The following is a 72,089-nucleotide window of genomic DNA, read 5'->3' as shown; positions in this document are numbered from 1 at the left end:
AGTCCCATCAGTGAAACCGAATGGCCATCGCAAGAGGGGGGCTTGTGGGATGTATTTACCCATGCATCCGAGCCCTACCAAAAAAACTGTGCAGTACTGACATGGAAAACATCATGATGGCCAGAGCTTCCCAGAAAATGCACAGGGAAATGCATGAAGAATGGGCTGCCACTCATTTTTGCCGATGTTATGGGCACAGAAGGACACTGCCTAAAACCACCATTGGACTACCCACACAGTAGTCTGAAACCATTGGGAATGGCAATGCTGATTGCCAAAAGCAAACCCATAACTGTTGGGAATTCATTTTCTTAAATCCCAAAAAGGGGTGCAGTACCAGTACTCACCACTATTAGAAAGCCGGCGTTTTAAAACAACACCAGATTTTACTTTTTGTATAAAACTGAATAAATGAACCCAAAGCAGGCCAAAGAAAGACTTACTGAGAGGTGGATCCAATGTAAAGTTATATTCTGAAGTGACTTGAAGGTTTATAACAAGACTGGCTGAGCTGTGGATTTCAGCAGTTTAAGTAAATTTGGACTGAAAGACACTAAAAATCTAAATGTTTAAAAGAAATGAGTGACCTACTTTGAGTGTCACATAGGTTGCAATTGTTTAAATGTCATAGTTTTAAAATTAGAATCAGCATTCTAGCTGCATATGTAAACATTGTCTTGACTTAAACTGGGTAACAAAAAGTGACATTTTATCGGAAACCTGGCTTAAGGAACTGAATTCTGCCTGGCAACTGCCCCCCATCAGGAGTGAAACTTGTGTCACAGTTGTGTTCCCAGGCCTATCTGCCTTTTGCTGGCCACACTAAGGATATGCCATCTCTCTGATAATTGAATTAAGGGGAGCCCCCACAGAATACAGGAGCTCTGAACAATGCAACCCCCTTCACCCAGGCAGATGGTTTATTGCAGATGTCGTAAATGTAGCTTCCTCCTGGAAGGGAAGGGGAGGGGCACTGCCTGTGAGAGCAAAACGGCTTGGCAGAACTGGAAAAACCAGAAATTCAACCTAGTGCTGGGGGGAAACCACACCCCTTTGGGGCCAGAACATAACTCTAAAAAGATGGATCATTCATAGAGCGGACTTGTGAAAATTATTTAAATGATACCATAATTCTTGTGATTTTTCTGCCCACATTTTAAGAGGTTTTTAGAACCGGTGGCATGTTCAGGGGGGTTTTAGCGGAAAAGAGGATATTACTCAAAATGTGTGCATGTGAAAAATCTGACACTTCATCAACTAATGTCCATACTCCTTGCGCACATGTGTGTAAATTTGGGGTAATGTCCGGTATTGAAAACCAGTTAAAAAGTGCAAAATATTGCCATTTCTGAATGCAAGCCCCCAGGAAGAGCAGAGTTTGAACAGGGGATACCTCCTGTGATATGTGAGGGGTGCGTGTAATTTTAAAACAATATGTACCTCTGCAAATATGTATTTGGTTCAAATCTAGATTTGTGTGCAAGTTGACAGGAGGAGTGGACTTTCTGCAGGCTGTAAAATGACATCACTCTGACACAACTTAGCTTCCCCAATCAGGGGAGAAATGAAAGCTTGGCCAATGATAAGTGGAGAGGGGTAGGGGCTAGTGATGCTGCACACACACCCATTGTAAAAACAGATAAAAGCAGACAGACAGGACAGATAGGGACCTTCAAATCCATTTGCAGCTGGAAGCTCTGCCGGGAAAATCCATACTTTACCTCAATCAACCTTCAGAGACCCAGACCAGACCAGCAGAGTAGAGCTGACCTGTTAGCAGAACCAGAGAGAGCTGACCCAGATCACTGTGAAGTGCAGAGACCGGAGTCCAGTCTAAAACCTGAAAAGATCTGTGGCGAGGCATATTTCTAAATATATTGGGCCTCACTCCGAGTACGGCGCTAACCAATGGCGCTATTAACGCCTTGGTTGACGCCGTACCCGGACCGGCAGCGCCTTGGTGGATGGCGGAATTACCGCCCCATTCCAAGGTTGGCGGGGCGGTAATTCCCCAATCCCCATTTACCCTTCCCCATTCCCATTATTGCCCCATAGGGCATAATGGGAGTGGGGAAGGCGTCAATTACGCCACCGTAAATTACGGTGGCGTAATTAACATCAAGGTCCCTTAGCGCCATGGTTTTTAACACCTGCTAAAAGCAGGTGTTAAAACCACCATGGCGCAAAGGGAACTCGGAGTATGGCGGTAAGGGATTACCGCCACCGCTCTCGTTAGCGGTGGCCGCTATCCCTTACCGCCATGCTCGGAATGAGGCCCATTGTGAGTACATAGCAGAACTGTGCAGAACCAATCTCCTAGTTAAAATAATATAATTCAATTCTATTTTAATCTAAGTAGAACTGTCATTTGTAAAGCTGTCACCTGTCATTTTCTAGTTGCAAGCTGCACTTGTCTTTTTGAACTTTAAAATTTCAAATCTGAAAAACGACCTTTATTTAATCGCTCATATCTCCGTGACCGTTTGCCGCAATCGTGAAAAACGCACCCGCGAATTTTGCCGCGATTTGCAAGTTTCTCCACGTGTAAAAATCTGCTGCTGCTTGCCTTCCGTTAAAGAAAAAAATTTGTTTAACCTACCAATTACTCCTAGATCCTTGCTAAAGTGAGCCTGGACTAATATTAACTTGATTTCACTCACCCTGAACCTCCTAGAGGGAATTAAAAGCATTTTAGCATATTTTTTTTCTTCATTGCCAGCACATTTAAAAGCATTTGGGCCTGTGTTTTCAACTTCTGTAGTCTAAGTTGCTGGGTGAACTGAATTACATTTGAATTGCATTTCTGAGAACTGTGTGCCTTCCTTCCATTTCCTTGCATAGCATAAAAGGGGGGGGGGGTGAATTGTCCAAGAAAGTGATTACATTGTCTTTTGCTGAAATCCTATCAAGTTATTTTCTTTACTGCATTTCATTCCACATTGCATCTATTTGAAACCATAAAAGTATTGTTGCTATCTTATCCATCCTATAACCACTCATCATTGATTATAAAGAAGTGTGCTAGTGCCAGACTATCCATTATTGATTACATATCAGATTAAGTGTGATATCCAATTATTAATTTATTATAAAGTGTGATATATATCTATTGTTTAAATTATCAATTAAACCTTTTAACTTGCAAAACAGAACTACTTCTTGGCTCAGTGGGGTCAGGGGGATTCCAAGGGAGGGGTGTTATATAGGGGTAGTCATCCAGAACGCATGAACTGGACATAAAGATATATCAATAAGGGTTTCCATTCAGTATCCCAGACTAGGCATTGACTTAGCTGTAGTGTTGAATTGAATCCTCTTACATAAACTTATCCCAGTAAAAATCCAGAACAACCTAACGTAACCATACTATCCAGTGCCGTGATCAATGCCAGGTCCCTAGTAGCCTACGCCACTGAAATAGCTGATAACTTATCATCTGACAACCTTGACCTCCTGGCAGTCACAGAATCATGGCTGCACAAAGCTCCAGGACCAGTTCTATCCCTAGCTATCCCTGAAAACTACCAATTACTTAGAATGGACAGACCTAACAGCAAAGGAGGGGGTTTAGCTATTATAGCTAAAACTAACCTAGCTATTAAACTACAAGCCTCATCTCCTCTTAAATCATGCAAACTCCTTGTAGAAAAACTACCCATTTCGAACTGCCCATTGCGAACTGCCTTACACTAACCATCTAGCTAATATACAGACCAACTGGCCCCATCGGGACCTTCGAAGAAGATCTATCCAGTCTCTTAGCCAATAACACCAAGGATTCCTCACAAATCCTACTACTAGGTGACCTAAACCTAGGATTCAATGACCCAGATGCCTGAACACGGCTTAAACCAAAAAGTTCTCACCCCAACCCACAACAAAGTAAGGACCCTGCACTGGTTCGCCACCCTGAATTGTGATACTACTATCATCAAAATGACCCCTAAACATTGGACAGACCACTACCTTATCAACTTCCCATCAACTCTTAATAAACAAACTACCAAAGAGAAAACCATGGTAGCCCCCTACCCACTAGAGCCAAAAACAATATAACTCCAGACAATCTCCTGCTATTACTACTACCCACCATCAATGCTATTCCAAACAACCAGCACCCCGAGCTCCTGGTAGAACGCTACAACAATGCTATGAAAACAGCATTAGATACCATTGCTCCTCTAAAACTCAAAAAAATAAACAACAAGCCCACCTTAATGCTTGGTTCACCCCACACCTAAAAGAATTAAGAATGCAAAAACGGAAACTAGAGTCCAAATGGCGCCATATCCCCTCTGAAGAAAATAAACTGGAACTCAGACTCTTCGCCAACAAATACAAAAAAGAAATCCTACTCACAAAAAAAATCTCTTCAATGAAAGAATCTGTAATGCAAGCTCCAACACCAGAGAAATATTTTCCATCCTAAGGGAGTTAGAATCCCCCATACCTCCACCCGACAACATTACCAAAGACAAACAATGGTGTATCAGCATCCAAAATGCCTTAGCAAATAAAATTAAAACACTCCAAACTAAAATCACCTTAAAAAAAGACTCCCTACCCCCTAATGAAACATCACTCATTACCACCCCCACAACTACCAACTCACTTGGCCTTGACCCTTTCAAATTCAAGAAAATAACCATCCCGGAAACCGAAAAGATACTGTCCAACTGCAAGGGTAATAGCTGCCCAGCCAAGCTAATTAAGGACGCCCCCTTCATAACCAAACTGATCAATGCCTCTTTCTCTTCAAACACCAACCAACTTAACCTAAAAGAGTCCTGGGTCCTGCCCCTTCTCAAGAAGCAAACCCTAGACCCTGCCATTCCCACCAACTATAGACCGATAACTACGGTACCATTTCTCCTCAAGATAATAGACAGAGTAGCATACATACAAATCCAGCACTATCTTGGAACCAACCAACTCCTAGGGACCTGCCAATCAGGATTCAGACCTCAGCACGGTACTGAAACAGCCTTAATTGATCTTAAAGTTCAGATTGATAAAGTCAATGACAAGGGAAACACCGCCATGCTACTCCCCCTTGATCTTCAGGCAGCCTTTGACTTTGTGGATCACGCAGTCCTTTGCAAACACCTGGCATCGGCTGCCCACTTCTCAAATGAGGCCATAGCATGAGTCCAATCATTCTTGGAAACCGCACAATGAGAGTCTTCTCCACATTGGCATCAGCAGACCCCATCAAAATAACTTGCGGTGTACCCCAAGGTTCTTGCATCTCGCCAACTCTGTACAATATCTTTACCAAGCCCCTATTTGACAAATTGGACAGACTGGGTGTCACCTACACGAATTACGCAGATGACACCCAGATCCTCATTCCCATTTCGGGCAATTTTGACACAGATATGGCCTTGGTAAACAAAATATATCTCATCATTCAGGCATGGATGACCACACATGGACTATGCCTGAATGATGACAAAACCGAAATTGTACTCCTCGGTTCCATCGCCAACTTAAAAAAACTTAGCCCTAACAATTCAGCATTTGACATTGACGGCAACTTAATCACAGTCTCCAAAACAGTAAAAACACTAGGTTTCCACATCGACTCAGCCCTAACATTAAACAAACAAGTTAACTCCCTTGCATCCTCTACAGCCTACACTTGCAAGCTTATTAGGGCATGTAGAGCTTTCCTCACCCAAGCCAGCTGCATCATCATTGCCAATGCCCTAATACTTTCCAAACTTGACTATTGCAATGCTCTGTATCTGGGAGCTAACAAATACATCATTGACAAACTTCAAACATTGCAAAATAACACCCTTAGAACTGCCCTAAATCTACCCTCCAAAGAACACATTTCTAACACTAGAAGAAAACACAAATGGCTCAAAATCTGCGACAGAATCTCACTCAAGACAGCATCACTCACCTTTAAATGCCTCAACAATGCACCCCCTCCTTCCTGGAAGCAAGATTTGTGAGAAAAACATCCACTCTCCCCACCAGAACTGCCAACTCCTACTGCCTTCAGATACCCAAATTTAGACTAAAAAAAACAGGCAGCAGCAGCTTCCCAGTTAAAGCAGCCCAATACTGGAATGCTCTCCCACTTGGCATCAGAACAGACCAGTCCTATTATAGCTTTAGACGGAATATTCTTGCATGGCTACATTGCAATGACCCCCAAGATTAACCATGTACAAACCAGACTGTATATATGTTTATTATTTAACTGATTTACCGTGATGTAATGCATATGCTTATACTTTGCCTGTAACCAAGTTTTTAAGTAATCTTGTTTTCCTGTTCTCTGTAGCGCCCTGTTACCTCTGGGTTTGGCGCGCTATACAAAATCAATAAGCAAACAAACAAATAAACAAGCAGACCATGCCATGTTACACTGCCTAATATGCCCCACCATGACTGTGCATGTCAGTGAATGCCATTCATCTGTGACATGCAGCAAACAGTGTGGCAAGTCACGAAATGTGATGTATGTGTGTCCGGCCATTTTGTGTCTGTATGCATTGTAATGCACATATGCCTGTTTGCCAGGTACTCACGACTCAACATGTTGTTATCTGTCTCTGTGCAGGTGATGATGCAGTGGATTCAGAAGAGGAGGAAGAGGAGGTTGTACATCAATCCACCAGTGGAGGCTGGGTGTCATACGCCATGAACATCCACAGGTGCTGCAGACAATCCTCAGTCGTGTTCCTGAATCTTCTGACTGTAAGTGAGGCAGCAGGACCATGTGTGGATGACACATTGAGGGTAATGGAGAGTGCCCCAATGGGCTGGCCGGTCGCGGCTGTTGAGTCTGAGGAGGTGAGCCAGGCTTCAGGAGGTCAGTCAGTGGTAAGCCCTACGTCCACGGTGGTTATGGCTGCAAGATCGCCCTCACCTGAGTTAGATTCTCATTCAGGGAATGATGTCCAACAGAGGGTTGCATCCAAGGACAGGGGTCCCACTGCAATGGGCCTGGACCCTGGGATCCCAATGCCATTGACCCTGCGCACGTGGTGGACGTGTGTTTGCTGGAGAGACAGTGTGTGCAGCCAACCGGCAAGGCGACAAGTTGCATGAGATTTCCAGGGAAATGCATTGCATGGCTGGGGAAATGCATTGCATGACTGAGAACATCTCCACACCAGTTGCCCTGGATGCACAGCATCTGGACTCTCAGGAACTTCAGTAGCAACTGTTGTTCAGCCTGGAGAAGAAACTGCACGCTGAGATGTGGTCCTCAAGACTCTTCCACAAACTGGGCGGGGAGGCCAACATCAAGGGCAAAGTGGCTGATCTGAAGTGTCTGAAGTGTCTGCAGGACTGCAGTGGTACATAGAGAAGCCCATGAGGAGATGTATACTTTGAGGGGGACGCTGATCCCAGCAAGTTGATGCATCATGAGTGAGTGCACATGCAGACTCTGTGGCCACTCACAAGGAAGTTCATTGTGACCTAACAGCCATTGGGATGCTGGTGCATCTGTATCATGAGTGGCACTAGCCAATGAAGACCAGACCTTGGCACTGCATGGAGAGGATGCACTGCCACCCACGCCCTCACCTGATGGCAGTCACACTCCACCCACACCACCTCAGGGTGTACATTTATTTTCCTCCAGTCCAATATGGATTCTTTTATTTTAATGAACCTGTCCAGGATGATTTAATTTTTCTTATTTAATACCCCTGTCCAGGATGGAAACATTGAACTCATTATTTGTACCCCTGTCCTGGATGGACATATTTTTTTTGTTAATTTTGACCTTGAGAGATGTGTTGTTTCCCTTTCGAGGAATTTATGAATGAGGAACTGGATGTGCAGCCATGTGCAGTGGTACACTTGACTGCAAAAGGATTACATGTACAGGTGAATATCAGTCTAATATCAGTCTAAACATTGTGATCCATATGTGCAGTCTGCCTGATTTACTCCTATAGCTGGTAAAATCTAATGTCCCATGTGGTTGCAGGGATCCTGACTCATCCAGTGGCTGCACTCCTTCTGAGGTCCACCCAGCACCCTTTCACCTCGCTAGTCCCCATGCCCTCTGCTGGGCACTGGCCCTCCATTCACAATGTGGGGCAACAGAGTTTGATGGAGGTGATGAGGGAATCTCACATCAGGGAAGCACTACCAGCAGGTACGGTTGTGCACTGTCAATCATGTCAATGGCTGGTTAAGTGTGCACCACAATGTTGTCATGCAGTGGCACATGCATGACAACAGTTGACATGTCGTGTGATTTTAAGATGGTGACAGTCAGTGCAGATCTGTGTTTGTCCACATGTTTGTGTGTGTATGTCCACTTGAACATCCATGCATGTGCATTGGTTTTCTGGTTGCAATTCCACAAAAGCCAGCAGACTCAGGAGACTGTGCGGCACTAATCCCCCTTGAGCCATTGGCAGTTGTGAGGGGTCAGAAATGTGAGGCAGACTCAAAAACATCATGCCAGTTCGTTGGCACAATACTATAAATTACAAAGAATTCCTAGGTGTCTAAGGGTGGAATTAGAGCCTACCTTATGCAGACAGAGTGCTGGCTTTATCAGAAAGTGGAGACAAATTCTAAATAGATGTTCATTAGATCTTATACTTCTTACTATAGAGGAATTATCGAAGTCACTAACTCAATTGAATGAAGAAATTGAATCTATAAAATCTGGTTTATCTTCCTTGATGACCAAAGAACAATTTTCAAGAACATTGGAGGAAGTGAATACCAAGTTGGACCAGTTTAAATCTGAAATTGAAAATAAAAAAATCAGGACATTCAAAAGAGACACAATAGATTACAAACTTGATATTGTCTATACGTGCAAGGACTACTATAATAAAAGGAACCCACAACAATTTTCAACCGGATCAAGAGGAGCCTCGACTTCGCAAACATCATCCTCAGAAGCCTCCGGACCAGAAACAGAAGAAGAGGCACGTCATAGAAATCAGCAATCCAACCAAGAAGAAGTGAGTGAAAATTTAAGAAGTACAACTGGCTCAAGCTCTAGTTCATCTTTTTTAGACAGAAGAAAACTAGAAGGTCCGAAAAGAAAAAAATCCAGCATGCCAAGTGAATTTACCGCAAAAGAAAACTTAGTGATCAATATTTAATCATATCATTTTAATTCATTTGAATTAAAGACCTTACAAAAGGGTCTGTCCTTTGTGCCAACTTATTCTAGTAGTCTTTTGAAAGAAAAGATAGATTTTTTTTAGGCTTATGAGAAAAATCAGACTGAAATTATTTTTTGCTACTTCAGAGGGCCTACAGACCATGGAATCTTCAAAATATTTGGAAATCCCACCGAAGAGTTTGTTTTCACCTCACACTCAGAATCACATATTAGAAGTTTTCCATAAACAAACTTTGAGAGACTTTAAGGCGCTATGCTTTAAATACAAGAAATCCATGAGTAATTTCTCTAAACATGAAAGTCAAGCACTAGACAAACTATGGCAAAACAAGGACATTATATTGAAGCCAGCAGAGAAGGGCACTGCCCTTGTCATAATGGACCGTTTGAAGTACAAATCAGAAGTGGAACGACAGTTGGGAGATCAAGACACATATTTAGAATTGTTATCTGATCCTACGGACCAAGTAAGAACCCTCATCAACAAATTTCTAGATGAGGCTGAAGCGCAAGAATGGATTTCTGAAAAAAACTAAATATTTTTTTACTAAAATTTACCCTATAATGCCAGTCCTATACATTTTTCCCAAAGTACATAAAAGTCTCTCTGACCCTCCTGGAAGACCAATTATAGCTGCAACCGACAGTCTCCTTGAACCGTTAGTCCAATACATAGATAAAGCTATCCAACCATTAGTCCAAAGGACGACAACATATTTGAAAAACACTACAGACTTTTTATTGAAGATCAAAGACGTGAACTTTGAAGAAACTACTGACATTTTGTTCACTATTGACGTGTGCAGTTTGTACACGAACATCACACATGAGGCAGGCATGGAAGCAATGGAGTGGCTGTTACTCTCCTCTCAGGACTGTCGTGCTAACAGTTTATGTATATTAAGCTTGTGAAAAATAGTACTGAACAACAATTTCTTCCGATTTGAAGATAGATTCTTCATCCAAATTTCTGGTACATCCATGGGGCAGCCATGGCACCCGGATATGCCAACACGTACATGGCATAACTTGAACAACATCCATATTGAATAAAGAAGAATATCAGACTCATTTACATTGATGACATCTTTGGTGTCTGGAGAGGTTCCCATCAAAGCCTTTTGGAATTCTTCACCTTTATGAATCAACTGGCACCAAGAATCAAATTTACCACTCAAGTTAGCAAAAATCAGATTCAGTTCCTTGATGTGGAAGTGTATATCAAAGAAAATTGCTTAGATACCACAATATACAATAAGCCGACCGACAGAAACAGTATTCTTTTGGCATCATGTTTCCATCCCAATACCACTATTATACAACAAAGTATACCCTACAGCCAATTCTTACAAAATAGAAGAATTATTTCCGAGCCAGCGAAATTTGTTCATCAATCTAATAATTTGCAGGAGAAATTCCTTAAACGTGGGTACCCCAGGATACTTTATCCAATTTCAAGATCTCAAACATTGCAACAATCGGGTAAATTGGACACTGATCCTCTCGTGTATGTGACTACATATTCTCAAGAGAGCTATAAAATCAAAAAAATCATTAAAAGAAATTGGCAAATGCTTAAGATGGACCCTTTATTGGCTCAACTATTTTCAATTGAACCAACGTTCGCATACAGGAAAAGCAAATCCATCAGAGACTTCTTAGTTAAAGCAGACTATCAACCATTGTCAGTGGGAGTGAATCCTCATAAAGGCACTTTACCTTGTAATAATTGCCAACATTGTCATAATATCATTAGAGGTTCTAGCATCAACCATCCTTACACAGGCAAAACTATTTTTTTTTAATCACACCAGTATATGTGATACGAGCAATGTCATATATGGGATTAAATGTCCATCTGGTATTTTTTACTTTGGTCTCACTACCAGAAAAGCAAAGCTGAGGTGGACTGAACACAAATCTAACATCCAATTGTGTTCAGTGCACTCTCCAGTAGCTCAACACTTAAAATAGTTTAACCACACCATAGCTCAAATGAAAATTTTGATTCTCGATCAAATCAAATGTCCAAAGAGGGGAGGTGATATTCAATTGTTTCTCCGACAAAAATAGATAGAGGCGATTGACGGACTAGACTCTCTTGAGCCAAAAGTCATGAATAATGAGTTTGATTTAACATGTTACATCTGAATTGTTTATTCCCGTTTTTTCTCTCCTCCATTGTTTTCTAATGTTCTAATTTTTTTACCTTGATTTTTTGTGAATTCTCATTATATATATCTTCTCTAATTGAGCCTGTTTTAGTAGAGGTTTGTGTGTACTTGTACTCAGCATAATTTTGTTACTTATTGTGTGATTTTACATATCCAAATGAACAACTATGGCGCCCATGGCAACACTTTTCTAATTCCCTGTGTAATAACGGTAAATTTGTCCATTACCTGGTTTATTATTCTGAAGTATATTTTCATCGCTTGTGAATTTGTAACAGTATAGACATTAAAATCTGACCCATAGCCGCCACTTTGGTACATTATTCCACATTATATACCATCATCTTCCACTGCGCTGTTACATGGACATTACTGTCAGATCTAATTTTGAATTTTATTCTTTCAACTAAAGTAGTTATTATGTTATTCACAATCCACATTTAGTGGAGGAAACTTACATTGGACTTTGGTTCGCTGACCATTTAGATGCACTGTTTGTTTGTTTCGTTAAAATCTCGTTGCCATAGACTTACTCTTTCACATCCCATGTGTGGCGTTGCCCCGTGAGGGGATACGCACGCGGCGGCGTGACGTTGCACGTCGCCGCGTGCGCCTTAAATAAACGGGGCGTTCCCGGCCGCGACAGAGCGACCGGGGAGCCCGAAGCGTGCAGACGTGTTGGTGTCCCATCTGTGCATGCTGGGGCTCGCGGGCACGCAGCGGGGGCACCCAGAGACCCCCAACAGTGGCGACGAGTGTCGGATGCCCGGGCCCGGCGGTGAGCGCAATCCCGGAGTAATTTTTCATTTCGAGTGAAACATCCGTGGATGTTTCGCATCACGCCGAGGCCGCGGACCACACGCGGCTGGCGGCCATCTTGCCCACGAGGTGGAGAGTCTTCTAACGGCTCCGGTTTGGAGCAGGAAGACAATCCAAACCTAATTTTTGGATCAACTGACTGCAGGCAGTACAACCTGCAGGCCCATGCCAAGATTTTGTCATTTTGGTGAATTTTCAGGCGGTGACGTCGTGTTGTAGCTGGAAGATGGACTGAGGTGGCTGGGCCTTCTCAGCCCATTCCTTTTATTGCTCAATTTTTGGAGACTTTTGTTCACGGATTCTCTTCAGGACCATCTTCAACCCCTTCATCATCATCACGTGGGGGATGACGCTCCAGCTTCTGCGGCCCACGTGGACACCAGGCGCCTTGAGGTACTCTCCTTCAACCCTTTCATCATCACGTGGGTGGTGGCAGTGTGGGGAGTGGTGCAAGTTGCGGCCCTTAGAACTGGAACAAGGGTGCCTGTGCGCTTGCGCCTATGAGTGATCCTGGTGCCCTGGAGGGTGCGACTGCCACGGCTTCGGAGGAGTCGCAGGATGAAGATCTAACAGACCTGTTCCAGCAGAACCCCCCACAGCACATCCCACGCTCGACGACGTCTGGACTGCCTGTACAACCGGTGGGTGCAGCCCCCCCTCCAGTCCAACCACCACCCCTGGCCATGGCCCAAGCCAGGGCGCAAGCGGCCTTGCAGCCAATTCCGGAGTTTGATGCTACGGGCCCTCCATCCAGTTTAGGGCCACGATGGAGGAGATGGATCGCAAGGCTAGATATGTACTTTCGGGCCGCCCAAGTCACGGACGACGACAGCATGGTGGCCACAATGCTATACTCCGCAGGGGTGACTGTGCAGGAGATCTTTGAATCTTTGACTCCAGCGGGTAACACATATGATCAGGCCAAAGCAGCCCTCCTGGCGCATTTCATCCCCCTTGCCAACGTGGACTTTGAAAGGTTCGTCATGCTGTCGGCCAAACAGAAGGAAGAGGAGACGCTTGACACTTTCTATGGCCGCCTGCGCCGCCTGTCACAAGGGTGTGCGTGGGGGGATGCGGAGGACATGATAAGGACCATGCTGATCCAGGCGTGCTCGTCAGGCAAGCTGAGGCGACAAGTCCTAAGAGAGCCCGGACTCACTCTGGCCAGGATTCTGGAGCTCGGGAGGTGCCATGAGGTGGCGGAGGCTCGAGCCAACAAAATGGAGGCCGGTTCCCGCCCGGCGAAACCGGAGGAGGTGTGCGCCATCTGGCGGGGCGGCAGAGGGGTGCGAAAACCCGGTATACCTCCCAGAGACAGAGCGGGGAAGCCGGTAGAATCGTGCCAGAAATGCGGATATGATCTCCCCCACTCATCGGAGTGCATGGCCAAAGGAAAAGTTTGTGGACGCTGTGGGGTGCCTGACCACTTCTCGAGGGTGTGCAGGGCGACTCTGCCTGTACTTATCCCGAGAGGGCAGCCCCGTCTGTGGGCCCCGCGGCAGTACCGCCCGCCGAGGGTAGCTCAGGTGGAACAGGTGGAACCAGAGGAGGCCCCGGCGGAAGAAGAAGTGGAGGAGGAGGAGGATGAGGAGAACATCTTCTTCGTCTCCAGCATGGAGGTCCTCAAGGGAAGGAGCAGAAGACAGCCGAGGTGTGTCGTGGAGGTTAACTGCTCGCCAGTCCCTGTGCTAGTCGACACGGGAGCCTCTGTAAATGTCATGGCGAGAGGACATTATGCTGCGCTCGACCCAGCCCCGAGACTGGCGACACCAAGGGCCCGTATCTTCGCTTTTGGTGGGCGGGAGCCCTTGCCACTCGATGGGGTGTTCGTTGCCAAGGTGGAACACGACGGGTCGAAGATCAGGGCCCGCTTCTATGTGACTCCGGTGAGCAGCAACACCCTGCTCAGCTGTGCGGCAGCGGAGGCCCTTGGTATAGTCAGCTTCGCCTATTCAGTATACTTGGAGGACATCAACGACCTGCTCGACAAGTATGCTGACATCTTCAAAGGGATCGGGAGGATGAACGGCGACCCCGTGAGGCTCCACATCGACGAGTCGGTACAGCCCATAGCCCTGAAGCACAGGCGGATCCCATTCCATCTAAGGGACCAGGTGGACAAGGAACTCGATAACCTGGTGAACCTGGACGTAATTGAAAAGGTGGAGGGCCCCACACCCTGGGTATCCCCCATTGTCGTGGCGAGGAAACCTAAACAACCGGACTCTGTCCGAATCTGTGTGGACATGCGGTTGCCCAACAAGGCTATCAGGAGAGAACGACACCTGACCCCGACGATTGATGACATCATTGCGGAAGTGCAAGGGGCCCGTTTCTTCTCGAAGTTAGACTTACGGGCTGGGTATCACCAGGTTGTTCTCCACCCAGAGTCCCGTTATATAACGACTTTCACCACCCACAGGGGACTCTACAGGTACAAGCGTCTGAGCTTTGGAGTGTCGTCTGCAGCTGAGGTGTTTCAGAACTTAATCCGAGGCGCTCTCGCAGATCTGGAGGGCGTCCTGAACATTAGCGACGACATTCTGGTTTTTGCGAGGACTGAATCAGACCACCTGAAACGCCTAGCCAGGACTCTCGAGAGGCTGCAATCGCTGGGGCTCACCCTCCACAAGGACAAGTGTGAGTTCCTCCGCCCGACCATTGAGTTTTTTGGTTTCATCTTCAAGGAGGGCGGGGTGTCTCCTGACCCCAAGAAGGTTCAAGACATCAAGGCAGCACGACCCCCTGAGTCCGCATCAGAGGTGCGGAGCTTCCTCGGAATGGTGACGTACTGCGGGCGATTCATCAAGAATCTCGCCTCGAGGTCGGAACCTCTGAGGGCTCTGACGAAAAAGGACACTATCTGGCAGTGGGGCCCGTTAGAACAGGCGGCATTCGAGGACATCAAAGGTGCACTAACAGCGGAGGACACCGTGGCTTTCTTTGACCCTGCCTTGGAGTCGGAGATTGTTGTGGACGCCAGCCCGTTTGGCCTTGGGGCGGTCCTCACCCAGGTGAGCAGAGACGGAGGAATGAAGCCCGTGGCCTATGCGAGCAAGGCCCTCTCCGAAACCGAGCAGAGGTACTCTCAGATTGAGCGAGAGGCCCTGGCGGTTCTGTGGGGCTGCCGGCATTTTCGGCTATATGTGCTGGGGAGACCTGTGACAGTGGTAACAGATCATAAACCACTGATCCCAATCATGGCCGGATCCTCCTCCAAACCACCAGCCAGGATCGAGCGATGGATGCTGGCCCTCCTAGAATATGGCGTTAACCTTATCTACAGGCCAGGGGCCAACAATGCGGCGGACTACCTGTCCAGGCATCCGGTGGGCAGGGACGGGCCCGCCCAAGAGTCGTGTGCTGAGGAGGCCGATGATCACGTGAGCATGGTGGTCGAGAGTGCTACCCCCAATGCGATGCCGCTCCCCGAACTGGAGACCGCAGCAGCCAATGACGAATGCTTCCGCATCCTGCGAAGCTCGATGCAATCGGGGTCCTGGAAGACCGTGCTGGAGTTGGTGGCCGGGCGCACGCAGGAGGCCAAGGTGACCCTCGAGCAACTTTGGAAGGTGAGGGATGAACTGTCCTTCACGGAGTCGGGTCTGTTGCTGCGGGGTGATCGCCTGGTGGTGCCGGGCTCCAAGGTCCACGAAGTCATCAACCTGGCGCACCAGGGACACCAAGGGGCCGCCAAAACGAAGGCGAGGTTGAGGCTGAAGGTGTGGTTCCCCGAGCTGGAGAAGAAGGTGGACAACTTCGTAGCGGCCTGTGTATGGTGCCAGGCGGCTTCCCCAGTACAACGGGAGCCCGAGATCGAGGTAATGCCACGGGGGACCCGCCCATGGGAAGTTGTGCATGCGGACTTCGGATCCACGGCCGTGGGTACTCATTTCCTAGCCATCGTCGATGAGTACTCGCGATACCCGGAGGTGGAATTCGTTGAGTCGGTGGCATTCGAGCACGTGGTGGGCGCTGTGGAGAAGATCTTTGCCACCCATGGGTTCCCTGTGACCCTGTGCTCGGACAATGGATCCCCATTCCAGAGCGCGAGGTTCTCGGAATTCCTCGAGAGCTGCGGAGTGGCCCACCGGAAGGTGTCCCCGTTGTGGCCCCGCGCGAACGGGGACGCAGAGAGGCTGATGAGGACATTAAACAAGACGTTCCGGATAGCTCAGGGACAAGGTCAGCCTCTCCAGTGGGCGCTATACCAGTTCCTAAGAGTGTACCGCACTACCCCACATGCTTCAACTGGGGTGGCCCCGGCTGAGGCTCTGTTCCGCAGGTGCCCCTGAGGTCTCCTCCCGGAGGTGCAGGAGAAAGTACCCGGGGTAATAGACGACCAACGGGTGGAAGCGGAGCGGCTGGCAAGGACCAGTCAGGAAAATCTACGGAGGGGCCTTCGTCCGCAGCGGCTGGAACCGGGCGACGAAGTGTTGATTAGGAACCGGCATCCTCATGGGAAACTCTCGCTTCCATATGAGCCCGAGCCGCTGGACGTAGTGGCGGTGAAGGGGTCGATGGTGACGGCCTCGGATGGGAAGTCGGCCGTCACCCGGAACGTGAGCTTCTTCAAGAAACTGGGGGACTCTCGGACTGAACTCCCGCCTGACCCGGATGAGACGGTCCTCCCGGATGAAGACACCCCCCGGGGGGAATTCGTGGGGTCACCAGCACGAGACACCGGGGCGGCCGGGAGTCCGGCGACTGAGGTAGGTGGGAGGTACCCCCAGAGGGCTGGGCGAGGGAGACCTGCCTACCTCGGAGACTATGTGCTGGGGCCGATTGACTGGGCTCCGGAGTGAAGGGGATCCGGGAGGCTGTTAATAAATGGGGGCCTGGGGCTTGCGAGTTATACATGCCTGTGTGGGTAGTAATATGTTTGATGTGGTTTGTTGTTATTGTTCCTCCCCGAAAAAGGAGGAGTGTGGCGTTGCCCCGTGAGGGGATACGCACGCGGCGGCGTGACGTTGCACGTCGCCGCGTGCGCCTTAAATAAACGGGGCGTTCCCGGCCGCGACAGAGCGACCGGGGAGCCCGAAGCGTGCAGACGTGTTGGTGTCCCATCTGTGCATGCTGGGGCTCGCGGGCACGCAGCGGGGGCACCCAGAGACCCCCAACACCATGGGGAGTTGTGACTCGCTTCGCCTCTTGCCCACCACACGCACCATGGCGTGGCGTTTCTCGCAAGCCTTTCCATTCCTGATGTAGCATTCCATTCATACGAGTGGTTGTGACGTGACGTATGCATTTGACTGTCACATGGAGATTTTGCCGTTCGTATTTATAAAATTTCTGTTATTATGTTTTTTCATATTTGTTAGTGAGAAAACACCTTCAGGTTATTTATTGCTGGTAATCCGTTGCTGTCTATTTTCACTCATGCGCTATTTTGGAATATGATTACACGTTCGGCATTCGTGCAGTACGAGGGACCATCTGATCACATGATCGCTCTGTGATCATGTTACTGACTACTGGAATAGATGTAAATGCGATGCAGGACGGGAGGCTGTTACAGCAGCCGTTTTTCCGTTCCTGCATCGCATGTTTGACATACAGCAGACAGGTAGACACTGCTCGCTGGCACACAGGTCATTGAGGCCCCTTTGGACTGCACTGCAGTGCATTTTACTTACACTTTAGCTTGAATATTGGCTCACTGTGACCTGTTGTCTTGTTTCTGTTTTTGTCATTCTAGATCTGGTTAAATCTCATTTGCCTTTGTTGGTGAATAGGAATAGTGGTTGCCATTCAGGGCACATGTAATTGTGGCTAACATTGAAGACCCATCAGTTTGGCAGAATTCTTTTTGCCGGCTTTGAGTGCTGAGGTCGTAGACCGACCTTTCTTCTGAAGGTTAGTCTAATTAATTACTTCCTTGTTGCCATTCATAGTTGTTCAATTGGACCATGATTACTAGAATAGTGACATTACATTTTTTATTGTATTTTCTGTAGAAATTGAAGAAACGCAATCAACATTCACACCTGAAGAAGGGAGTTGTTACCCTGAAACGCGTAGTGTACTAATGTGATTGTATGATAATATTGCATGTATTTTGTTGCAAATTACAGATATTTTCTTTGTTTAATGTATTAATTGCATTTCGTTTTGTGAATGTATTCCTCAATAAGATTTCATTCTGATCTTACCCTTTAGCACATTGACCACTGTGCTTGAACATTGTTGATATAAATGAAGGATGCAATTCATTGTACCTTATGCATTGATTCTTGTTTTGCAACCAATGATGATTTTATACATTTTTTGTGAAATTAATGCACTTCTTGGGAAACTAATATAGTGTGTTTGTTTCTATCATGACCTTTCAATTTGTTAATTCTTTCTGTTAGACAAATTTAACGGTGTGGGAAGGGACTTTGTCCCGATTTGAGTGACCAGGTCTGCGCCTCAGTGTTTTTCTGAGGCTACAATTCTGTTGGGTCAGAAATGTGAGGCAGACAACTTCGGGAAGATGTTTCAAAAGATGCCATTTTATTAACGCAAAGGGTTGGATAAATGCCTCACTATCCTTGCCCTGGCGATGATTTCCATGACTAAAATAAACTGGAGGAAGCACTCTAACGAACGGTTTCTGTCCCTCACACTTTTACATATACCAACTCAACAAGGTAATATATGACAGTACAAAAGCAACAAATATAACAGTTAAATTCACATCATAATGGTTTCTCCTTATGATCTAGGTGAAGTCCCCTTCCCAGATTCAAGCAGGATTCTTTTCAACAGTTCCAAAAGGATAAGGAAATCCAGTCTCATAAAAGGTTCCAATGCAGTTCTTTTGATTCCAATTCAACAACAAAAGGTCCAATGCAGCTCTTTTGATTCAAACTTGGCAACAAAAGTTCCAAAGCGGTTCTATGGATTCAATCTTGACAAAAAAGTTCCAATAGTTCAGATTTGTTCAACGAGGTTTTTCCTCTTTCAACTTCAAAGCAACTTCTTTTTATAAATCATGAATACTTTCTTGTTTCATTCGGATCAACAAAAATGTCTTTATTAGTATAATTCTACAACAGTTCACACAACAGGTTTTAACAAAGTTAGAAGCTCCTGCAGAGGTTCATACACACTTGCTCCAGCAATATTAATTTCCCAGGATGATTCTTTAAAAGTTCACAAAATACTTTAGTGGCAACTTCTTCTTACAGATTTGTAACCACACCACAGTACTTCACCAATTTCCACCTGGTCCCCTCACCTGCCAGGCCTACTACTAAAAGGTTCTCTGCCCTGGTGTACTCACCTGCCAGGACAGAATGAAAACTACAAACTACAAGTACTTCTGTGGTAAGGGTTATCTTCCAACAAGTTAACAATGTGTTTTGCTTCACAACATCAATGTAAGCATTTCTGAAACACACTGGTGCTGTTTTGTACACTCCTGTGATTGCCACTCGCAATGCAGGTTATGCTCCACTCCTTCTGGATACCTCCTATTAGAAGGGAAGCCCTTCTGCCACTCTTTTTCCCCTTCTTCAGTATCAACCAAATGCTTAGAATGGTTCTGTTTCTCTCTTGAGCTTCTTTGGCTTTGGCAATATGAGTTTAAGTCAGTTTCTCTTATGACCTTCTTTATATATGGGTAATAGGTTTTACAAACCCTTGGCTTCTTAATTGCCCTCCCTTGAAACAGGCAATGTTGGTTTCTTCTAACTTACCTTGGAATAATTCACTTTTGGCTTTGGAAATAGTTGTTTGTACTTTTTTCTCTGGACATTGCTTTTTCTCGTTGTTGGCTGTTATTCTGGCCAAACCTCTTTGGCCTGTTTGTCAAGTTCTTATTCTGCCACCTCCTTCTTTTTATATCAGCTTAGTTTTCACATGGAATATTAGTTCGCTTTACATTAGTTCAGTATTCAATGTAGAGTCAGAGTCAATGTAGATTCAATGTATTCAATTCTAGAGTCCGCACTCTCAGCCATTCCAAGATGGCCCCCTGCAACACGAGCACTGGAGTGCTTCGTTCTACCTAAGATGACAACTCACGATTGGCCAAGGCCCTCTCTATTTCCCCAATCACAATCGCCGTCAGGTGAAGCCGGCCCACCTCCAAAGGCCCTACTCTTAAGTCTCCTGTCTGAGCCTGTCCGTGGTTGACGGAGCTTCAAGGGGACAATCTGCCTCATATCCTCGTGAAAGCAGGCTTACAAAAATGTCCACCTACACTGGTAAGGCCGCCCTGCTTATTCCAGCAATCATCCTTTAACACATTCAGAAACAGGGACTTCTGTTTATTCCCCCCCGACATGTCCCAGTACACATGAGCGTTCCCTGGAAGACAGCCCCTATCTGTACACCCGAGCCTGTCACTGACCTTAAAGATCCATCAATGTCGTTCACTCGACTTTATCCACTTCCCCCCATTCTCCTATTCTAAAAGCTGACTCGAGAGGTGGGACCTGCTCAGCATGACCAGAGAACACTGTACCTGCTGTGCGCCATTTCTCAATGCACTCAGAAGTGCCCTTGTGATTACCTGCATTAGCTGTGTCCCCATGATTAATTGCACCTAGAACTGCCCCTGTAATTACCTGCATTCGGTGTGTTCCATTATTAAGTGCATCTAGAAGTGCCCCTTTGATTATCTGCATTAGCGGTTCCATGTGTTAATATCTCTGAAAAAATATTGCCATTCAAAAATATTGCCATATTTTTACGCTGATATTAAGGCATGGATCCTGCGGGGGACACCCCTGCAACCACCATATTATTTTAAAGGGAGCGGGGGACACCCCTGCAACCCCCGGTCCAAAAACCCCCAAATATTATCCCCACTAAAAATATCGCCTATGGCTGCTCCCGACGACCATGTATACAGTGATATTTTTGGTGGGGATAATATTACATGATACCGCATTAGCTGTGTCCCCATGATTAATTGCATCTACAAGTGGTGTCCCTGTGATAACCTACATTAGCTGTGTCCCCATGATTAATTGCATCTAGACGTGCCCTTATAATCTCCTGCATTAACTGTGACCCCATGATTAATTGCACCTAGAAGTGCCCTTATGATTACCTGCAATAGCTGTGCCCCCATGATAAATTGCCTTTAGAAGTGCCCTTGCGATTACCTGCATTAGCTGTGTCCCTGTGATTAATTGAACCTAGAAGTGCCCCTATGAATACCTGCATTAGCTGTGTCCCATGATTAATTACATCTAGAAGTGCCCTTTAGGATTACCTGCAATAGCTGTATCCCCATGATTAATTGCATTTAGAAGTGCCATTGTGATTACCTGCATTAGCTGTGTCCCCGTGATTAATTGTATATAGAAGTGCCCTTTAAGATTACCTGCATTAGCTGTGACCCCATGATTAATTGCATCTAGAAGAGCCCTTTAAGATTAACTGCATTAGCTGTGACCCCGTGATCAATTGCATGTAGATTGTGATTACCTGCATTAGCTCTATCCCTATTATTAATTGCATCTAGAAGTGCCCTTATGATTACCTGCATTAGCTGTGTCCCCATGATTAATTGCATCTAGAAGTGCCCTTTAAGATTACTTGCAATAGCTGTGTCCCCGTGATTAATTGCATTTAGAAGTGCCCCTGTGATTACCTGCATTAGCTGTGTCCCCATGATTAATTGTGTCTAGAAGTGCCCTTTAAGATTACCTGCAATTGCTGTGTCCCCATGATTAATTGCATTTAGAAATGCCCTTGTGAGCTGTGTCCCCCTGATCAACTGCATTTTCCTGTGTCACTATGATTAATTGCATTTAGACGTCCCCTTGTGATTACTTGCATTAATTGTGTCCTCCTGATCAACTGCCCATTTGTTCAACACCATTTAGTGATATCCCCATGCTTAATTGCATCTAGAAGTGCCCCAATAATTAACTCCAGTGTGATAGGTTCCATTGGTGAACTTATACCTAGTTGTGTGCCCCTGACCAACTGTAGCTAAACCTGCCTCCCAAGCTTCTTTCTACACACAGCATTCCACCCACATTGCCTAGAAGCAACACCTAGCGGCGTCCACTGGCTGTTGCTTTCATGTAACATCACATCACTAGGCCCTGACACACTCCTGCCTTGTCCCACAAAGACATGGGCAACCAGAAACTAACAACCCGCCTCACCCTCCTTCCTTAATACGTCACTCCCAATCATAAATGCACACTCACCTTAAAAATGTCAATTAACCTTGCAGACTCTCACACCATCCCACCTACATGATTCCTTCCATATGCATGCCAACCTAACCTCTCAGCCTCTCCAATGGACATGGAATTTAAGTTTTTCGTTGGTTGGAGTTATCAATGTCGGGACTCCCTCTCCCCTGCGCACCTCCTATTTGTTTGTTTCCAAATCTTTCTGCAGCCTAGATCCTGGTTTATCAGGGGACCAACTCCAGGGTTCCCGTTTTTTCGAAAGATTTGTGGGGATGACAAATCCGTGGATACGAGTTCCCAACTGATCCACGGATTGGACGTGGAATTTAAGCCTATTCCCAGGCCCAGCCATCCCTGGTCCCCGGTCCCTCAGATCACAACATTTAAATTCACGCCTAGCCCTATTCAACCCGGCCCACGGATCACTCAGAACATTAGGTTAATGGCTCACCTAGCTACAGGTCCCCAGCTTCTGCAAACAAACAACAACCCCATCGATCACTTGGAGGAATGCACACCTCAACTCAAAAACCACCTCCCACTCTACCATGAGATCTCAGCAACCTCCCTCGCCAGTCACCCATCACAACTCAAAGGTCTCCACCCTTGACTTAATTGCTACTAGATGCAATCTGAACAACACCACACATGACTCGACCGGTTGCCACCAATAAACTGAACACCTCTGCCCTGGGTCTCCCAAAATCCAACGCCCACACCACCTCTCTGCCAAAACCCATTACACTAGTTTCAACCTCAAAGGTGAGCACATTGATCCCACCAGCTCTGGCGCACCGACCTAGCACTGAGGCCAACCTAGCCCCCATAAACAATGCACATGCTCTAGATATTGCAGACCTTATCACCACAAACAATCTAGACTTCCTAGCCATCACTGAAACATGGTTCCATGCAGCAGCCGGCCCAGAAGCCGGCCCAGCAATCTCCCTTTCCATCCTTCAGAGCTACACTATCTACAGAACAGATAGACAGGTCTCGAAAGGAGGAGGAGTAGCATTCATTGCTATGAACCAACTCCACCTAAAGGTAATCCCTAACCAACCATTCCATTCTGGTGAACTACTATACATCAAAATTATATTAACCTCTTCAGTCACCTTGACCCTCCACCTTATATATAGACCACTAGGTCCAGTGCTTTTCTTCGAACAAGATGTAGCACAATTCCTCACAGTGAACACCTAGCCATCGTCACAAATCATACTGCTGGGAGATTTAAATCTGGGATTCGACGACCCTACCAATGACAATGCCCTTGCACTTGCTAATACCGTTGGAGCTTCAGGCTTCTCACACTGTATTATTAACCCCACACATATCAAAGCTCGAACCCTTGACTAGCTGGCAGACCTTACTGTATTAATAACCCCACACATATCAAAGCTCGAACCCTTGACTAGCTGGCAGACCTTAACTGTAACACCAACATCCCATGTCCTTGGTGTGACCATCACGTCATCTTCAGCATCCTGTAGAACTTCTCTGCAGATACCCCCCTCCACTAGCACCAGCCACCTTATCTAGAAACATGTGCAACATCACAGCAAAGAAACTACTACCCCTGATGCACCCTATTACTGAATACAATACCATCCAACTTGGCCCAAGCACAACCTGTGATGGGCATTGTGATATTCTAAATGGACTGTGGCTTTGATAATTTACATAGCAAAGATACCACAGCACTAATTCATATGGTCAAGGCTTTGTTACGTCTTTGGCCTTGTTAACACTAGTTTTGTCCCAAAACATGGCCGACAGGTTCATGGCAACCAAGAAAGGACTAATTGGTTGCCATGGCGCCACTAGTCAACAGAACCTCATTTATGCAATGGCTTCTTTCGGCTCGCGAAGCAGCCTAGCAGTAGTGGCAAAAGAGCTGCGTTCATATGGTAAGGGCACAACAGTGTGCACATGAGGAAAACAATTTTTGTTACAAGCGAGTAGCTTATCTGCGAGCTCTCGCATTACGGGAATCGTTCTCTCAGCCATCCCGAGTAACGCACCAATAATAAGAGAAACCCGATTCAACACTCTCTATGTACTAGATTTAAATGCACAATCGCGCACGTATCAAGTTGTTGGGTCTTTGTGTTTAGCAATTCAGAAGCGCTATAGTACGCACATGTTTTATTTTTATTTATCAAAATCATGACCGCTTAATGCATTAATCTTGAAAATCATCGTTTTTCACCATTTCCTACGATTGAAACAACATAGGATATAATGAGTTGGACACATTACATTTATGTACCTTTTTTACACATACAAGTCAGTATATACGCAATAGTAAATTTAGTGCAACATCAAAGAGTGGCATCAGTTAACCCTAATTATGTTTCATTTAGGGATTTAACTCGGTTATTACTACCTCAACAGACTGCATTACATAGACACGGTTGTCATTCAATACAGGTAAACTAACGATTTAATTCTTTGTTGTACAATACTAATTGAATGTTTTCAATGGAGGAAATGTAGGCATATGTAGGTGCCCAAATGCAACGAAATAGACCAATGGTATGTATATATTTTGATAAAATCAATATCAGTTAATTACCGTTTTTTAAAATTACCGCAATCATAGCAGTGGTAAAATTGAAAGGTTACATGGCACTTTATGTTAACAATAGTCCATTTTGACAAAGACGCTTTACCAATTTAGGTGATATATATACCCAATTCTAATCTAAGTTTTGTTTTTTCTCCCATTGGCCTTTCTTTTACCGCATTATCCTTCGCCTTTACCCATCCCCCTTTTCTCTGTCTCACACCAACACATGTTACAATTACATATATGTAACATATTATCTTGTATTTGACAATATCATTTTTGTTTTTCTAAGTGTTGCTGATATCCAATTGATCTAAACTTGTTTTTACTATGTGCCGACCTGGTTTGGTAAGGCACTGTTTAGTTGCCGAAACACGTGTTACCATGAAGGGCAAACTGTCCGAAATATTCTAGAATTGTGTGTGCTAATAAACCGCAGTTCTGGAACCATCAAACTTAAAGTGTGGCGCATTTATATCCAGGAGGGTCTTTCAATCAATTACCGAATACCTTGACAACTCTGTCAATGACCACTCCACTATGGTAGATTTATATAATCTAACTCTCTTGGCTGCCATTGACAAAGTTGCACCACTGAACATGTGCAAAGCTAAATATCTAGCCCACCTAAATTCATTGTACACCCCTAACCTCAAATCTATGCGCAGTACTAAGAAAACCGCTGAGACCAACTGCAAAAAATACCCTACCGAATACAAAAAATAAATCTTCACAGTTATCTCTAAAAGTTATAAACAAGCTATCATCCAAACCAAAAGTGCCACACATAACGAAAGAATTGCAAAAGCCAACTCTGGCACTAAGGAGCTCTTTGCCATTCTACGAGAACTTATATCGCCAGTCCCACCACAAGAATCGTGTGTTAAAGACACTGCCTGGTGCACAAAAAGCTCTCCTTGACAAAATCGCCCTATTACAATCGAAAATTGAATTGAAAAATAATAACTTAACTCCCTCCCTAACCTATCAGGTGCCTTTATATACACCCCAGAAAACTAATACACAATTTGAATTCGCCCCTGTCTCAACAACAGAAGTATTGAAAATCATCACAAGTCTCAAGCCTTCCAGGTGTCAAGGTGACATCTGCCCGGCCTCGCTCATCAAAGACTGCACAGCCGAACGTACCCATTTCATCACAACCCTAATCAATGCCTCTTTTGAAACAAACACTGTCCTTACTAATCTCCAAGAGGCGTGGGTCCTCCCTTTACTGAGGAAACACTTCTAGACCCCAACATACCTACAAACTACTGCCCTATAACAACAGTACCTTTCCTCAAATACTGGACAGAGCAGCTTATCTGTAAATCCAAAATCATCTGGAATCTGACAACTTCCTAGGTCTTCACCAATCAGGCTTCTGTCCAAGGCTTGGCACTGAATCAGCCCTCCTGGATTTAAAAATACAAATGAATGAGATCAAAGATAAGGGCAAGCTAGCACTCATGCTCCTACTTGACCTATCAGCAGCCTTTGACTTAGTCAACCACAACATTCTCTACAAACACCTCACCTCGGCGGCCCACTTTTCAACCAAAGTCATACATTGGATACAAACCTTCCTATCCAAACAAACTATGAAGGTCTTTGCACCTACTGCAGCAGCAATGCTATCCCCAGTCCCCTGTAGAGTTCCTCAATGATCATGCGTCTCCCCTACACTCTATAATATTTTCACCAAACCTCTTTTCGAGCTTCTCGATGACTTGGGTTTCACCTACACCAACTGTGCAGATGACACCCAAATCCTCATAACCATCACAGGCACATATGACTCAGGCTCAAAATCACTAAATGAAATTGACCAAACCATCCAGGCCTGGATGGACCTACATGGCCTCTGTTTCAACGATGAAAAAACAGAATTACTCCTCATAGGTTCACAAAACCGTCTAAAACTATGTGACTCCTTCATTAGCTTTGCTATTAATGGCATCCCTATAAATGTCTCCAAGGAAGTAAAAACATCTGGTATTTACCTTAATTCAACTCTCACCTTAACCATACAAGTCAAAGCCAAGGCAGAAGCAGCAGCTTACATTTCAAAGCTCATTAATCCCTGTAGACCTTTCCTGTCATCAGACAGCTGTATTACACTGGCTAGAGCTCTTATCTTATCCAGATTAGACTACTGCAACGCCCTCTATGCAGGTACTAACAGCCGTAACATCTAAAAACTTCAGGTGATTCAAGTGATTCAAACTAATGCCCTAAGAGCAGCCCTCAACATCCCAAAAAACAAACACATCACCATGACGAGACGGAATGCCCACTGGTTGCCGGTCCATGATCGAATCTTATTCAAAACCCTCTCCTTAACACACAAATACAGAAAGCATGGGGCAGTAGCTTCCCAGTGGTAGCTGCCAAACACTGGAACACTCTACCATCTTCAGTCTTCACTAAGATCTGAATCGTCCTATTGGCCCTTCCGTATAAGCCTGAATACCTGGCTTTTCACACAAGAGTAGCTAAAGTAATTGTCTAGTACAATTCCGCCTAAACATCTACTCTCTCCAGCACTGCTTTACCGCAGGTGTGACTCTCAACAGAATTGTTAACCTGTACCCTACTTTGCTTTTATATATGTACTTCTTTGCAAAGAATCTGCGCCTAGATGTCTGTACAGAATTGTTAACCTATACCTTCCCACGCATGTATGTATGTACTTTTTTTGCCTTATTTTTAAAAAAAACAGTGCCTATATGCCTTAGGGTTTGGTGCGCTTTACAGGTGTCAAAATAAATCAATAAATATAAATAAATAAATGTAAGGTTAATTGTCGCTTTCACTTTGTTTATAATGGTTCTTTGAAACACCCCAGCTTGGTCAGCGAGCGATCACGAAGCACTCCGGGGTCACAACTCAACAGTAAACTCACTGGGTTTGGCATGCATATTCGCTCGCTCCGCTGCCTCCAGGTCTTCTGCTGTTCACCACGGACTGGCACCTGCTTCTTTCGGTCTCCTGCAGCTGCGGCACTCGAAAAAGGAGCTTTCTCTGCACAAGAGGCTCTCCGGTGCTTGCCTGCCACCAGAGCCAGCCGTACTTTGTGGAAGGGTTTCAAAGTTCATTCTTGTTGCTTCGCCGCCTTTGCAATTCTGGTCTCCAGGGAGAAAGCTTCTGACTTCAACGCTTCTCGCTGCGCGAACTCTGCAATTAACGCTTCTAGAGGCACAGACCCTCTCAGGACCGGCAACTGCTCGATACTCAATAGTGGTCCCGGCATCTCTGTTCTTCTCCAGATTCTGCTTCTACTGCAACGTGGAGAGATCATGACTACTCCACCTCCTACTGCCACTCTTCTCCATGGCCCGCACCTGAGGCAGAGCTTTATACCTTCCAGTCTCCCCCAGGTGTGGGTCATTATCCCTAATATGCTGCAACCTGCAGTCTCATGCCTCTGCAGCCCTCTTTTTCATCCCATTATTTTGGGAATTGTGGGACCTGGAGTCCACAATGCAAAAATAGGCTTTTCTAATAAAAGGATCAACATCGAGTTCATTTCTTTTCTCATTTATATTCCCTAAAGGAGTATTTTAAGGATTTAATAACGGGTTCAATTTTACTGGGGAATTATGGTCTTCAGAGTTTGAGTTGGTAAATCTTAAAGGCTCTTTTTTTATATTGCCCAGGGAATCATAGAGGCTTTCACCATTATGAGTACCAGTTATTTTAAAAGGTGGGTTCTTACACCCAGTACACAACTGGGTATGATGGTTCCCCCCACATCATTTAAATAGTTAACTTGGGAAAATAAAAGCTTTCTCTGACAGCTAACTATTACATATTCCGGTAGCTCTGATACTTCCTTCTTTAAACAAAATAAATACTGTGTCTCACCAGACTGAATCCTCCTGTTCCCCTGGGACCCTTCTCCCAGGGGATCCTCCTGGCTAATAGCACCCCCAGGATCAGGATCAGGAAGCGTCTACCTTTCCCTGGCTCCTGGGAGGAGACTTTAGGTCGGGTCTTTGTGAGAACTCCACTGGATTCATCACTCAGTCTTTGGCACATTCTACGATAACATCCACATCCTAAGACTGCAATCTCTGGCCATCTGGACTCTCCATTTCTGCTACTTTTGATACTCTTGCCCCCGTCATGAGGTTCCATTTGAAGTCCAAAGCCAAGTGCAATTCTTAGTATGACTCTGACCTAGCTACACTTACACATAAGTGTAGGGCCGCGGAGAGGAAATGGAGGGCTTCTTGCCGATCCTCTGACAAACTGGCCTGCCGCCTGTTCCAAAGGCAATACCGACTTGCTGCCCGCACTAAGAAGAGAGTCCACATACAAGCCTGCGTCCCTGCGGCATCTAAAAATTTGGCTGAACTCTTCAAAATCTGCAAGGAGCTGGCCAACCCTGCTGCATTCTCCACCCCTCCTCTCACCTCCCAGGCTCTATGCAATGCCCTTGCCTCTCACTTTATCTCTAAAACCCAGGACATCCTGTCCATCCTCTCCTCCACTCCCCCTCCTCCTACCTCTCCTTCTCGGTTTGCTGACCCTCCCTCAGCTATCCCCCTCCCCTTTCTCCTCCTTTCCTCTTTTCTCCCCTGATGAGGTAGCTAGACAAGTCCGATCTATGAAAACCTCATTAAAACAGGTCCATCCCTGTTCCTCTAAAACCATTAAGGACCACATTGACACCCTTGCTCCCACCCTTGCCGATTTCTGCAACCTCTCCTTTGCCTCTGGCTCTTTGCCCTCCCCTCTTAAGCACTCCCTTTTGCATCCTCTCCTCAAGAAATCCACTGCTGATCCATCATGTCCAGCAAACTATCGCCCCATTTCCATTACTCCCTTTTTGGGTAAGCTCCTGGAAAAGCTGGCCATCTCTCAGCTTAATCTTCATTCAGACTCTGTTGGCTCCCTCCATGACCACCAATCTGGCTTCAGAGCTGCCAGAAGCATGGAAACTGCTCTACAAAACAGCCGTGAAGACATGCTCTCCAACCTCGATTCTAACATTCCCTCTGTCCTCATCCTACTTGATCTCTCCTCTGCGTTGGACACAGTCAACTATACCACCCTGATCAATCGTCTCAGGGATAACCTGGGTATCATTGATCAAGCTCTGGCCTGGCTGACCGTTTTTCTTTCTGATCGACGCTCCCAGGTACAACTTGGGTCCTTCCTATCTTCTATCTCCCTCTCCACCTGTGGTGTCCCCCAGGAGTCTAACCTCTCGCCCTGGCTTTTCAACCAATACATGGCAACTCTCGCCTACTGCACCTCCATTTTCTGCTCAACTTTCCAGTGCTATGCTGATGACACCAAACTCATTTTCAGGCTTCCTTCAGCCTCCTCCTCTCCTTCCCTCATCTCTGATTGTCTAATCGCCATTCAAAATTGGTGTGCCACCAGCGATCTTTGTCTAAATGCCAACAAAACCGAGATGCTCCTTATGGGTACACCATCTCCATCCTTTCCTCTCACTCTCTGGCCAGCCTCCCTTGGCCCTCCTCCTACCCCCACCTGTGTGGCTAAGAACCTCAGGGTTACCTTTGACTCCACACTTTCCTTCTCCGCACACATCTCAGACGTCTCCAAAAAGTCTAACTTTTTATTGCACCTCCTTAGAGGTACTATCCCTTTCCTCTCCTTCCCTCAAAAGCTCACTGTCTCCCAAGCTCTGGTTCTCTCCAGACTGGATTACTGTAACAGCCTCTTTCTTAATCTACTTGTCTCCACTCTCCGCCCTTTACAACTAATCCAGAACAGGACTGCAAGATTTATCCTTAGCCTCAAGCCCTAGGATCGTATCCCTACAGCCCTGAAATCCCTTCATTGGCTCCCAGTGGATGCAAGGATTAAATTTAAAACCCTTTGCATTGTCCACAAGGCTTTCTTGGGCCTGGGTCCAAAATACCTTCAACTATCTGTGGGATGTATTGACCCACTAGGCTCTGCCCTGCAACATCACTGTGTGCTGGTGGCACCAGAACCAGCAAAATGGCCGCAAAAAGCCCTATGCGCGCTAAACCTCTGAAAATTGTGCAGTGGAACCGGAAAAGTTGGCTGCCAATCTACTTTGCCCGTGTCAGTAGTGGAACAGGAGACCACACTGCTGAAACCTGTCATTGGGCTGCCCACAGAGTGAAATGGAAATTACCTGAAAGGCAGTGCTTCATTGCAAGGAAACCCAGAAGTGCTCTGAAATCCTGTTTTCCTTGGTTGCTGAAATTACAAAATAATGATTCTAAGCATCAGAAAATATCCAACATCCTTGCTTGGTGTTACTCATCACCTTATTTAAAGAATCCCCACAAGCACACAATGTCAGGAAAATCAGATTCCATTACAAGAATATCCACATTAAAAAGTGTGCTTGTCTGTAAAAATCTGTCAGAATATGGGCGCATTACCGCCAGCTGCCTGTGTGACAGCTGTCATTAAGTGCATTGGAAGCTTAAACTTGTGCCAGTAAAATCAAATGGTTGAAATTAAGTGACTTGCCATCAAAAGCAATATAGGTTGCAACTATTTAATCTCTATGTTTAAAAAGACTGGAATTAGAGATCTGTTTGCCTATTTTGAAAATGTAAGTTTATTTTTTCAAAGACAAATTTAAACAAATTGAGTTTTAAAGTAAACTGATGCAAGCCAAAGAACTTCAAAGCCAATTCCACAGCTTGCCCCAAACAAAAGGCACCTTCCTTCTGCTCTCTGCCCCAGGAACTCCCATTCAAGTGTTAATGGAGAGGGGAAGAGATTTTGGCTTGTTGCACTGGGGAGAGATAAAGAGCTTCCTGGATTGAAAAGATATGCAGATGCAAGTTGTGATGCTGGAAATGCATCGGAGGGACAGGGGCCTCCGTATCCTTGTCCTTTACTGCTTTTTATCGTGTGTTCTGTCGTGTTTTCCGCGCAGGAGTTCATGTGGGACTCTTGGCTGTGCAGCTCTCTCCTTTGGTTTTGGTGAACAGACCCATGGGATACCCTTATGGCAGCCATGGGTAGGGGTGCAACCCTGTGCACCTAGTGTATGTTTTTGGGCACCTGTGTGTGACCCACAGAGCAGGGTACGGGCTGGTGGTATCTCCGTGCTGAATTGACTGGTGCCCTGAGCGTCCTCCATTTGGGATGCCCAGGCCCTGTCATTGGAATCGGTAGATTCCTGATGGAGACAAAATGGCCCCCATGGCCTCTTGCCTTCCATCGCCTGTTACCTTGAACTTCCCGAAGTCCCGAGAAGCCCTGACTCTGTCCCTTCCCCCTGGCTGGCTGTTGGGTGGAAGTTCCATATACGGTAGTGTGGAGAAGTGCTGACCAGACTACCTGGAGCCTTCTCAACGACCGTATGTTATGGGTACGCCTGTGGGTGGGACCTGGGTGAATGGAGTGTGTGACGAATACGCATTCTATGTTGTGGGTGTCTAGTATCTAGTGGTTGACACAATGACTGAGACCGCCCTGCCCGAAACCAGTATGAGTGCAGTGTGGAGTGTTGAATGGCTCGGTACTTGTCCCAATACACATAACTTGTTGTGAGTGTCTGGAGAGAAGTGAATGGCCTGAATGCACTGTGTGCCTGATTGGCTGCCTGCCTGCATGAATGCCCTTAGTCATGATTGGATGCTTGAGTATGAACCAGCGGAATGAATGGGAGATCAACAGTATATCTGGGGACCTCTCACTGCTAGGAATCGTGTTCAGAAGCTGAAGTTCACTACGACGAGTAACTAGAGTAACTGAAGCTTGACCTTGAAGCCCTGCTGGACGAGAAGAATTGCGGTTGCTCTCCTTCACAAACTGAAAGCTGCTGTGCCTCCAAGGACTGACCCAGAGAGGACCTGGTAAGGCGCCCTCTTCCCGAGCTATGAGAGACCACCGTGCACCAGCTGATCTTTGCCAAAGCTCCCTGGTAGACAGACCTTCGAAAGGGTGCCGACCCGAGACGGGGACCACTGCAGAATCACAAAGTAAAGCACCCGGACTGTTGTCCGCCACTGTCGATGACCGCCGTCGCCGACTGGAGCCGCCGTGCTCCCGTTTGCCTAAGAACTTTCGAATCCAAGGACGCTCTCGTCCGCATCATCGCGCTGTATCGCTCTGGAGAAGGCCTGACCATTGACGCGCCGAGGAGCATCCATCAGTGGGTTTCCCGCCACCCAAAGACCACAGAGACGCCGACGACTCGACGCCCTTGCTGGGCCACAGTTCTTCAAACTCTTTGCGGTCCAGAACTATCGACAACCGAGGTGCCCCACACGCCTCTTCCTTGCAGGATGTTTACACTTCCCCGTCAACGAGCACCGCTAGGAAAGAAGCTGCCACTTCACCGTCGTAGCTCAACCTGTTCTCCGTCGGACATTCAACGACCTGTGACTCCTGTCTTAAAGGGAGGGCACTCAAGAAGGACCGTCGATTCCCCGCTGAGGATCGCTACAAATCCAGGTACATTGGGGCTGTAGAACTATTGTAGAAGGAAATAAGACTCATAGAACAATATATGGACTGGGCTTGTGATACATCTTTGCTTTACAGGTTGCCCAGGTGGGGGATCTCCACACAGAAATGTGTAGTGGTACGGGGCCAGCATTCTGCCAATTGTTCAACCATCTTACTTTCCTTCCTCTCTCTACTGCTGGTTTCCTCTTTATTGATCTGTGTGACATTTTGACAGTATAGTTGATGCACTTTAATGAGATTTAATAATCGTGGTGGTACCACTTTAGAACTGTATATATTTACCATTGTTGATTTCCATGAGCACAAAGTGTGTTATCGTGATATTGTATCTAACCTTTGAATATTAATTATATAAAGACTGTGTTTTAACCTATACATTGTGCGGACATTCCTTTGTGGGTGCTTGGGGACTACACTGTACTTAAGAACAAGCCTGCATCAGCTTCTGAGAAGCCAGGCCTTGATTGCTCGACCACGCACCAATAATGGAGAATCTTGGCTTGGGTCCTCTGTGCCTCTCCTCTACCATATAGAGAGCAGAAGTACAGACACCCCCCTCTGGCGTCTTCACACTGGTGGCAGCGGTGGGATGCTTATGGTTTTAAGAATCATTGTATAACCGTGCCACTTACGAAGGATATCTGCACTTTGCTAAATTAAGGTTAGTTGTGTACAAGATAACTGCATTATAAGCAATGGAATCTATTGCGAATGGTAAATTCACTCGGATGAGCTTAGAGGCTCTCCAGAGTGCTTGTGAAGCCAGGGTATTAGACTTTGTGGATAAGTCTAGGGCTGAGCTGGTAGCTGCCCTGGTAGACTACCAGACTGATTGTGAAGCTCTTGAAGGGGGGGATGCAACCAATGAGGACTCTACCCCGAGGGTTGTCGCCGAATCCGATTCTGGGAATGCCACTATTCCTGCTGCCTCTGTTCCAAACCCCAGCACTGCTCTTCAGGGGGAAGCCCTGAAGATTGAACTTTTAATATTGGAGCTACAACGGGAACAGTTGGCCTTTCAATAGAAAAAGTTGGCAACAGATGCTGAGTTTAAGAAAGAGGAGTTGGCACAGCAAGTGATACTCAAGGATAGGGACACTGAGCACCAAAGAATCCAGCTAGAGAAAGCTCGAGTGGAGACTTCAGCGAAACCAGTTGAGAGTGGCAGGTCTGCAGCAACCAGGTTTATGAAAGATTTGGTTGGTGTGTATGCAGAGGGTTCTGATATCCTCCAATGGATTGAAGCGTTTGAGATGGCTTGTGCAATTCACGATGTTGATAAGAGAGATTGGGCTAAGTGTTTGTTAAGCAGAGTGCCTCAAACTGGATATGACTGTATTCTGAAACTGAGAGTGGAAGAAAAGGGTCAGTATAAGTGCATGAAGTCTGCTTCAATTGCCAGGTTTGGTCAGACGCCTACCCAATACCTTAAACGGTACAGGGAATTTAAGAACCGAGAGAATGTGTCTTGGATTGACTGGGGGAGTGCTGCGCACATGAACATGATGGGGTGGATTGATGGTTACAAAGTGAAAACGTTTGTTGAATTGTCCCACCATTTGTTTTTTGACCATTTTTCGGAAACCTGTTCACCAGAGCTGCGTCAGTATGTTGCTGACCAGAATATTTTGGACCCCTTTAAGCTGGCTAGGTTGGCTGACAAGTGGGTCTCCCACCAGGTGTCCCCTAAGGACTCCAGTGGGAAGGACAAGGACAAAGAAAAGGGGGCCTCTCAGAAATCTGAGGAGTCCCAAAAGCAGTCACAGTCGGGTAAACCAAAACCTTCCTCTCCGAAGACTCAAAAACCTAGTGGGGATAAGTCTGTTGTGGGTGGGAGTAAGAGTAGTGGTCCGTCTGCAGCAAAGCTGGGTCCCAGTGGTTCCAGTACCGTACCCCGCACTCCTGGCACATGTTGGGATTGTGGTGCTCTGGATCACCGAAGGGGTGACCCCAAGTGTAAGGGTAAGGCACTTGGAGTCCAGGCTATCAGCCTGACCTATCCCTACTCCGTACCTGAGGTGGAGGCCACTGTCCTCCCCTCCTCTACTGGGATCATCTTCGGTGCTCCCGTAGAGATTTCCTTAGTGTCCCTTGGGGCTTGGGACCAGTACGCAGAAGTACTGGCGACTATCCCACAGAACAATCGTAGGTTTTTGAGAAGTGTCCTCCTGAATGACCAGCTTTCTACTGGTTTGAGAGACACTGGGGCAAGCATGACAGTGGTGGACAGGACCCTGCTCAAGCCAGAGGACTATGTAGGTGCTCCTCTGAGAACCACCAGGTTAGCTGGTGGGCCTCCCAAATTATCGCCTGTACCCTTAGTCAACCTTACGATTGGAGACAAGACAGCAAAGCTTCCGGTCCTGGTTCAGGACAACGTGCCTGCGAACATTTTGTTGGAAAACGATTTGGTTGAGTTAGGGATGATCACGATGGTCTAACCATGACTGCGATCGCAGGTCACACAGGGTCCAGCTGCGAGCCCGGTATCCTTGCCGACGGGGAAACCCAAGGCACGAAGAAAACAGAAGAGTAAGAAGGCTGCCTCTGTGGAGGGACCCCTGCTCTACCTGGTGTTCCGACAGCACCCATTGGGATCCATGCTCTGGACGGGCTGGGTCTAGTGGTGAATCCCGTCTCAACTCCTGTGGGAGAAGAGCCAGAAGACTTTCCTGTGGGAGAGGCTCTCGACCCGGAGGATCATCCCAACCTTCAATGCTTGTTAGTTGAAGGGGGACTGTCCCGGGCAGACTTCTGTAAGGGACAGGGAGAGTGCCACTCTCTAGAGGGTCTGAGGAAACAGGCCCTGTCCCAGGCACAAGGAGAAGTGCCTAGGACATTCCGGATTTATTGGGAGGGTGAGCTCCTTGTTAGTGAGCCCACTAAGCCTGAACCTGGTGCCCTCAAGAGGTTGGTGGTACCCCAGGTTTACAGGCCCTTCCTGCTGCAGTTGGCACACGAGGTGCCCTTGGCTGGTCATCTTGGGACCAAGATGACTAAGCAGAGGCTCTCTGCCCAATTCTACTGGCCTCGGATGGGAGTAGACGTGGATTCCCACTGCAGGACCTGTCCAACTTGTCAGTTGTCTGGCAAGACTGGAGGCAGTGTCATTGCCCCACTGCAGCCATTGCCAGTGGTTGGCACACCATTTGAGAGGGTGGGCATTGACATTGTCGGTCCCCTTGACCCTCCCACTTCAGGTAGACATCGATTCATCCTGGTCTTGGTCGATCATGCCACCAGGTACCATGAGGCTATACCCCTTCGGACTATTACTGCCAAGGTGGTTGCCAGAGCTCTCCTGGGCATTTTCACCCGTGTTGGATTCCCTAAGGAGGTTGTCTCTGACAGAGGATCCAACTTCATGTCTAGTTACATGAAAACCATGTGGGAAGAGTGCGGGGTAACCTACAAGTTCTCCACCTCTTACCACCTCCAGACCAATTGTCTGGTTGAGAGATTTCATAAAACTCACAAAGGCATGCTAGGAGCTTTGGAAGAGCCCCTAAGGAGGAAATGGGATCTCCTCCTGCCATGCCTGCTGTTCGCTTACAGAGACGTACCTCAAGAGGGTGTTGGTTTCAGCCCCTTTGAGTTACTCTTTGGACATCCCGTGAGGGGGCCCCTTGCTTTGATCAGACAAGGTTTGGAGGCCACCCCTCCAGGTCCCGCCAAGCAAGTGGGAAACTATGTGTTAGGCCTCAGACAGAGGATGACACTGATGAAGGGTCAGGCAACAGTGAATCTCAAGGCCAGCCAGGAATTGAATAAGTACTGGCATGACCTTAAAGCATTGCAAGTGGATTGGAATCTGGGACAGGAGGTGCTCGTGATGGAGCCTACCAAGCCTCGGGCTTTGGCAGATAAATGGACTGGACCCCTCAGGATAATCTCCAAGATGGGCGAAGTCAATTATCTGGTTGACATGGGAGCCCCTGGGGTAGCCCCTCTGGTATTCCATGTCAACCGGCTCAAGCCTTTCCACAGGCGTGCAGAAGGCTCATGTCTCTTGCTAGCTTCAGAGCAAGAAGAAGATGAGAGTGAGCCCCTTCCTGATTTGCTGCATAGCAACCCTCAGGATGGCTCAGTGGAGGGAGTTCATCTCTCTCCCGATCCGACGACAGAGCAGCAGAAGGCCTGCAGGGCTTTGCTCCGGCAGTATGCCTCTCTGTTCTCACTGGCACCAGGCCTTACACAGTGGTGTAGGCACGAAATGGACACTGGTGACAGTGTGCCTGTCAAAAGCAGGTGCTACCGTATGTCAGATACTGTAAAGAACCAAATCCAGGCTGAGGTTGCCAAGATGTTGTATCTGGGTGTTATTGAACCCTCAACCAGTCCCTGGTCTAGTCCAGTGGTCCTTGTCCCCAAGGCAAGTTCCCAGGCCGGTACCAAGGATTGGAGGTTCTGTGTGGACTACCGAGGAGTCAATGTCGTCACCAAAACTGACGTGCACCCATTGCCCCCGGCTGATGAAGGACCGCCGCGGAATCACAAAGTGAAGCCCCTGGACTGTTGTCTGCCACTGTCGATGACCGCCGTCGCCGACTGGAGCCGCCGTGCTCCCGTTTGCCTAAGAAGTTTTGAATCCAAGGATGATCTTGTCCACATCGTCGCCGCTGTATCCCTCTAGAGAAGGCCTAACCGTCGACGTGCCGAGGAGCATCCATCGGTGGGTTTCCCGGCACCCAAAGACCACAGAGACGCCGAAGACTCGACGCCCTTGCTGGGCCACAGTTCTTCAAACTCTTTGCGGTCCAGAACTATCGACAACCGAGGTGCCCCGCACGCCTCTTCCTTGCAGGACGTTTATGCTTCCCCATCATTGAGCACCACTAGGAACGAAGCTGCCACTTCACCATCGTAGCTCAACCTGTTCTCTGTCGGACGGTCGACGACCCGTGACTCCTGTATTAAAGGGAGGGCACTCAAGCAGGGCCGTCGATTCCCCGCCGAGGAACGCTACAATTCCAGGTACATTTGGGCTGTAGAACTATTGTAGAAGGAAATAAGACTCATAGAACAATATATGGACTGGGCTTGTGATACATCTTTGCTTTACAGGTTACCCAGGTGGGGGGATCTCCACACAGAACTGTGTCTAGTGGTAAGGGGCCAGCATTCTGCCAATTGTTCAACCATCTTGCTTTCCTTCCTTTCTCTATTGCTAGTTTCCTCTTTATTGATCTGTGTGACATTTTGACAGTATAGTTGATGCTCTTTAATGAGATCTAATAATCATGGTGGTACCACTTTAGAACTGTATATATTTACCATTGTTTATTTCCTGAGCACAAAGTGCGTTATCGTGATATTGTATATAACCTTTGAATATTAATTATATAAAGACTGTGTTTTAACCGATACAGTGTGCGGACATTCCTTTGTGGGTGCTTGGGGACTACACTGTTCTTAAAAACCAGCCTGCATCACCTCCTGAGAAGCTGGGCCTTGATTGCTCGACCACGCACCAATAATAGAGAATCTTGGCTTGGGTCCTCTGTGCCTCTCCTCTACCATATAGAGAGCAGAAGTACAGACACCCCCCTTCCGCCGTCTTCACACAAGTGTCAACCGAAGCCCCTGCTAGACGAAAGAGGCAGGGATTGCTCTTGACCCACCAAAACTTTGGAGCAGGACAGACAGTGTTGTATAATCTGAAAGCACAAGAAAGTATATTTTTGAAAAGGACTGACAGAGGACTGTGCAAAATTGTAAAAATTGTAAAAGGACAGTATTGTTAATATGACAATTCTGGTCACGTTTTAAAACTACTCAGAACTCTGTGCTATGTTCAGGGACAAGACTACAGAATTTGTGGTTTTGAAGCAAGTGTGGTGACGCCAGAAACATGAAACTTCACATGATTATGCCCAGATATCATGCGCACATATGTGTAAAAGTGGGGATAAATCTGACATTGGGTATCAGACCAAAAATGTGACAAATTGCCAAATCTAGACCCAAGCTCTCACCGAGGCGGGGCTCGGATGAATACTTGCTTCCACCAAATCTGTGATATCAATATGCTGTTGCTAGCAAGTTTGTAAAATTGTAAATATGTCTTGTATGAAAAATAGATTTAATGTGCAGAAACAAAGGGGAGGTTCTCCCTGGATCATAAAATACAGCGTCATCATGACCCTCTGTTTTCTTCTCAAATCAGGGGAGTGGAAAAACCATAACCAATAGAATCCCTAGGGGTGTGCCTAGTATAATTCAGCATACCCACCCTTTTAGGAAATACATAAATAGAGATAGTTTAGGAACACACACACATTCACCCACCAACCGATTGCTGGCGGAGCACTTTGCAAGAGAAATCCATATCCAAGACTCCAGACTCCAGAATTTTGAAAGCAGAAAGGCCCATTTCCAAAGCTGAACCATTCTCAGCTTGACCTTTAATAAACCCTGAAACCAGATTTCACCCCAGACCTCCCAGGGGAACCAAAAAGAACAGCCTGGCTGTGCTGTTGCTGCTTTCCTGCTAAGAATTCTTGCCAGAATCCATAGATCCAACCCAGTAGAGCAGTGCTGTGACCAGATAGCTCGAACCAGAACCAACTCGTCACATCCAGTCCAATCCTGCCGTGCAGTGTCCAGAGTGCCGTGCTGATTGCAGAACCAGAGCGCCTTGAGTCCAGTCCGGTGTGCTAGCAGAATTCCAGTCCAGAAATCTTTGACCAGATCTCTGACGGTCCATTCCAAACAGTGGTAGTGAGTATCCATAGCATAGGATTGTCACTAGCATATATCTTATCCATAAGCAATCCTATCCAAACCCATTCTCTTATATCCAGAACTGCATTGTTAGAATCTTTTTGTCTTACCTGAACTCTTTATCTCATCCCTATAGTCCTTTGGTAATAGTAGTGTTAAAATCATCTTTGCGCTAATACATTTTCTGAAGAAAGGCAAGCGTCTCGGCAGGCGAAATCAGCCAGTGATATCCTGGGCTGGTGGCTGCGCTGTTGTGTAGTTGGCATCTTCATAGTCTTCTCTAGTGTAAAGAAATCTTGTTTGTTAATTTTAAAAAGCGCATCTTCATTTGCTATTTTGACTCTTTCTGAAAAGAATGACCTCCACAAAAACCTTCATAACTTCTACACCGTGTATGCTAGAAACAAAATGTAAGTGTCAAATTGAAGCTAACATCCCCAGCTTTCCAACATCCCACCTACTTATAGTTATTCTGCAATCGCGCTTACAGCGCGCGGAAAACTTTGCTGCAAATTTTTCATTTGGCTCAAATCCTTCACGTGTGAAATAGCTGTTCATTGCACCCGACTTCAGAATTAAGTTTTCAAACTGCTAGTTCCTCAATAATCATTGCTAGTGTTGGTCTGATACCATACAAAGCGGCTCCCACTAGTATTGAAACCATTTTAGTGAATCAAATCCATTTTCAGTGTTTTTACCATTCATGCAAAGCCACATTCAAAACCATTTTGACAAGTTGCAATCATTCCTGTTTTTCTCTGAGTTTGCTGGGGGAAATTGGGATTGATACTGTGTTGTTTAATTCTGTCTTCCTGAAACCTGTTTCCTCTCCTTCCATCTCTTTATACTGCATATTGGGGGGATTGAGTAGTGTGCAGGGGGAAAGAGTAATCACATTGTATTTTGATTGAACCCACACAAAGTATTATTCTATGCGGCATTATTTTTCCTATCATTACTCCGTGTGATTAAAGAGATTTATTGTGACATCACCCCATTGGTGATCATTGTAGAACCATTAAAGTAGTGTGATATATATATATTGTGCAAATCCATAAAATAAATATTTTAACTTTGCAAAACAGCCTGCTTCCTGGTTCCGTGTGACCGGGGGGATTCAAAGAGAGGGGCGTGATATAAGGGTACATCATTCAGAAATAAAAGAACTTATAGACATAAATAAATATTTAAGGGTTTCAATTGTGCATCCCACGCTAGGCATTGACTTAGGTGAAGTGCCGGGTTGAAATCACTTACATATCCCTACATAAATACCTCCCCTCTTGAGCCCTTTGCTCTTCTACTTCTAACTCCCTCAGGGTTAGTTGTTTTGCAAAGAAACAAGCTGGGGGTAGATCTCTGTCTTTGGCCGGTGCCTCCCTTTGGAGCAGCCTACCGGCCACCTTGAAACCTGAGGAAAACATCTCTGGTTCCAGAAACTCCTCAAGACCTTCCTCTTTGCCTCTACCTTTGCCCCCCTTCTTCCCTGTTGATCTGTTTCTTCTCTTGGCATTGTGCACCTGGCTACCCTCTGTCATTCGGGCCCAGGTACCTGCTCACCCTGCCACCCTCCTGCACTGCCTCCAGGCCACCCCCTGCAGTAGGGTTCTGTATCTGTACCCATACAGTCCTCCTCCCACTTTTCTTCTGCACGTATCAGATATACCTCTAACTAAGTTTCACCTGCCACTTGCTGGCTGCACTACCATAGTTTATCACCCTTATTAATTAATTAATTTATTTTATTTAATATTTTTTCTGTTCTCTCCTCTGTTCTGCACTTTCGACTCCCCCCCTTCGATGCACTTTGCCCCTATTCCCTTTTCCATGCACTTGCGCTTTCTTAATGTCACTGGGCCTAGTAAGATCACTGTTTTCTACTTTTTCTCACTTGTTCCCCTCCCTTTTTGCCTGGTCATGCTCTGAAACACTTGTGTACAAGCGCAATATAAATAAAATATAATTTAATTTCATTTCCATTCTGATTGTTCACCTCTTGCCTCGCGGAACAGCCTTATTTGCTGGGATATTGTGACCATGGGTCCCTTTCTGGTTTACATGCTATGGTGTGTTGACCATGTTGTTTTTGTGATGATAAACTGAGGAGTCCCCTTTCGCATGTGGCCTATGTTTCCAAGCCTGCCCTTCACCCTCACCCCCTATTGTCCTTCTTCACTCCCAATCTGTGCTATTTTTCCATCTATGTGCCTTCCAGGCTCTCTGACCCTGCTGCCTTCTTTTCCTGTCCTTCTGTCTCTGTCTTCCTCTCTTCACCCCATTCTCTCTGCCCTCAGCCACTGTAAGAGCTCCCATTGCTGTCATCATCTCCCCACCAGCCAGACTCCTCCTTGCTCCCCAATTCCTCTCTCTCTCCCAGCTCTGCAGCTGCACATTCATCACTCTATCTCCCCTCCCCCTCTTGCCCTCTTTCATCCTTCACATCAGCTCCCACACTTGTGTTTCAATTCTCCAGACTCCTCACCTCCTCACTTGGTGTCCCTGTCCCTCCCCTGTAACCTAGGGTGATCCAAAGCCACACGTGACACCTGACAGTGGGCGTGCACAACTTGTATGCCTGCAACCAATGGCCCATATGGAGCCCACATTCCAGAGCAGACTAAACCCTGTGTCCAGAGTGCATAACATGCTGTGGTGGAAATTTATTTGCTTCACTGCCAGTGATTACTGTCATTGAGTTTATGATTTTGTTGGATTCATTGTTGCTCGCACTCTTTGATATGGCCTTGTGGTTGTTGACTCTGGATGGACCCTGGCTGTCTAGTTACCTTGTTATATACAGGACAAATCAATGCTGTCCTGTTTCTTCCCTTTCATGCAATGCATGTCTTTGCAAGCTAAGAATGTTATTTCAGGTGAAATGCTGTGGATTCGAGACAGGTGTGTACCATGTGCAGGTAAGTTCAGGGCACTCTGGGGGGCACAGGTGTGATGTAATTGGTAGCAGAGAGGTTGTCACTGTGTTTGGTGTTGTTTATTCTGTTAGCCTGAGGTGAGCGGGTCCGGCTGCATGGGTGCGGGGACAAATGGTGATGGGAGGGTGATCAGTCATGGCATTCAGTTTTGCATGTGTCGTGCCACTACGGGACCTCGCCAGACTCACAGCTTACGGCGAATTCGAACAAGCTACTTCCATAAGAAGCCCTACACAGGGTCTGATAATTCAAGTCGACCCAGGCACCCTGCAACCTATATGGATGCCAGCAAGAGCAAGCACAGACCAGAACTTCAGATTACAGTCTGTGCCCAGTACCCCTACAAACCTCTGGAAGCATAGGAGTTCCCACACAGCTTCCGGGAAAGGGAAACCTGCATATATAAGGCCCCAGAAAAAGATTGTGAATTATAACAATCGTAACGTCGGTGATCCTCGTGGCAAATTGATTAAAGACCACACACAAGGAACACATTGAATTCTCTTTATTTTCTATTAGACGTCGGACCAGTCTCTCTTGGTCTTGGATCAGCCTTTACTGGCCATCATTTCCAACCATTTCAATACAGACAGATACAACTACCACTGTCTTCATTAGCCCTTCTAAGGCTAAATACCAGTGCCATACATTTAAAGGACCTGTTGTTTTGTTAATTTTGTTGGTCTGTATGATTGTATGTAAAAACAGTAATTGAATACAATACCTTACAGCATTGACACTATGAGGATGTGACCATTATGAAGTAATGGTGTGAATACCTCTAGTTCATCCCTTATAAACATAAGGAGTCACTGTGCATTGTATATACAGCACTGTGAAAAATTGAACCTTAGCACTGTTAACTTCTTCTTTCGTTTGTACACACAGTTTTTTGACCAGTCCTTGACCCAGTTATGTCATGTTAAAATCATAATGTGTTTATGTGTTTTCTCTTTTCTCTTTTAACCCAATGCTTTTCAAGCAAAACTCATAAGAATAGCTACAAAAGTAATAAAAGGGCTACCACAAAACCAAACATAGCTGATGGTTGTTTCTTCACCTCATGATATGAATTCTCTACCAATGCATGGGGCACCTGGGAAGGTTAAATCATTTACTGCTTAAAATTGTTTGCAGCATTGAATTTAGGAGGACAGGACCACCCAATGTACACATACTTTGACCTCTCAGCCCACTATATTCTGTCCGACTTTAGGGCTGTCCCTCTAGTTACAAGTGCCTGCTGCATGGCATCCTGTTCACTCAGCTTTTCATGGCATGTGTACCCATGCTGGCAGTCCACTACTGGCACGTCTGTTCTGTCTGGGGGTACACTCCCAAGACAACTGCACACCCAGCACAGTATTGCAGTCCATGAAGGGGCTGCCATGTTCTTCCAACTGCAACAAGGCGGAGGTCACACCCCCGGACACCAGGCACATGCCACAGGCCTGGTGTTGTTGTTTGTCATGGTGATGCATAACGTGCACGGTACACCGGCTGCCATTTAGATACCTGTTGACAGCTGCTTGGTGCATCTCAAAGCTCCCTCCAGTTCCCAGCTCATTGGTCCCCATTCAGTCCAGTACCTATGAGCTCTGCCTTCCCTTCCTCTTGCTCGTTCCCTGCTCCCTTTTGTGTGCCAATCTCATTAACCTCCGTTTCTCCTTCCTTTCTCTTGTCTGCTTGTCTCTTTTCTGCCTGTTGCCTCTGTGCCCCGCCTTCCTCTATGACTGCTGCATATTTGCCCAGCTTCCTTCTCACAGATACAGTCTTCAATGCAATTTTGAGGTTGCCTTCCGTCATCTTGGATATTCCATCATCGCCTCCCCTGCCAGTGTTTCCTACACTGTCCTGATACTACGTTAATCAGGGGTAGGCAAATTGTGGCATTGGGAGGGCTTCCAAGGAGATCTTGGGTTTCCAACCTCTAAGTGATCTCTATTCAGGAGTTCTCTGAGTGTCAATCTGACTACAGCTGGATCTGAAGGATCACAATTACCCCTCACCAGAACAAGGGGAAAGTGGAACCGGGACCTTCACAGCATGGCACTCAGGGGGCAGGCAGTTGAGGTGTTGTGGTTGGGGATGGTGTCACTGTGTGGGATGTTTTTCATTTCATTGGCCTGAGGTGAGCAGGTCTGGCTGCATGGGTGCGGGGGAGACATAGTGATGGGCGGCTGGCGAGTCATTGCTTGCAGTTGTTGAATGGCACTCAGGGCGGCAAAGGTTGCAGTGTCATTGAATGCATGGATGTGTTAACTGCTCTGACCTTGTATTATTTTTCTCTACTGAGGCATTCTGCATGGGAAGATGGTTGCTGCTGTGGGATGCCTGAACGCAACACCTCAGCAGTCAAGCTGGTTTGGTTACCTACAGAATGGAGCATAGATACATTCCTGTGTACAGCTGGAGCAGATTCGCAAGGGTAAAGGTGTGAAGTGAGCTTGCAATTTTCTCAGTCAGTATGACTATTTAGATGTAGATATATACAAGCATAATAGTTGTCATGGAATAGGGTGGCCACTCCACCTGTATATTATTGTGAGACACACATAGGGCCTCATTAGGACCCAGGCGGTAAGGGGTTTACGGCGGCGTAAACAGCGCCGACCCTTACCGCCTGATTCCGAGGTCCCTTAGCGCCATGGAGGATTTAACACCTGCTTTTAGCAGGTGTTAAAATCCATGGCGCTAAGGGACCTTGTTGTTAATTACGCCACCGTAATTTACGGTGGCGTAATTAACGCCTTCCCAACTCCCATTATGCCCTATGGGGCAAAAATGGGAATGGGGAAGGGTAAATGGGGATTGGGGACTTACCGCCCCGCCAACCTCGGAATGGGGCGGTAAGTCCGCCAACCACCATGGCGTAAACGTAGTTTACGCCATGGTGGTAAAGGTACGACCCAGGCGGTAACTTACCGCCTGGGTCGTAATGAGGCCCATAGGGTGGGCAGAGCATTCCTAAAAGGTGTTAGTTACTGCTTTCATTTTGTGCTGTGCCTTCCTACTGTTGTCCTACTGTGTGTTGTTGGGGGTCTGCATGAACAATAGTTGGTGGGGGGCATGTAAAAGTGTTAGGGAATGTCCTTGATTGTGTTGTGTGCTTTGTGTGAGTAACACAGATACTGTTGTTTCCACTTGCTATGGCAGTGTCAGTGGTTGGTGCAGTTGATTGTATGGCCTTGGATACACATAGTTTGCTTTTCCCAGCCACAATTTCTCGGGGTATTGTTATGGGCACGGAGGATTGGCCCCAGTTCATCATTGAATGGCACCAGTGATGTGGCTTCAATGTGTGTTCTCCACAGAGGCTGGTATTCATGTGAAGTAGGTTTGCACAAGCTGATTGCGCGCAGCCTCTCCCTGTGCCTTTTGGCTGACCAAGGCCATGGGTGATGCCCGTGGCTGGGGGCAATGTAGCAAGGCCATGGGTGGTCCCTGTGGCTGGAGGCAATGTCCCTCCTTCATCGCTACTGATATGCCACGTCGTGTGGCACCATTGTGCAGGACACAAGCTGCCACAATGATTTTGCATACTACTGGTGGGGCACATAGCAATATCCCACCTGAGTGGTCAAGGGAGCAGAAACGTGATTTGAGCACCCAAATGTGCGCTTCACTATGCCCATAGTGGCTATATGTGCTGCATTGTACCTTTTCTCGGCTGGTGTGGCAGGATTCCTGAATGGCGTGAGCAGGAATGGTGAGAGCGTGTAGGTACTGTCGCTGCAAATGTGTAAATGGTTGTTATTGCCATTGATTGTCATGGTCTGTTGTTCGGTGTGTCACGTGATTGCATGCATGTGCATGACAGTTGATACTCACCGATGAGCTAGGTGTTGGCAAAGTTTCCTGATGCCAGGGCCCGGTAGAGTCAATCAATGACTCCGAGCACACGTGGAAAGTGTGCTACAGCATAAAACTACTGGCACACTCTCTGCTTTGTCAGTAGTGTGTCTGGCATGTGTATGTGCCAACGCACACACGCACATGATGTGATGCAGTCCAATGCCTGGTATAGACACTGGGATTGCGTGGCCTGCGATATGTACCCAACAATGGCAGTGGTGCACAGAAAGGATCCTGTGGCTGTGAAATGTACGGCTGTCAGCACCTTCTCCAGGGTTGTGAGGGCATATGAGCAGATGGTGGGTGATGCATGGTCTTCCTCCCACTCCATGACCAGGTCTAGGATGATATAGGGGGGGGGACCTGTACCTTGCATGCCCCTGGTCATCTGGCATCCTAAAGAGCGTAATACGTGGTAGGAACATCATGTCCATCGCCATCCTCATCCTTCTTCTATGGCCCTATACGATGGCTCTGAGTATACCTGCATTCATCCTGTCAGAGCAACATTTGAATGGTGTGCATTGCATGCTTTATATCCATTGGTTCCTTTGCGCATTGTACTTTTCGTCTCCTATCATGTGGCAGTAAGCTCACAAGGTTTGCGTGTGACTTTTCCCGACATGAAGTTGCACTTTGAAATCCATGAATTCGGTTACGTTTGCGATTGTCTGTTCATGCGATTTCTTTATGTGGCGCGTCCCTCGACATGCCCACGTTATTCCTCGTTCTTCCTCATTTTGCAGGGAGAATGGGAAATATGCATGGTCCGCCCCCTATTTGTTTCTTTGCACTGGGCCATCCCACACTTTGCTTGGTGTGTCACACAAAGCACTGGACTGCACGCAAAGTCATGACAGACCGGCGCAAAGTCACGCCAAGTCTGATCCATGAATTGGTAAAAGGAGATTTATGCGCTGAAAAGTGTGCAAAGTCACTTTTCAGTGCAAATAGATCTGTGAATCAGGCCCTTGGGGCCTAATTCATGGAACATTTAGAGTGGAGCAAAGTGACTTTGAAATACCAAAAAGCACGTTCCACCATGCCTAATTCACAGAGCGGTGCAAAGTAAATTTTTGCTGAGCAAAGTCACTTTGCACTGCAAAAGTACTCTTTGCACCACGCTAAATGGGCCTAATTCACACAAAAAAGCACTAAGTCTGTGCTACTTAGCGCCTTTTTTGTGAATGAGGCCCATTTAGCGTGGTTCAAAAAGTACTTTTGTAGTGCAAAGTGACTTTGCTCAGCAAAAATACACTTTGCACCGCTCTATGAATTAGGACCAGTGGAACATGTTTTCTGGAAGTGCAACGTCACTTTGCTCTGCTCTAAAGGTTCCATGAATGAGGAGCCAATATTTTATTAGTGTTGAGATTTTCTTCTGCATATGCAACGTTATAGTGGGTTTTAAAAAGCTTGAGCAGAAACCTTTCATCTGAAATGTGATTGTAGAATAACCGATTTGACTCAAACCATTTGGATAAACCATTATGCAAATAAAAAGACGGGATAATCAACTGAGCGAACAGTGCCGTAGAATAACTTACTGGAACTAGGAAAATATTAGGGATTTAAGGGACATTTCTTTTTTTTGTTCATACAATATATTACATTTTTTTTGTACCACGAGAAGATAAAAAGGTCGGATTTAATTTAAAATTTGAAAGAACTATCAGTTATATCAATAGTAGTGAGTAGTTTTCATCACGTTCACAAGAGGGCGCTAAAGAACTGCTAAGGGAATTGAAGTGTAAAGAACCAACGAATGCTAAAATTCGTTTTTAAAAGAAGCGCGGACTTTTCTGGATATGTGCTGGGACAATTTAGAATTTGGGTGTATTTTGCGACAAGGCTGTTGTAAAAGACACAAAGAGTAAACACAAAATTCAGTTTCGCAGTAAGCTTACAGGAGACCTAATGCTATATGTGAAATGAATACATTCTATTCAATATGATTTTGCAAATCGAAAAAACGATTGTTTTGCAGGAGTATGCATTTCAGCAGAAGGCGATAGGCGATGTTGATTAGGAGCATAAAATATGTCTCCGTAATAGCACGAGTGTTACAGAAATAAAATATTGACCATTTACATGACATTGAAGGATTCCGGAATTGAGCATACAACAGTTAATGGGTGATTAGTTGACATGTGAATATTCCTACTTCCGCATAGAAAGGTAACCCCTCGCGTAGGAACGGGTGATTCCCAATAAGAAAGCAGTTGTGCACACCCTGCTTAATTTTGCGATTGCATATTTACGTAAAATGCGTGTGATTCAATAGGGCTGATTCAAAATGAATCCCTGGAATATGAGCAATGCGTGCTTCTATTACCTTATGTGAATTAGGTGCAATTTAGTCTTGTTTACAGTTCACTTTCGGGGGATTGGGTGTGGGGGGGTTAGTCATAGAGAAGTTAGCAGGAGTAACTAACTGGGCTTCTCCAGAAGGGCGAATATATGATTCACAAAATAAAAGGGAAGGGTAGTCACTTTATTCTACTCCTAGAAAGAGAAGAGTAGGTCAGGAATAAGTCGGAGCTGCTCTAGGCCACTTCTTTGTGAATCGAATAGTCTCTCTCTAGAAGTAAATCAAGAGTAAATCAAATGTCAAAAGACCAAGTAGGACCGTTTTGTTTGACATCCCTGCACCCCCGCCCCCCTTGTCTTGTTGCACCTTGAAACACAAATAGGAACATTAGAAATAGCCAATAAACAAGAAATAAAAATAAAATAAACAAGCGTTAGCAAGTCTAATAGTTTGCCTCTTTTGAAGGAATTAGACATTCATTTAGTGGGCATTGCCGTCATGTGGACAGGTCCTCAAGCAATTTTCCAGCAGTTACTAAATGTGGCCAGGCTTTGGCATAATATGACTTGGTGCGCTCATCATATGATGGGGCTAGCATGTATTAAGAAGAGATCTTAAGCTTCACTCCGTCATGCATATAAAACATTGCAATATGTGGAAGCATAGGCTTGTTTCATGCAGTAACCTACCCTTAGTGCATTAAATGACCTCATGGAAACCAACATGTGGTACTGAACTTTACATACAAACTTGGCATGTTTCTTTCTCTCACCGCCCTTCGGAGAAATGCATCTGTGCTAATGTGTCAATGCGCATTGTACCAATTTGTGCTGCCTTCCAGATGATTCTGTGAATATATAAAAACAACTAAACTAATATATGTGGTCATAAATATGTCACAGCAAATGTGGCAAGTTAGTTAAGGGCATATTACATTTTATTGATGAATTGGCTAAAGTGAGAGGCTGTTGTATAAACCCTAGTGCTCACCCTTAATAAGAATGATCGTTGACAAAATACGAACACACTGGGCTTCATCACAAGTTGGGCGGTAATAGCCTTACTGCCACCCGGTCTGGTACTATTAGTGCCGGATGAAGGGTTTGGTGGTAATGGGTATCCCCCATTGGGTCCATTGGACCCAATGGGGCATTTTTGGCTCAATTAGCATGCGCTAATAACGCTGCGCTAATTGTGCCCAAAAAATTGTCATTTTCCCGGCGGTGCATTTAGCCCCAGCTTGGTCTGGTGCGTTCACTGCCAGGTTGCGCATGGGGTGGCAGTGGTGTTAGTCCCCATTCATGCAGTTCATGTGACTCCATGTGGGATTCTAAGGAATTATCACCAATGGTAATTCTGTTTTCGGAAATTCCTCCAGTATTATCTGTAAAGTAGGGAAGAGACACTTTGCCTCTGAACATACAGAGTGGGAGTGCAGAGAAGTGGCAGTAAAGTGCTGGTAATGGAATTACCACCACTTTACAGCTGCTTTTTACTGCACCCCCAAACTCGTAAAGTGGTCCATTATTTCAAAAACATGGTCCCCATGTTGTTTTCACAATCGTAATTACATTGAAGTCATTTTCTTTATAGTAATTACTTCGAAATGTGAGAGTCGGTGAACGGGTGAAGGGTGAAATATGGGTAGTAAGGTACATATTCATAACTGTTATACTTTTTGTGAAAAGGGCATAAAAGTGGCACATGGCTGTGCAAAATGGTGCAGACCAGTCTGTCATCTTATTTAATTCCCCATGATTTGCGGAATCAGAAAATATAAATATTATGGCCGTTATTAGTAAAATTATAAATTATTGCCACATAACTAGATGTTTGCAATAATTTGACACGAGAACACATGGGGCTTGTAAATTAAGCTGCCATATGCCTGCTCACGTCCCGTAGAGCAATCCTGAGTGGGAGGCTGCATTTTGGAGGAAAGAGAAGGGTAGCTTTCCAATCCTATTTGGGTGACCTCTTGCAGGGTACTTCCCCAAGATTGTAACATTGGTGGTGTCATTGTTGATATGTAAGGGGTACTACACTAGGAGGAGGGGCCAGTGCTGCTGAAATTTACCATCAAGGGGCACTGATGAAACTTAACATCTTACAGATGCAAGGAAACACCAGGAGAGATTGCTGAGAGTGCATTTGGGTGGAGCTGTCTATTTCTAGGAAGGCCTAAGTGTCCTATGGTGGAGAGCGTAAGGCCATCCTTGAGAGTGGAGTGACCAGACCCCTGCCCTATCTTTCCAGAGGGTCCTGACATGCAGCTGGCTGTCCTGAACTTTAAACGGAGGATTTCTATATAAGAACTGAGCCCTGGAAAACCACGAAGTGGGGCATCTGCTTGCCTTACCTCCTTTTTCCGTTATAGTAGGCGTGGGAAAACTGCGTAGATCCTTATCTTACTAAACTAAAAAGATTAATTTAATTAATTCCCCATTTGGTGGAACACTACGGGGTGATTTTTGTTAAAGCTCACAACAAAGCTCACTTCCCAGTGTGCGCTGAAAAACTATAGCCTATCATTTAATTGGGTAATTCTTTTTGTCCTGTTGACCCCGACTTCTTTAAGGAAGAGGGGTGTCTTTGTTCTTAAATCAGTCCAATATTTTTGTCCAACTTTCCCCTAACACAAACCTTTCAGTGGAAAGGGGTCTGAAATCCAAAATTCCCCAAATCAGTCCAATTCTTCTGTCTGACTTCTCCAACAGAGGCCAAAGTAGGGAGAGGTCTGAAAAGCAAACCGCGCAATCACCCTGTGTTTATTTTAAACTAAAAGTGTGGGTGAAATCATAATTGCCATATATATTTGCACCAATCTTGAAATCCTACTGCTAGCCTTTTAAGCCTGCGGGAAAATAAAAATTGCACAACACTACATTTAAAATTACTTTGGTTATTCCCCAGTTTAATTATTTCTTGAAGTGACATTTGTAGAAAGTGAAGAATTGTGATTTCTGTTTTTTGTGTAATTGATTTGGGTAACAAGAAGTAATGGTGAACCACAAGGAAGGTAGCATGTGTAGTTCAGTGTGATTTCTATTACTGTTGATTTAAATAAATACAAACATATTTCCTGCACATCGGCCTGCTCTTGGCTCATTGATAGCTCAGGGGGAGAGATCAAAAGGGGCATAATATGCGCCTGAAGTAGGGCTGAAGAAAATAATCTGTTAAACAGTTTGTTGCATGACAATTTGAGTGGGGAGGGAAGGGACTCCCTGTGTTGAGGGTGGTCCCGGGACATAATTTGGGGTTGCCAGAGGTCACAACTGCAACCCCTGAGGTCTTCCGTGCTTCCCTCTACAAAACAAAAAGAATATGTTTGTTTTTTAAAATTATTTTTCATTTTTAATGGAAGCTCCTGGGCTGTGGCCAGCGCCACGGGGCTATTTGTTTCTGAAGTGGCTGGCATTCTTGTCCAGGCCTCTTAAAAAACAGGGGGTTCCACAAGTATATCACTTTGAGCAGTGACCTTAAATAAAAAAGGTTAGAATAACAAATAATTTGTCTTTCTGGAATTCTATACAATAATTGCTAGACTCATTAAAGGTTTATTTCAGGCACAATCCATGGGCTGAGTCACTGATTTAGTCTGTTCTTAAACACCCCAAATTCACAATGTAGACAAAAACTTCCAAAAAAAAGCATTTAGAGTCGAATAAGAATCAATTTAGGACTATGTATTTTGCTTTTCGCACATTGCAGTTATAGCATGTTTTTTCTGCCATTGGGCCTCATTACGGCTTTGGCAGTAGCCATGCCGCTATTGGCGGCATGGCTGCCTCCAAAACCGGGTCCGGGTTCCCTGAATGGGGAATTACCGGGACATTCTGAGTTTGGAGGGCCCAGTAATTCCTCCCTCAGGGAACCCGGGCCCGAACCTTCCCCATTCTCATTCGAGCCCCCATAGGGCTCAATGGGAATGGGTGCAGGGAGCTAACAACGGGCCGATTACGACTGGCCCGTTGTTAGCTCCCTGGTCCCCTCGCGGGACCCGGTAACGATGCCTGGTTTTACCAGGCGTCCTTACCGAGTCCCGCGAGGGGAAATCGTAATCAGGCGGAATGGGTTTAACGGGTCCGCATCCATTTGCGGCACCCATTAACCCATAAAATCTCAGTTACCAGTGTAATGATTTCTGACTTTGAGAGCAATCAGACATGTAATTGCTCATTTAACTATAGCTGGTAAAATGGCTATAGCCGGTAAGATAGCTAAGGTAAGACTGTGGGATGAGCTGCAATGTGTGTGTTATCTGCAAGTTGCAGGTTCAAATCCCGGCAAGGACAACTCAGCCTTTCATCCTTCTGACGTCGATAAATGAGTACCAACACAGGTTGGGTGATAGTGTATGTATATTTGTTCTATATGAAGCGCTTAAGCGTGAGTGCTATATAGTAATACATCATTATCCTTTGGCCTTGGATGTCTGCTCGCCTTCACAGTAATTTGGTGATATGGGTCTATACAGACAGATATTAACATACATATGGTGATGCATTCTTGTATGAAATGTATATCACATTAGTGATATCGTAACCATATTTTTTGTAGTGTACTTAGGAATAAGGTTGCCACTTCCTGTTTTGTCAAGGGGTGAAAGGTCGTGTTTCACCGCTTCCCGTGATGTCACTTCGGCGTGGCGTCAAATGACATATCTTTCTGTGATGTCATCGTAGGTCAAGGTCATGTGATGTCACTTCCGCTACCCCCTGCCATTTTTGGGAAATGACGTCAGTGGGGTGGTCTCTCAATAAACCGATACAACTCCCAAAGGTAAAGGTACCATGCACTTAGAGGCATTTCTGGGGGGGTGGCTGATGGGGTTAGAGCCCTGGGTCTTTTGGTTGAAGCCCCAGATGGAAGCTCAGGGCTACAACGAAATGGCTAGCTAGCCCTGAGACCTGACAGTCGCAACATTAGCGTAGCCCCAGATCTTTTTCAGACCTAGCAACACCCCTGCATGCACTTGTATGAGGGTAAGGGACAGACCACCAAGTGCTTTGTAAAAATACTAGTACAATCCTCCCGCTTCCAAGAAGAAAGGCTGAATAAGTTATACTGGGACTCCAATGAGTAACTCTAGGTTGCACACATACCTCAAAAACAGTTTTCCATTAGTATAGTACTTCAAGCCGAATTTCTCACTTCTAAATGCTGTGATAATCAGTTCCATTAAAGGAAGGCGGGCTGATACAGTTCTGCTAGAAAACCCACCAGTGACTACATGCTGGGCAGGAAGAGACGAAAGGACTACATGCTGCATGTACATCTCCCTGACTGGCAGCATGCACCACTTGCCCCTGGTGAGAAGAGAAGATAGGGTCCAAGCAGGGCTGTTTCCTGGGACTGTCAAAGTGGGCAATCGCCCAAGGTACAGAACAGGAAGGGAGCGCATATTGAAATAAAGTAGCCCCGGCAAACAAGAATGACTCAGAGGAAAACTGACGCAGGCTCAGAGGAGAAGAGCCAGGTGATAACCCATGAAACGACTGTCCTGTTGAGAATTGGGTGAAGGTGGTAGGGGGCACAGGAAGCAGATTGTTAGAAAGAAAGAGATACCAGTAAGAACAGGCAAAATAAGGAAACAAATAGTGGGGAGGTTAGGAAAAGAAACAGAGCATGAATGAAAAAAGGAGGATGGCAACAGAACAGGGGAAAAGTAGGGTGAATGAAATATGGTGAAAGAGCAAGGTCGCAAGGAAGGGAGAAAGGTTGAATGAATGAAAACGTGAATTGGGTAAGACAAAGGAGAAAATGCAAAACTAAGGGAGATCAAAAAGAAAAACGAAAAGGAAAAAATGAGAAAAAAGATCAGGGAAGATCAAAAGAGAAGATGAAAGGATAAGGAAAAAGAACCAATAGGGAAATAAAAGAAAGGAAGAGGCAGTGCGTAATCTGTGCTGGTTTTCCCAGTAAACAACACCAACATCTTTTTTTTGGCACTGACTCTCTTTTTTTGGCACCGGCACTCTTTTGAGTCTGCAGACTGCAGCTGAGCTGCAGAGTCCTTCCTTGGTCACACTCGGGCCCGGCCACGCCCTTTTATTCATTTTAGCCATTTGACCATGTCTGCGTAGTAGAGCCTTTCTACTGAAGAATAGAGTGCAATGCATTAGCCAAGAGGCCAGTTATGTCATAAAGGCCACTTGTGCTGGGGCACAGTCAGTCACATGTTCTCGAGGTTGACACATCCCTATATGGTTTTGTTCCTGGTTCAGTAAGTCTCTGCCTGAAAGAGTGACAGGTCTCGGGAGTTTAGCTCAGGGCCAACACACTCGCCTTGGAAGCAAGACAATGCAGAACAGCACAGGTTCAATCCCCGGTCTGCGCTTGTAAAACTATGGGTATTAAGTGTGTTATAAAAAAACAATTACAATCAATGGGTAAGTGCAATGGGGCACGTTTGAACAAAATGAATGTGTATTATTCAGTACATAAGTAAGATAGCTCAGTAGGTTGACCTCTTGCTGCTGCAATATGTGTGTGATATGCAGGTCGCAGGGTCAAATCCCTCAAGGCCAATATACCCTGTCATCCTTCTTAGGCTGGTAAAAGAGCACAAACTTCGGTTGGGTGATTATTTTATGTTAACATGTTCTAAGTACAGTGCTTTGATGAAAGTGCTATATAAATAATAAATCACCATTATACATGTTAGTATTTGTATATGGTACCTGGGGTATGTGCAGCAACGCTATATTACGTGAATGCAGCATGCAAAGCATGGATTAAGCTCGTGCAATAATTGTATTTCTTCTTAGTGTACATCAAGCAACACAGGGTCTAACATGATGTAGTGTGGTTCTCGTATTGTTTGATATATTTAACTGTAATTCCTATGTACAGACATTAGGCCAGTTTCTAAATGTAAGTGTTCCCATTGAGGTGCAGAGTTAAATCGTTATTTTCACAGTTGCAAAATGTAGTGCAGTGGGGGGGGTCAGGGTTAGAAAAAACGTCACCCCAACATAGTTAGCAGACCACGTCTCTTTCCAAACATTGCCTTGTTTTACACTGGACTTGTTCACTGGACAGAACATAAACTGGCCATGCCATGCCACCTGGACCTAATGAACCAGATAACGCTGGACCTAATGCAATACATTCATGCTATGTTGACTGGGCATAATGGAATTTGGCTATGCCGCTCTAACTGGGCATAAGGGTTCTCTGCGCTACCGGGGAATAATGGAATTTTTACAATGCTATACAATTGCAGCTCAGTGTGATGGAACCTGCTCTATACTTCCTCAACCCATGTGTGATCCTTCCCCATCCATCTCACTACTAGCCTGTGCCAGCAGTTGCTGCAGCACCAAACATGTGACATGGAGCAGCAGCAGTGTGATGAGCTGGTGGTGGGTCGATCTAGCTTGTGGTGGGCCCGCGACAGCATTAGTGAGCCAGGATTTCCTGGGCCCTGGCACTTCTTTTTTGACAAATTAAGCACTGGTCGGAGAGGAAATGATGAAAGAGGAAGAAAGACAGAAAGAAAAAACAGTATTACAATTAAATCAAGAGCTGGAAAAAGAGACAGTAGACAAAGCTGTATAGAGATTGAGGAAAGAAGATATCCGCACTTAGTTGGACAAGGAGCTGAAACCAGTGATGAGACAAGATGTAGGTAGGCCAATGAGAAACATAATTAAGCAGGTGAGAAGTTGGGAGTAAAGCAGAGATGGGGAGAGCAGCGAGAAACATATCAGAAAAACAGATTACTCAGCAGTAATACATGATTTTTTGCAGCAGCAAAACATAGGCGACACTTAACATAAAAATCAATAAAATGAAATCCTGTTTGCAATATTATCTTATCTTTTTTGTATACGTATTACTTTTAATTACAGCTCAATAAAACTTTCAATTCAGTGATTTCGTGATGTTGGGATGGATTACAGTGGGGGTTTGTGGCGTGGAAGGAAGTCGTTGGCTGGTGCTTGCTAGTGTTTTTCCCTGGGCAGTGGGCACCACATTGTCTAGAAACTGCCCTGGGTTCAAGTTATCCTCCCGCTTTCCTGTAGCAGCTAACTGGCACAGAACAGACAGCAGATGGCAGCAGACGTCTTCAGTCGAACCAGGGCAGGAAGAGACGAAAGGACGCCCGTAGTGCTCTCCTGGTAGCTCTGCGCAAAGACGAGGGCACGCAGTGCACCATGCGCATGCCTGGGAGGGCAAAGCAAGGAACCGTAAGCTGTAGGGAGTTGTGAGAACATTTGACGCAATTGGGAGAAGGGAATGAACTTGTACGAGTTGTACATGTTGTGAATGGCATGGGTGACGCGTGGAAGTGAGAGCCTTATGCACACATTAGCATAGTACAGACGGTGGGCACATTCGTCGATCAGATGAGCTGTCCTTTTTGACACACCGTCACCGCAGTACGCGTTCGCTTAGTTGAGCAGCAGTGACTGCACAGACTTTGACCCTTTGGCATCCATGACGTGTCTTACTCTATGGCACATCCAAAATGTACCTCAAACCATGGTCGGAGTGGGGCATAACTTTGGCTCGGGCACCAATGAAAAAAGTGGCCCCCAGTTGCAAATGGCAATTCATTCCTTTTGTAACAGACTCTTTGAGTAGCACCCAAGGGGGAGATGTTGATCAAATGTGATGCAAATTGTGCATTTTAAAGAATATTTATTCAGTAACACTGGTTAAAACTACTAGTTGTATGAGGAAGTAATTTATGAAACAGGCCCACATGGGGGGAAACAAGTGGCCCACTATGACCAAAAAAACGGACCCACACTAGCATTTTGTGTTTCTGTTTCAGGCATTGCCCTACCGCCCTATAGATAGTCCAAGCCTGTCTCGAACCCCTTCCCCTGTCACCCACCAAACCGATTTGAACAATTTAATTGTGAGTTATGTCAGAGATAGCAGGTTCACATGATGCATTTTTAGAGAGTAGCAAAGCAGAGATAGTTTGCTGCATTGTAACGCAATAAGAACAAAAGCAATTTCTCCCTAATCCCCGTCACCTTCCAGCAGCAAATAATCTCCCGCTCCCCGAGTCGCTGACAGTTTTAGACTGCCAGAACAGTGACAAATTAAAACTAATACCCAAGATGAAGAAGACAATAGAGGCCTTGTCGGCCCTTTGGGAAACACCTCACTCAACCTTAGAGAACCGTTCTTCACTATATAAACGAATCCGTCATTGTCACAGGTGTACCTGTCAGATCCATCACCTGTCCAGATCACGTGACACCTCGGGCTTCCAAAATGCAGTGTTAGCAGTTCTAATGCCAACCACCTAATGGCAAGCTGGCTAATTTTTTAACGCATCACACGTTCTAGAATGAGGCTCCCTAAGCAGGGGTCGAAGTGTACAAAAAACGTAGTGATCCATGTTACCAGGGTGTGGATGAACAACTACTCTCCAATGTATTCTTGATGTAAAATCAGGCAATTTACCATATCAGAAGGTGGATTGATGACTCCTTTTAAGGAGATGAGCTAATGTTACTTCATGGAATTGAGATGATATATTAACAAAGTATGCTTTTCTCTTCCATTCTGCTTCCCCCTTTTTTCCTCCTTTTGTTTGTTTTTTTTAAAGTAAATGTTACTATTAATTGTGATAATGTTGATCCCCCAATGTGTTGTCTTGTAATATGGTAATATCATTATGATGCTGAACAACTATGGACACATGAATGTTAGTTTTTTGCTCATGGCTTGACTACTGTTGATTTCTCCTTTTGTTGAAATTATTATATTACTTTGAATTCAATTTATTTACGCAACTATTGATTTGATTGTGATGTATTGAATTGATCCATATGGTTTTGGTTAAACAACATTGAAGTATTAGAAATCATGGATATACGTATTAAGCGTATTTGCAAGCCTTGTGGATGACCAGTGGTCGAAACACGTGTCAGCTGAGCGCAATGAATAAATATTCAATTTGGGAACGTGTAATGGAATTGTCTTTCATGTTTGTAATTTAAGATAAGCGCATGACTCTAGGAAGCAAATATTGTCACGTTACTGTATGCCCCAACCCTCGTGACATCCCCCAACCCCTGCTCCCCATGCCGTTCGCACCAATACAAACTCCATACCTGGGTCCTGCTTTTTCTCCTCTCTGTGCCCTAACAATGTGTTTTACAGCTGTACTATCAACACTGAAAGAAAACGACCACCATTACTTTCAGCCAATGTTCCCCGCAGGATGCAGCTTTATGCACACCCCCCGCCACCCCTTTCCAATCACCCAGCATTCACACCACCCTTGGCACCTCTTAAGGGACATTCCCAGGACACTAGCCACCCCACTCATTGCCTGCATACACAGCTCTGTCCGTGGTAAATTCAGGTTAATTGTGCTTAATTGCATAAAACAAATGCTGATCACTGTGCCCGCCCCAAATAATCTACATTTGTTTTTCGCCATTAACCAGGTCTATGGTCTGGCAAGGCAATGGTCATTATGTCCCATGCAGGCTAGTCAAATAAACAAAAGCAAACCGGCGCCTGCGAGATAGCTCAGCAAGATGTGACCTTCGAGTGTTATTGTCAGGGTTTGGAATAGAATCCCCAGGATTGGTGAAAGTAAAAAACAAAGGGTCCCTTCCCTTCACTGCAGTTTAGAAATAGTATTTCAGCTGGCACAAACTAAGGGAACAATGGAGGATTTTCCTGAAAAGTAAATGAAGGAATGTCATACCCCTGCCCACTTCAACTTCTGCCCTAATTTCATATCATGGCCCAAACAAGACAGCTTTCTTTGGGCCTCATCACGAGTTGGGAGGTAACGCCGGCGCCAATAGCGCTGACGTTATCTGCCCTACCGCCAAACCCACCGGCGCCGGATCACGGGTTTGGCGGAACGGGAAATCCCCATTCCCCATTGAGCCCATCCGGGAATGCCCCATTCCCCATTGGGCTCAATGGGGAAATTTTGCGCTCTTACCGCCGGCGGATTTCCCGTCGGCGTTAAGAGCGTGAAATTTTGGCGGATTTCACCCCAGCTAAGAGCTGGGGGGAAACCAGCTTAAGCACTGATTTGGCGGACCCTTAAATCTGGCGGTAACAGCGCTACCGCCACATTTAAGGGTTACCGCCAAACTTGTGATGAGGCCCTTTATGTTAATAATAAGTATACTTCATAGTCTCTATATTAGAAGTCAAAGCTGTAAATAAAAAGTCATAAAGATGATTATGAACACCTCAACAGAAGAGGCTTGTTACATGTTGTTCCCTGACCCTTTACCATTTGAGTGCAGAAATAGTGACCCTATAGACAGTGCCAGATTAAACCCTGTGGAGCCCCCAATGCAGTCGAAATGTTGTGCTCCCCTCACAAATTATCTCCTGTTGCTGTGCAGCTCAGGGGACCCAGGGTACCCAGGACCAACACGTGCAGCTAGCGGGGGGTCGCTGGAGCCAGTCACTGACCTGCCCTCCCTGCAGGGGGGGCAGGATACCATCACAGGCCAGTGCACCTGCAGGGGACTACAGGGAGCTTGCTCTGAGCATCCCTCAGAGGGCAGGGCCCCAGCACCTGCAAGTGCTGCTGGCAGCGCACCCCAGGACCTGAGATCAGTGACTACAGCACCCTGCGAGAGCCACGGGGCCCATCGCCAGACCGGGGCATTCAGAGCATCAGTGCTCTGTGCTCTGTGCACTGGAGCATCCCACAATGAGACTGGTGACCTCATCATCATTTTAGGGTACACTAGGACTCCATCACTGAGGCTTGCACTCTGCAGGGCGGGGGCCACCGACGTGTTCACCATGTGGGCACCAAGACCACAGCACTGACTTTTTCAGCCTGTTGGAGACACCAAGACTACAAAGTTCCGTGGACGCCTGCAGGTTTTAGCTGGGGGCAACAACAGCTTTATTTCCCTCTTGGTCCTCAACCCCTAAGCAGATGTCCTGCAATTATTGTTTACCTTCTATTAATACACTGACTCTGCTGCGTTGTCTCCTCTGCAGCCTTTTCACGCATCCGGTCCTCCCTTTCTCGCCTCGCTTTTGCTCGTCCTTTGTGGGGCTCTGATGACTTGACTTGCTGGTGGCGGTGCTCCTGCCTGCCTGCCTGTGCGCATCAGCCAGGGTGTGTCTTAAACTCACTGAGTCGGCGCTTGGACCGTGGCTAGCACGCACGGGCACACAAGTAGAAAGTGAAACTGAAAATGCTGCGAGCCGGACTGGGCAGGGAGGGCTAACACACGGATACTGGGAGACAGAGACCAATGATTTTCACACAAAAAATGCTAACGCACTGTAGGCTGAAAATTAAATACAAAATCCAATTCAGCACTAGGGTGCACAGGGCTCCTGAAAGGTGTGGGGCCAATAGGGTGGTGCCTAGTTGGCCTAATGAATAATCCGGCACTGCCTATAGATCCAGTTTATCGGATCGGGGAGGACTGCATTGTTCAAGGACAGTCACAAGGAATTGTGAGAGTGAGGGAGTGAGGGAAACCCTAACCACAAGCAGGAGGAACAAGATCCTGCCAGTGGGGAAGAGCAGACACCACACATACGCAGTGCCGGGTCTGCTCACTGTTTTCATTGTGTCTGCGTCAGTGCACTTAAACCCCAAGCAGAATTCCAAGATGCTGGCCTTTTTTTTTAGGAGCCCCATTGATTTGTAATTCTTATCACCAGAAGTGAACATGCACTATGGATTTAACCTATCCCACCAAGGCAGTAATGATGATAGTCAGCTGCAAACCCCTAATACAGACCCTGTTCAGGAGGAGGAAGGATCAGCCCTTATACGTGCACAGTGTCAGTGTGCTGCTATTGGTGAATTTAGTATTGGAACAGATATTTTTAAAGGTTGAATTCGACCAGATGTATGATATGTGGGCTGCAATGCCATGACAAATAATGCGCCTTGTCAAAGTTAGTCTAGGGCAACAGAGGAGCAAAGTATAGCGTGCCAATAATTAATATAGTGGGCAAGGAACCATTATTGTGGGCAATTTTGGGGGCATGATGCAGTTGGGTGACAACTGATACATTTGGCAACAATTACACTATGATAACCAGGGAGCAAAGAACGTTGCAACAAGGAGCAGTCAGTATAATTACAGAAACAATGAACCTAGGGCCGCGAAAAAGGCAGTGTGTCATTGTCCTGCAATTCAGGTGGTGAGGGACTTTTAAACCAAGGGCAGAAGATTCAATCACATTCAAGTACAGGGGAGCAGCCCGTGTCAGGCCTGGCAGGAATGGCTTGCAGAAAAGACACGCCCTCAGCAGGCTTATAATAATAGTGAGTTTCGGGCCGAATTTGATAGACACTCTGGAAGAAGCATTCTCCACTTGCAACCCCACCATGCAAGCCATAGTTGCCTACGAGGGGTTTCAGGCAGGCTCCAGCCCTGAAAAACCCCTCTTGGACAGAAGCAAACCTAAATTGAAGAAAAAAACTACAAGACCAAAAGAAACGACTTCTTTGTGTAGTTCCTACATTTTTTCCCTTTAGATGTAGGAATCTCGTAAGAAGACTTCTGAAATCTCGGGGACCAACTTGAAGTAAAATACTATACCAGGCCACACCTTCCAGAGCATGCGTTTGCCATTGGGTACTTCACTGGGTAGCTTCTTACCTGCCGCAGCTCTTATCTGGCTGCCCGTGCCAGCAGAATCCTGGACGTCACTTCATCCTAGACTTGTCTCCTTGAACCAGCGACTTGAGGAAAGAAGACATCTTAAGTAAGCAGGCTCTTTACTTCTATTGGGCTTTTGTGATTCGGACATCCAATCAGCATTTAACTTATCAAGTGGCTGCATTATCTGACCTCAAACCATGACACTATGAGAACTATGAAAGTGGCTAATGCTACAAAAGTATCGCCTGAACTTTAACAAATTGGGGCTGGTCCACCAGAGCCTCTTAGAGTGAAAGAAACTCCTCCTCAAGAGTGTGTTCAAAAAGAGTGAAACAACCCAACAGTGAAACAGTGAAAAATTGCATTAGGAACAGCTCCAAACTCCCAGCCAGGCCGCATAAGCCTATCGCCAAAAATACAAAAAATACTATTGGCATTTGCAGAAATGCATTTCACAAATGTTCATTCAGAATGATTGACTTTGACAGACTTGTCGTTTCAAGTGCAATTGCAATTATACAGAACACTACAGAATATTTCAGAATCCATTATGGGGCTAATGTGATCACTTGAAACCAAATAAGCTTGGTGTGTTTAAAAAAAATGCCTTTATTTCATTCTATGTAGAAAGCACACGTTAATAGATGGCCTGGGTTTGTTGCCCATCTTCTAAACTTGTTGGTTTTCAAATTGTTTTTCAAATCAAATGATACCTCTGCTGTGTTATAAGGTTTATGTTACTTACCTGTAACTATTGTTCTCCAGCATGGGTCCGGAATGGATTCACATGCTCATGAATATTCCCCCTCATCAGACTGGGAATCCAGAGTAAAAGAAAAAACTGTTTCACTTTAGCTTTGAAACTGTATTTCTCCTCTAAACCAATCACTGCCCTCTGGGTCATAGTGCACCCATCCAATGACAGTCCTCTCCCTAAGCTCCACCCCTGGTGGCCATCTTCAGATTTGGTAAGCACGTAAAGTGGCAGTATGAACCAAGAAGAGCCACAGAGGGGAAGGAGGGAGAGTTCACGTGTGAATCCATGTGAATCCATGCCAGACCATGCTGAAGAACAATAGTTACAGGTAAGTAACTTAAACCTTCTCCAGCATGGGGTCTGGCATGGATTCACATGCTCATGAATAAAGATTACATAGCAGTACATATACACTACCACGGCAGGTGGCAAAGCTCAACAGAAGCAATAAACACTCACACCTGGAACAGACTCACCTCAAATGAACAAGTTGCGTAGCACTGCTTGACCGACTCGGGACTCTTTACGGGAATCCCTGTCGAAGCAGTAGAACCTTGTGAAGGTATGTGTGGACCTCCACGTAGCAGCCCTGCAGATGTTGAGCAGGGGCACTGCAGAGAGAAACGCTGGAGAAACGCACTGGTGGAGTGGGCACTCAGCTGGCCCGGCAGTGGCCTGCTTGCCAGTCGATGACAGTTCATGATGCAGCCGGAGAGCCACTTGGAGATGGTAACCTACAAGGCCTTTTCATGAGTCACAGTTCCAAAATTGAGGAACAGCTGAGAAGTCTTCCGAAAGCTCTTTGTGCGTGCCACGTAAAACATCAAGGCACAAGCAACGTCCAGCAAATGCAAGGCCCTCTCCGCTGGTGACAGCGGATTTGGGAAGAAGACAAGTAACACCAAAGGCTCATTGAGGTGGAACTATGACAGCACCTTCGGCATAAAGTTTGGGTGTGTACGCAGCACCACCCTTGAAGCATGGAAGGACAAGTATGGCTGCTTGCACGACAGGGCCTGGATGGACCTCCCCAACCCGCCTGGCCGAGGTGATCGCCATGAGGAAAGCTGTCTTTCACGATAGAAACTTGAGTGGGGCCTGATGCATCAGTTCAAAGGGCACTCCCATGAACTTATTCAAGACCACATTGAGCTCCCAAGCTGTGGCAGGAACCTTCACTGGTAGAAAAGTCCTGAAGAGGCCCTTGAAGAACTCCTTAATGAGTCTGTGCAGCACAGGCAAGGCCTACCTGGTGCCCTGGTGTAACGGGATATGGCACCCATGTGCACCTTAATAGAGGCATGAGCCAGTCCAGTCTTGACCAAAGAAAGCAGTAATGGTCAGAGCTGCAGGGCTCTGACATGAATAGGGGTATTCTACTAAGAGCGGCACCACACAGAGAAACGCTTCCACTTATGGCTGTAGCACGTCAACATTGAAGAGGCTCGAGCCTTTGCCAGGATGCCCTTACACTTCGTAGATAAATAATCATTTTCAAACTCTAGGGCTGCAGGAGCCAATCCCTGAGGTTCAGCAATGCTGGGTAGTGGTACATAATCGCCCCTCCCTCTCTGGAGAGAAGGTCTGGAAGTAGAGGCAGCCTGCTGGACAGAGCCGTCCAACAGACGTAGCAGATCTGGATACCAGATTTGCTGCGGCCACACCAGAGCGACGAGTGTGTTGATCACTCGTAGATGCAGTGGGAACGGAGGAAAAGCATATAGGAAAAGTCCCTCCCACAGGAATGAGAATGCATCCTCCATGCTCCTCGGCTGCGGGTACCTGCTGGTGAACTTCTGACACTTGCTTCGTCGCCATCGCGAAAAGGAGATCTGGGGTTGATATCATTCATGGAATAGAAGATCCACCTGGTCCTGGCAAAGCTCCCACTCGTGGCAAGATCATTGATCCCTGATGAGTGAGTCTTCAATGGTGTTCTTGATGCCCGCCAAGTGAAAAGGGATGAGAAACATGTCCTGATCAAGGGCCCAGTGCCACAAATCCTGGGCCTCTCTGGGGAGCACCGGGGAGCGCATCCCGCCCTACTTCCAGATGTAGAACGTGGTGGTGGTGTTGTCCGTGAAGATCCTCACTACCTTACCACTCAGCAATGGCAGGAAGGACTTGAGGGCCCAGAAGACGGCCTGGAGCTCCAAGACATTGATGTGAAGTGTCTTTTCTTCTGGCAACCAGATTCCTCTGGTGTGCAACTGTCTGGTGTGAGCTCCCCAACCTTCCAGAGAAGCGTCTGTGGTGGCTGTCCCCTGGTAAGGAGGGACTTGGAATAGGGCCCCTTGCTTGAGAGGAGAGTGCATACCACATTATTGTATTGCTCATCGGAACTCCTGTGTGGAGTCGATCTTGTCTGTCCAGGATCCCGAGACTGGCAGCCACCTTGCATCGAGAAACTCCTGGAGAGGCCTCATCGGTAGTCTGCAAAGGAAGATGAGGTTGATGCAGGAGGACATCATGGCCAACAGTGACTTACACTCTCTTCCATTCTGCGATGCCTCCAAACAGGATTTTGGATAATTTATGGAGAATGCCAGATCCATCAGCAAATGCACAGTCCTTGCTGTGTGCTGGCTCAACAGTGCACGGGAGCAGGATCGAACAAGCCAGTCATCCAGGTAAGGGTAGATGTGGAGGCCCTCGAAATGAAGATGCTCCACCACCAGTGACAAACACTTCACAAAGACCCTCGAGCCGAGTTTAGGCCAAAATGAAGTGCCTTGAACTGATAGTTTAGCACCTGAACCATGAACCGCAGGAACTTGTGGTGCTTCCAATGGTTGGGGACATGGAAGTAGCCATCCTGTTGGTCCAGAGATGCCAGGAAGTCACCCTCCCCCAGTTGGCCGAGACGTGCTGCAACGTGACCATCCTGAACTTCTGGGACTTCAAGTATTTGTTGAGGTGTCAAAGGTTAAGGATCGGCCTCCATTCTCCTGTTTTCTTTTGGACCAGAAGGTATCTGGAGAACACCCTGGAGCCCCGGTGGTGCTGTGGGATGGGTTCGATCACCCCTTTTTTAACATGGTGTGGACCTCCTGCAGCAGCTGCGCCACATGCTCTTCTTGTCAAGCCACAGGGGAATACAAGGACACCTGGGTTGGAATTCCAAGATGTGCTTCTGTCCGAGAGAGTCCAGCACCCATCTGTCGGTGGTGATGGTCTTCCACATGCTGACAAACCGCTGTCCTCCGCTGCTGTATGCCTGTGAGTGACCTCTGTACACCTCTTGCATTGTGTAGTGGGAAGGCTGCCAATAAGGGATGGTGGAGCCCTTGGAAGACCTGCCAGGTTTTCCCCTTGATGAACGAAAAGGACGACGACCGATATCGCTGCAGGGTATCCAGCGAACGTGCTGTCTCTGTGTAAGACTTGATGATTTGAAGAGACTAGTCGACCGTCTTGACAAACAGGTTTTCCCTGTTGAATGGCATGTCCTACACCTTAGACTGGCTGTTCAGCCTGAAGTTGGTGGCCTTCAGCCATCCCTATCGATGAAGAAACACTCTGTTTCCCATCTGACAGAATCTGGTGCCCGCAATGTCCACCGCCACTGTGATGGCATGGTCTGAGATCACTTCCTCCTCCTGGAACAGCTCAAGAGCTTCTACCTTCTTGTCATCAGGTAGGAAGTCCAGAATAGGGCCCACCTTATACCAGAGTTCCCGTTCGTAGCGGGACAAAATGGCCAGGGGATTAGCAGCCTTAATGGTGCTGGCAGCCGGATAGATAATCTCTTCCCCATAGCGTCCAGCTTCTTCCCCGACTGGTTCGTTGAGCGTTTTGTGGCCGCGGCTGAGACTTCAGAATCCCGTGAAGGCTGGGACCTCAGGCACTTGTGGGCAGAGTCCAGGACTCTGTATTTCTTCTGAAGCCTGTCCCACTTGGGTGGGGTGGTTCTCGGATTCTTCAACAGTGCTCGGCCTTCATACCAGATATCGTCCATCCAACACGGAGATGGACATGATGGTCTTCCACCTGGACTCGCGACATTGATAAAGGACCCCTTCTGTTTTCATCTCCTCAGGCACCAGTTGAAAATGTTCAGAGGCTCTGGATATCATTGAGTGGAAGTAGCCAACCTCATCTGGTGGAGAGGCCCTATGAGAGTCATCTGTGCCTGCTGGCTCTCTGTCCGATGTCACGAAGACCTCAGCCTCGAGGATGTTCATTGTCGTAGCTGCCGTATCAGTGCCCGTGTCTGTGTGCATGGCAGGATCCCCTGTCACGGTCAACTCCCGAGGTAGAGGAGGCGGTGACAGTGGTGTCAGTTGATGCCTTGGACCAGCAGGGTCCTTTGACTTGCGTTTGTGCCTAGGAGTCCTTCCGGAAAGTGGTCCAGTCTCTGCTTAATTCCTAATACCAGCATGTGCAGCGTGGTCAGAATGTCCAACAAAACGTACCTGGGCTGCAGTGTAGGAGGAATAAGAGGGGGGGCTCGGGCTGGTTCACCTCTTCTTGAGCGGTAGACAATAGGGTGACCCCTCGGTGACTCACCTTCCAGTAAGGGTCCCCGGCCCCCTTCATGGTCTGAATAGTAGCCCCCAGGGAAGTCATCACCCTAATCGACGCTAGTATAAATGTGCACCGGCACACTTGGTTCAGCCTCTTGTTCTGTACCCTCCTAGGGGTCGTAGGAGCCTTACTCCTTCCCCTCTCTCTCGAGACTTCTGGGGGGAAGCGGCTGCTGTCCCCGTTCCCAGGGGTCTTCACCAAAGCTGTGGCAGTTACCTCACACCCTGCCCGTGGGGAAACCCACAGAGCAGCAGTCGCTGTGACTGTGCGCACCACCCTTGTGGTCTGCCCCCGTTTGAAGAAGTAGTGGTCGTCACTGAAGTCATTGACAGGGTTGTTGTTGGGTGGTAACAGCAGTCGTCATCAATGTGGTCATGGCCATTGATGGCTTGGTTGACGATGATGTTGTCTTGCCTGGTTGGGACACTGATACTGATGGTGTCGCCGATGGAGGCAGTGAAGGGCCCACTTTGGATCTCCCCTTCATCGCCTTATCCGCTGATGGCAATCAGAGTTTCAAAGGAGTCAAGGACTTTCTCTTAGAGGGGGCCCCCTCACCAGTAGGCTCACCTTGGATGTGGTCAGCAATGGTGACCTTGTCCTTCCCGAGCCAGGACCCTCAGCAACGGCGAACCCAGTGGGATCAGTGGTGTGCAGCCTTGCTTTATTTTGGCCCCCACCGCAGGTGGGATGTCCTCAAAGTACCTCAACCTCTTCTCAGAGGGTGTTCAATCGTGGGACCAGCCAGTCCTGGGGAAGCATAACCATGCCCAGAGGCCGAGTCAGAAGCCTTACCCGATTTTAACCATGCCGCGAGCCTGCTATAGCATCCTTCTTCGTCTTTTGGAAAAAACCACAGCAGACCTCGCATCCCTCCTCATCATGGTCCAGATGCAGGCAGTAAAGACATTTGTGGTGCCGATCCTCCACGCGAAACATTCCTTAGTCCAAATTTCATGCAGTTTGAAGAGACATCTCTTCTCCGGAGTCATGGTGAAAAGGTGCAAAGTAGGGCCAAACCTGGGCCTTCTCTGATTCGATGAAAGATCCTTGACGTAGTATGATCTTCAACAATAGTGGATCCCTGCTGCCAGTAATCGACCTCCAGTCGAACGATAAATCCAAAAACCAGTCAAAACCTTCCCATTTTACCCCAAAACTAACATATTAGGAAACATTGCTAGAGAGCACTAGAGGGCTCCCAAAACTGAAATGTGTTGTTAAAGATCTGTCGATGGCCACCAGGGGTGGAGCTTAGGGAGAGTACTGTCATTGGATGGGGGCAGTATGACCCAGAGGGCAGTGATTGGTTTAGAGGAGAAATACAGCAAAAATGTTTTTTTTCTTTTACAGAGTATTCTCAGCCTGACGACGGGGAATATTCATGACCATGTGGATCCACACCAGACACCATGCTAGAGAATTAGCCCATAGCAATGTTTGCTTGCTTTAACACCTTAAGTGTCATAGACTTGCATAATAGCCTGACAGTTAAGTGGTTAATATGAACACTTTGCAGCAGAGAGGCAACAATTTCAAATGAGCATAGATTTTGTTTAAACAAGAGAATTATTTTGAAAATATTTAATTGCAAACAGCAGCTCATACACAATATGGGCTGCAAACATATTTGAATGTTTATGTAAACAAAAAAGACACAAGTACACAGCACTCAGATGCCTTCACTTTGAGACAGTAAACTGGGCCGAAAATTCACACTTTGCCAATTGTTTCAAATACAAATTGTTTGACTGTTTCAACATTATGGGTACCAAAATAATCAATTTGTACCCCTTTTGTCAACATATATTTTTGGCCAATGGCTGCAGGTCACTTTTATATTGTTCTAAGATAACTAGTGGGTTCTCCCTTTGACATGGGGTGGATGTCTGGGAAGGTGGGTCTCTTCTGAAAGGAGGTGCTATCCAAAATCAGGAAATTCTCTGGGTTGTCTCTTCCCATGGATCCACGAGTGGTGCTACTAGTTGACATGGGTGATCAGATATTCCTCCTGTTGGGTCCAATGCCACCTTGATTGGGCACTTTCTCTTGATGGCTAAACTAACTATCACCCGTAACTGGAGATCTGTGGAGGAGCCGGTAGACCAGTTGCGGTGGGTAAAACTATGGGACATTCTGGTGGCGGACAAAATAACTGCACTGTGTGAAGGGAGGTATGTTTCACCGGAATGACTTGAATCTGATTCCTTGTGTGTTGTCTTCTTTGCATTATTTTTTAACTTGGCTTTATCATGGATTTTATCTTTGAAGATATAAGGCCGCTCCTGTCCTGCCACCACAATGTCCTCCTAAAAATGTCCAGGAAGGACAGTGCGGCGGATAAGCAGGAAAACGTCCCTGCTTAGAGGGAAAAGCAGGTTGGCACAAAAACCCTCTGCTCTTTTGGTAGTAGGTGCCAGATGATGTGAATATCCAAGAAGTGTATCTGGATTAGGCAAGCTCAAGCAGATAAGGTCAAACAGAATTGGAGTACTGAGAGTAAGAGTATGGAAGAGTATAATGGTGCTCAATGGGGATCCTGTATGTATTAAGTGAACTCCCAAAATGACTAGTGTGGGGAGCATGCAGCATTCAGGTGCACTTAGGCTAAGGAACATAGAGATGCGTGTGAAACTTATGGAAAACAACACACCCAGGGGGAGAGCGAGAATCTCAGGCGAATCCAAGCAAAGAGGTGCAGTGCGCACGAATTGTGGGTATGATATGATATGATATGATATGGCATTTGTAACACGCCTATACACAAGTGTTTCAAGGCGCGACGATCCTACTAGGCCAGGTGTCATTCAGATCGTGCAAGTGCAAGGGTAGGGAGACTGGGAAAAGTGCAAGGGGAAGGGGAGAGGGGAAGTGCAGTACATGGTTAGTAGAATACAAGATAAGTAATAGGGCCAGCTGGTGGCAAGTGCAAGGAGAGTGCAGTACATGGTTAGTAGAATACAAGATAAATAATAGGGCCAGCTGGTGGCAAGTGCAAGGTAAGTGCCGGGAGAAGGGGCTGTAGGATACAGAGACAGTCCTGTAGTGCAGGTAGGCAGTGCAGGGTAGAGTGGCAGGGCCAAGGACCGAGATCGGTGAGTGGCCAGTTGCAGATTCAGTGCAGGTTCAGTGATTTTAGCAGGGGAGAGAGGGAGAGAAAGCGGAGGCAAAGAGGAAGGTTTTGAGGTGCTTCCGGAACCGGAGATGGTTCTCCTCAAGTTTCAGGGAGACAGGAAGGCTGTTCCAGAGGGAGGCCCCTGCTGCGGAGAGAGATCTACCCCCAGCTCGTTGCTTGGAGAAGCAGCTGATCCTGAGGTAGTTGGAGGTGGATGAGCGAAGAGCTCAAGAAGGAAGATATTTAGGAAGAGAGAGTTGAAGGTATTTTGGCCCAAGGCCCCAGAAGGCCTTGTGGACAATGCAGAGGGTTTTGAACTTAATCCTCGCGGCCACTGGGAACCAGTGTAGCGATTTCAGTCCTGGAGAGATACGGTCCCTGGGCTTGAGGCCAAGGACAAGTCTCGCAGTCCTGTTCTGGATGAGTTGCAAAGGGCGTAGAGTAGAGGCAGAAAGATTTAGATAGAGGCTGTTACAGTAGTCCAGCTTCGAGAGAACCAGGGCTCTGGAGACAGTGAGCTTCTGGGGGAAGGAGAGGAAAGGAAGGATACCTCTGAGGAGGTGCAGCTAGTAGTGTGACTTCTTAGAGACGTCGGATATGTGAGGAGAGAAAGAGAGTGTGGAGTCGAAGATCACCCCGAGGTTTTTTGCCTTGCAGGTAATAGCAGGAAGAGGGCCAAGGGAGGCCGGCCAGAGAGCTGCAGGGAAGGAGGGAGTGGGTGTGCCGATAAGTAGAATCTCAGTCTTACTGGCATTAAGGCAGAGGTCGTTGGCGGCACACCATTCCTGGATAGCAGAAAGACAGTCGGAGATGAGGGAAGGGGAAGAGGAGGCCGAGGGTAGCCTGAAAATGAGCTGGGTATCATCCGCATAGCACTGAAAGTTGGGACAGAGAGCGGCGATGCGGTGAGCAAGAAGTGCCAGGTACTGGTTGAACAGCCAGGGGGAGAGGTTAGATCCCTGGGGGACACCACAGGTAGAGAAAAAGATGT

Source organism: Ambystoma mexicanum, chromosome 2q, assembly GCF_040938575.1.
Source record: "Ambystoma mexicanum isolate Mex_15411 chromosome 2q, UKY_AmexF1_1, whole genome shotgun sequence".
NCBI classification, from domain to species: domain Eukaryota; kingdom Metazoa; phylum Chordata; class Amphibia; order Caudata; family Ambystomatidae; genus Ambystoma; species Ambystoma mexicanum.
The sequence above is the reverse complement of the archived record's forward strand: the minus strand, read 5'-3'. Positions refer to the sequence as shown.